The 72,089-nt window shown below is 39.3% G+C and overlaps 2 protein-coding genes and 1 long non-coding RNA gene across 5 annotated transcripts in view; 2 read left to right on the top strand and 1 right to left on the bottom strand.

Annotated features, from left to right (window-relative positions):
• The window catches only part of LOC131362711 (uncharacterized), a 15,350-nt gene extending 13,766 nt beyond the window's left edge, over positions 1 to 1,584 (bottom strand). Inside the window, exon 1 of the long non-coding RNA XR_009206231.1 lies at positions 1,052 to 1,584. This is a non-coding gene — a long non-coding RNA (uncharacterized LOC131362711). The remainder of the gene's footprint in view (positions 1 to 1,051) is intronic.
• Positions 1,585 to 4,221: 2,637 nt separating this feature from the next.
• On the top strand, positions 4,222 to 17,859 carry serinc2 (serine incorporator 2). The gene is made up of 10 exons (XM_058404916.1): positions 4,222 to 4,380; positions 4,980 to 5,141; positions 7,013 to 7,200; positions 7,466 to 7,545; positions 7,664 to 7,801; positions 11,671 to 11,840; positions 12,180 to 12,270; positions 13,572 to 13,728; positions 14,879 to 15,094; positions 16,606 to 17,859. Exons 1-10 carry the CDS (start codon positions 4,342 to 4,344, stop codon positions 16,742 to 16,744), a joined length of 1,380 nt encoding a protein of 459 aa, XP_058260899.1. The 5' UTR covers positions 4,222 to 4,341; the 3' UTR covers positions 16,745 to 17,859.
• Positions 17,860 to 26,499: 8,640 nt separating this feature from the next.
• hivep3a (HIVEP zinc finger 3a) lies at positions 26,500 to 61,415 on the top strand. 3 transcript variants are annotated; one of them, XM_058404907.1, is made up of 8 exons: positions 26,500 to 26,686; positions 46,035 to 46,118; positions 48,682 to 52,705; positions 53,586 to 53,734; positions 56,698 to 56,873; positions 57,342 to 57,443; positions 57,544 to 58,163; positions 59,555 to 61,415. In XM_058404907.1, exons 3-8 carry the CDS (start codon positions 49,064 to 49,066, stop codon positions 60,116 to 60,118), a joined length of 5,253 nt encoding a protein of 1,750 aa, XP_058260890.1. In that variant the 5' UTR covers positions 26,500 to 26,686; positions 46,035 to 46,118; positions 48,682 to 49,063; the 3' UTR covers positions 60,119 to 61,415. The 3 variants fall into 3 exon arrangements, with proteins under 3 accessions (XP_058260890.1, XP_058260891.1, XP_058260892.1); XM_058404908.1 differs by lacking the exon at positions 26,500 to 26,686 and adding an exon at positions 42,153 to 42,275; XM_058404909.1 differs by lacking the exon at positions 26,500 to 26,686 and adding an exon at positions 42,463 to 42,646.
• Positions 61,416 to 72,089: the final 10,674 nt, after the last annotated feature.

Below are 72,089 nucleotides of genomic sequence, written 5' to 3'. Positions count from 1 at the left end.
AAATAAATATAATAAAGTCTGTACTTGTCTAATCTTGATAAAAAATTAAAAAAGAAAAGAAAAGAGAGAGATAGAGAAAAGAAACCAAATCAGTTAGAAGAGCAAAATCCTGAAGGCTAATTAATGGGCTTGTTATAATGTAAGCTACAAGTATAAAGTTAATTTCTATTCACATAAGATGATGCTATCATCATGCAACGTTTTGTTTTCTAGAAATAAATGAATAAACAGATATACAACTCAGAGGAAAAATTGGAAATTGAACTATATTCATAAAAATAATTTTAAAATAATAATAATAATAATAATAATAATAATAATAATAATAATAATAATAATAATAATAGGAATTTGAACAAACATTATATTCCAGGTCCCTATTTAAATGTAATAGTCCGTACTTCAATGCTTTGTTCGGAAGGTCACATTTTCCTCATGTCTAATCGTTTCTATTAAAGTGTGTGTTCAGATGAAACTCTAAGAATTTGGATCCTAAGAATTTAAGCAAAGAAAGGGGATGTAGCAAATACTAAGAAACGTTGACATTCTTGTAAATATTCATTCAAGTTACTATCAATAATATCATTGAGAATTGTTCACTAGTGCTCTCAGATTTTTAGACCCCTGCACCTATACCTGTATATATTCTGTGTAAAATTCTATATTGATACAGTATGTACTTATGTGAGGAGGGTCTATGAGGATCACTCAGAATAGTCCAGGGGTCCAAGGCTGAAAAAACTACTGAAAACCCCTGAATCAGGCAATAACTCCTAGACTATACTCCACATCAAGCAAACAGAGTTAATTATTGTTAAAGCTATGACACTGCATTTTATTCAGTAGGTAGATTAAAACTCAGTTATTATGATCAAGACTGCACGTGAAGTAAGTGTGTAACATTACATGTTGTAAGATTTATGCACATACAAAGGCTAATTGAACTACACACTATGCAAGCCCTGTGCGCGTGACAGTGCGCGTGACAGTAAAGCATTACAGGTGATAATACAGTATAACAGGGTGTGTGCCGTGTAAGGTTTGCACTTACCGAGCAATGAGCAATCTACTACAGTCCTCGTGCGAAGGAAAACGTCTCTGTTTTTGTCTTTTAATCAGTTCTCATGTTCACTGAGAGACGCGCGCGCACAGTTTGGTGTGAAATGTCTGACTCGTGCACAAGTGAGCGTTCAAAATCCAGTCCGCTCGATATTCTAGTGTAGACCGCATCACGCATATCCACGCAGTCTCACGCACAATCCGTAGGGATTCTCACTCATCCCAGCTTGCCATTTCTTCACAAAAGAATAAATCCGAATCAAGATACAGACTAAAGTGAGCGCGTGTGTCTCATACTCAGTGTCTCAGGGTTCTGTGGCGGAATCATGACGCGCGAGCCCCAAAAAAAAAAAATTGCACATAGTTCCGTAATATTTCTATAATCTTACCAAACTGTGTGAGCTCGCCATTCATATCTGGCACTCCATATTGTGCGTCTGTGCTTAAATTTGTTTTCAAATACTCACATGCCCTTATTTAACATGTTTTATTGTTTGATATCAAAGCAAGTTCGTGGAAAAGAAAATTAGTACTCACTTACGAATGCTCACAGTCCCAGGGGAAAATGGTTCATGTTCAGAAAGTGTCCAGGTGACGTCATACGTCATGGTCTAATTTACATATTTATTGCATTGTCATAATCGGAAAGGCATTTAATCAGAGGAAATAAATTATATATATATATATATATATATATATATATATATATATATGTATAGCTCTGGAAAAAAACACTGCCCAATCTCCAGATTTGAACCCTATTGAAAACCTCTGGAACGTCATCAAGAGGAAGATGGATGGTCAGAAACCATCAAGCAAAGCTGAACTGTTTGCTTTTTTTCAAAAAGAGTGGTACAAATTATTTGCATTTTGTTTTATTTGAGTTATTAAAGCTCTGCAAATACTGCATGATCTTGGGTTATTTTGATGTGTTGTCATTTCCTTTAAATATACACTCGAAATAACAATAGTTATATATTTGAATCATATACTGTTTATTTCTGTAGAAATAAAATAATAAAATACTAAAATAATAGTATTTTTTAAATGTGTAGTTTGTGGTACATTTACCAAAGAGGACCTATTTCATATATATATATATATATATATATATATATATATATATATATATATATATATATATATATATATATATATATATATATATATATATGTGTGTGTGTGTGTGTGTGTGTGTGTGAGAGAGAGAGAGAGAGAGAGAGAGAGAGAAATAAGTCCTCTTTGGTAAATGTACCACAAACTACACATTTACAAAATACTATTATTTTAGTATTTTATTATTTTATTTCTACAGACAGGAACTAGACATGAAGGAAATGGTTATAGATGAAATAACTCCAAGAAAATAGTTTATTATGAACAACATGTATGTGAGTGCAAAGTTGATAACTGATCTAGTCAGGCTTCAGGATGCATTTGACTTAACTCGGCTCTGGGAACCTGGAATTACTTCATTGTTGCAACGAGGGCGTTGTCAAGCATCAGCTGAAGGACAGAAAGGAGGCACATCGAACCGGGAGGTAATGCGTGATGATTCTCACCTGTGTCGTGTTAATGCCAGTCTGCTTATTTTTGTCTCCTTGTGCTTTCAGTGACATCTGTATCAGTGTGAGATGCAGCTGGCAGAGCTTGTCACATACACAATACACACCTATACACAAACATAGCTTCAGAGTGTGAACTTGAACCTGACACAGTGAGGGCTGAGACTCTTGGATGAACTCTCTTTCTTTTGTAGTCCTGTTTTGTTGAGCTTTTGAAAGCCAGTATGAATAGACATGAGTCTGGAACTCGGCTAAAAATAAATGCCTCCTAGGTCTTTCACCACACCCTCACACACAGGGGTTCTACAGTCATTTTTGACCTCCAGTGTGTTTGAGCTACGCAGTGGGAAAAACACCATGACATTGTCTTATTTTGGCACAAGCTAGTCAGCTGCCGGAGATGAGTATATATAATACAGTATAACCCATGTAACTGTAAGAAGTGCTGCTTTGTTTACTGTTCATGCTATCTGCAGACAAGTTGAGGGGTCATTTCCTTTTTTCTTTTTTCCTAGAAGTTGAATGTAGCAATACAAAGTGGCCAAGAATCAAATGAACCTGTTGACTAAACATAACCAGCAGCTGTAAACTGTATAGCCTTAACAAATGCACAGTGGTATCTTCTATTTTCTTTAAAACTCACTAGGCTCTATTTTTTCCCTTAAATAAAGTCACAAGGGGTCTAATTTGGGAAGCTTGTCCACTAGTACAACTTGGACTTCTCCTAAATTGTTAAAAACTTATTTTTTCTGCATGTTCAACCATAATGTTGGCTGGTTCAGCTAATAAGAAGCTTTAGCACTGAGTCACTAACGAACCATGCTGGTGGGCAGCCATTGTATGAGTTAAATGTCTGGACAGTGGGCAGGGAGCATTTCAGGAAGCAATATCTGGTTTGGCCATCCCAAAGTGGCAGACCAGTTATCTGGTCAGACAAAACTTTTTTTTTCTTTTTAGTACAGGACAGTTTCTGGGCGTGTTTTGTAGTTTGAGGGATGGCAGGTCAAGTCAAGAGGAACTAGAAACTTGATTGGAATGTGACGCAAAACAAGTGAATGGAGTTATGCAATATAGTGAGGGTCACGTGATCATCACACACACACACACACACACACACACACACAGGACACTAAAATGGATTGTTTCAGATCAACACGTGACCATCGTCCTTTACTGGGAGAGCTGAAGAATCTCAGCATTGTATCTGAAACTCCTCAGGAAAAGAGTCTTGTTGTACTCACTTTCAGCTAGTGTTAGACGTAAAAAAGACATATTCAGCTGTTTATAAAACCAATGAAAAACGTTTTTAAAAACATAAGTTCCCATAATATTTTAATAAAATGAGAGTGGGCGTTTGGGGGGCGTGTCAAAGAAATGACTGACAAGAAAGCCCATCAAGATATAAAATCGAACTTTACGGACAGGAAAGCAGATTTTTCTGAACTGTTTATTTTAATACACTTCTGATACAATGGAATAAACAGTTTTTGGTAACATTTACATAATTTCCACATGATCTGTACTCGTAAGAAATAAGGAAATCTTGCACGCTATGGACCTTTCTGGTTGTGTCAGCGCTTTAAGATCTGATTGGTCCATTTTAAAGCGCTGAGTCTTCTTGACCAATCACTGCCTCCTCGTTGAGTTTTTACTACACCTCTTCTTAAAACCAGAAAACTTCCGTACTATACAGCTTTACTGTTTGACGCATTTAACAATGGGGGCTTGTTTGGCTTTGTGCTCTCTGGGAAGCTGCGTAAGTAGCTTTTAAAGCATCTGTTTAACAATTTTTTTTGCTCGATATATCTATCCAAAGTCGGGTATTGTAACATGGGGATAGTTATTGCTTTTGTTAAAGTTTTCTCTGCCTAGCTCACTGTTTTTCCGGGTTCGCTCCAAGTTACATAAACGGGTTTATAGCGACATATTTTCTTTCTTTTTTTCTTTTTCCTTCTGTCAGTATTTACTCCTAATGTATGCTTGGGTTAAGTCAGAAATGGTCAGTGTTTGAATAATACTACATTACTACACAGCTCTGTGATTTATTATAGCATGGCATATGACCGTGACGTAGTTTCCAAACAAAGTTAAATGTAAGGTATTCTTTGTTTCCTGTTCGGATCTAAACACGTCAAAATGTCGCCATTTGTGACAGCAGATGTTGGCATTTGAAGCTTTAATAGGTTCCTAGAAACTTCCTTTTTAACTTCTTCCCATGCCACATGAGCTCAACTGGTGAGAGATAGATACTGAGATTAGATACTGTCCAGATCATTTCCCATAGTGCACTTGGGCTGAATGGCTAAATAAATTAATTAAGATATTAATGATTTTAATGATCGTTATCTCCTGTAGGCATCCTGTCTGTGCGGCTCTGCTCCATGTCTGTTATCAGGATGTTGCCCCTCTGCTTTCAACTCCACGGTCACTCGCCTGGCTTTCTCCTTCTTCCTGCTGCTCGGCACGCTCGTGTCCATCATCATGATCCTGCCTGGAATGGAGGCTAACCTGGAAAAGGTACACGTACACACACACACACACACACACACACACACACACACACACACACACCTGTTTATTCCTAAATAGACAGGGAGATCGAGGTGACCGCCTGTTAAGTAAAAACTGGCTGGCATGGACTGCAGGGGTGTAGATACGACTACTACTTCTCATAATAATAATTAATAATATTAAAATTGTGAATTTTCCTTTTTGAGATGAATAAAGTATCTATCTATCTATCTATCTATCTATCTATCTATCTATCTATCTATCTAATAATAATAATAATAATAATAATAATAATAATAATAATAATAATAATTATTATTATTATTATTATTATTATGAGAAGTAGTTAATTAATAATAATAATAATAATAATAATTGTGATAGAAAAATATTAGCGAGAATCAAGGGGAAGGTGTACAGGACAGTGGTGAGACCGGCCATGCTGTATGGTTTAGAGACAGTGTCACTGAGACAGAGACAGGAGTCAGAGCTGGGGGTAGCAGAGCTGAAGATGTTGAGGTTCTCTTTGGGAGTGACACGGTTGGACAGGATTAGGAACGAGTACATCATCATGTTGGACGTTTGGGGGGACGAAGTTAGGGAGGCCAGATTAAGATGGTTTGGACATGTCCAGAGGAGGGAGAGTGAGTATATTGGTAGGAGAATGTTGGACATGGAGCTGCCAGGCAGGAGGAAAAAAGGAAGGCCAAAGAGGAGGTATATGGATGGAATAAATGAGGATATGAAGCTAGTGGGTGCAAGTGTTGAGGATGCAGAAGATAGGGATAGGTGGAGAGAGATGAAAGAGATGATGTGGAGACCCCTGAAGGGAAAAGCCAAAAGAAGAAGAAGAAGAATCTTCATAAAGAGGTCCTCTCATCAAAATCATAATAGACATGGAGTCTATTCCAGAATAGCTGGGTTTGTGGTGAGATTAAAACTAAGACTGGATGCTATCCATTACAGAGGACCATACCCACTCTTACACATTATTACACATCATTAATGTTTGAGGCAATTTAGTCTAGCCGAATCAGCTGCTGGAGTGTTTTCCTGAGAATCCTGGAGGAAACACCTCAGTAGAACATGCATAGAAACATGACAGTAACCCAAGGACCAAGCAAGAGACCATGGAACTATTTTTATTATTATTATTATATAAAATGTTCACTCTGGTGGTGTTGATTGGCAGTGATGCTTTCACCACCACCAAGTCTAATCCTTCTTGTTAATAATTTAATGTCTAAAATTCCTTAACAAAAAGCAATCTTTTGGAGAAGTTTTTAGGCATTTGCTGTAAACTTGACCCTCTTTGGATCTAATCAGTTCATCTGCCATTTATCTATTCTATTCTATTCTATTCTATTCTATTCTATTCTATTCTATTTATCTGCACAGTGCTTTTTAACAATGGACATTGTCTCAGAGTAGCTTTACAGAGGTATAGAAAAATTATAAAGTAATTACATATCATCACATACAATGATAATTTCATATAGATCCTAAAAACATTCACCCTTTAGTGTTTGAGTTGTCATGCTAACCCATGGATGTCCAGTCTTCTCCACAATGGGCCGGTGCTGGTCCAGGTTTTCATTCCAGTCAGGCAGGAGCCACACCTTATTCCACCTGTTTATTCAGCTGATCTTGGCTTTCAGTAGACTCAGATGTGGCTTCTGCTTGGTTGTAATGAAAACCTGCACCCATACCACCTTATTTTGTTTAAGATTGAACACCCCTGCACTAAATAAAAATCTCTGATGGATGGATAGAGACCCACACACACACATGTACAGCATGCAAGAAAACCTGAAAATATAAAACCATAAAAAGCTTTCTGCATGTGTTTAATCCTGATCACCGTTTATTCTCTACAGATACCTGGATTTTGTGAAAAAGGCGTGTCCATACCTGGCTTTGAAGGAAAGGTAAATTGTGAGGTTATTGTCGGCTATAAATCGGTGTACAGGATGTGTTTCGCTTTGGCTTGCTTTTTCTTCCTCTTCTCCATCATCATGATCCGAGTGCGCAGCAGCAAGGACCCACGGGCCTCCATTCAGAACGGGTATGTTGCTCAGTTTTAGTCTGGATTGTACAATCGTGTGTCAAACTAATTAATCATTGTTCATTCTGAGAATCCAAATATCTGCCACAGGCCAGAATATTACAATATTCCAGTATATTAGAGGATTATATTATATTACAATTCAAATAATGCTGCTGCAGTCTAATCGTAGTCGACTTTGCTTTTGGGAAAAATCTGTGTTTATCTAATGTACTTGCATGCATTATTCCATTCAGTTCGTGTGTGTGTGTTGCGTATCCTTCAGATTCTGGTTCTTTAAGTTTCTGATACTGGTTGGAATAACTGTAGGAGCGTTCTTCATCCCAGATGGTACTTTTAACACAGGTGAGACTCTTTCAGTTTAAGAAGATTTTGACCATTTACCCAATTTATTTATCCGGTGAATCAAAATGGATTCACACTCAGTCAACAGAGTTTAATAAATTGCAGTGTGTTCTTGCAGTGTGGTACTATTTCGGTATGGTTGGCTCCTTTATCTTCATCCTGATGCAGCTGATTTTGCTGGTGGACTTTGCTCACACATGGAACCAGAGCTGGGTGGAAAATGCTGAGAATGGCAACAGCAAGTGCTGGTATGCAGGTAAGATCAGCCAGAAAGTACTGACACTTCAGTCTGAGGTTGCTCTCTAGTCCTACTGACAAACAATAGGCTGTTGTTGACATTGTGCAAATCCTTGTTTTCTCCATCACTTGCATTTGGCAGATGCCCTTACCCAGAGCGACTTGCATTTATCTCATTTTTATTTTATAGAACTGAGCAATTGAGGGTTCAGGGCCTTGCTTAGGAGCCCAGCAGTGGCAGCTTGGTGGTCCTGGGATTCAAACTCAGAACGAAAATCCCAAATCCCAGAATGAAAGCTTTTACTTTGTGCCAGGTCAGGGATCTCGTTACAGCTCTGAGATATCTGCATGTGCCACCGCTAGCTGTTACCACAGATAATTGTCGTCTGAGGCCAGAATATTGTGCATGAGCTCTAAATTTGGCAGAACATCACAGCAGTTGTTGTCAGGAAATCTTTTGTGTTTAAATCCTGACCACAGCCACAGTCATCCATGGCTAAGTCTCCAGAGAGCAAAAGTTGCTCTCTGATTGACGAGGTTGAGGCTGTAGTGCCAACCCTCAAGTGACGTAAGGCTGTCACGGGCATCTGCCATCACATGTTTGCAGAATTCAACATTTTAACAATGGACATTTTCTCAAAGCAGCTTTATGAAATTATAAAAAAAAAAATTTTGAATAGAAATTGCAAAGTTTATGTTTAATTTTATATACAGTAATCCCCCACTATATCGCGGTTCATTTATCACGGTCCTGGTATGATTTTTATTTGGAACATAATTTTTTTTTCGGTATATCGCGGTATCCGCAAACCTTATAGTGAATTGTTTTTATGTTGAAATAAGGTAATTTTTTAATAAAAATATAATAATTAATTACAAAATATAAACATTAATTGAAAATGAAGTAAAATGTTAATAAGGTCACATTGCGTTGTTCAGGAAAGCGTGGTGCTGAAAATCAAAATACAGTAAGCTGGAGGAACGAGTCTGGCCAATCGGAATGCCCCATTCATTTAATCACAGTTAGTGATTGGCTACTGGCTATGCGTGCAGTTGGGGAAAGGGAAGCAGAATTCTCCGGCATCCCAATTCTTCGCGTCACTTTCGTTTTGTTCTGTGTACGCTGTATTTTTACGGTTTTTCTGCAAGCCCTGTTATGTCCCCCAAACGCTCTGCACCTTCTAAGGCTCCTGGCAAGAAACACACATACATACAGTACTCACTATCAATGTGATATTTCTACGAATTTACTCAAAATCCATCTCGATATATGCTTGCAAATGTTTCGTGTGTGTTTAAAGAGTATGGTAGGGTCATTTACGGCTTAAAGAATAAAAAAAAATGGGGTGGCGTTCGGTTATCGTGGATTTTCATTTATCACAGGCGGTTTTGGAACGTAACCCCGGGGGATTACTGTATATTGCTGTTGAGCAAATACTCTAAGTGCCTCCCTGTGGCATGGGATGAACAGCAGTTCAGAAAGTTGTGTTCAATTCACGTGTCTAAGAGGAGGCTATCACATGATGGTGGAGCTAATGAGTGGGTGGGAATTGGCTAATCAAATACAAGCCGGAACAGGGGGTTGGGTGGGATGGGGGTTTTGTGGATTGATTGGAACAGGCCATTTTTGTTGAATGCTGGAGACAAAAGTGAACTTGGTCAAGTCTCATATCAAATAAAATGAGCCCTATCCACTCAATAGAGCAGCACATCATGTTAGGCTTTGGATATTTATTGTGTTTAGACACTGTGTGGACTTTTCCAGTCAGACAGAACTGGACCAGCTCCTCCATCTTGGGATCTGCTCCAGTTACTGTGAGACTTTCCTCTGGGACTTTCCTGTGGGATTTCTTGATTACCCCAATGTCTAGCATAGCTGCGAGGTCTTCTTAAGTGTGTGTGTGTGTGTGTGCGCAAACCCTTACCAAAGAGCCTAATGCAGTGTACTGTGACCAAATCCTCAGCTGTCTGAGATGACAAGATTCAAACATGTAAATGTGCGTGAACACTGGGATTAAACATTATAACAGGAGTTTCCATTTAACATAATACCTAAATATATTTTATAATTATATCTGGGTTTAATGCCAGATTGTCTTAAATTTGATAAGTTAACCAACTAATAAATGAATTAATTAAATAATAAATAAATATGACCAATGACATGATTATTATTATATGGTTATACATGAACATGTAATGTTAACCTAGAAATATCAAAAATAAATTAATAAAACTTTAACTAATTCATAAACTTTATCAAGTACATGATTTCTGTAAAAAAAAAAAAAAGTTTAATTTACTAGATAAGTAAAAAATGTATTTCCTTCTCAAAATTACAGAATTAAAAACTTTATATTAATTTAATTTATTTAAATTTATATTAATTGAATTTAAAATCCTTTAATTGTAGAATATTTGCAGGACATTTTCTGCTTATAATCTTCTCAGAAATACAATAATTCCCTGCCTAAAGAAACATCACTGTCCAGTTAGAATTTCCTGGAAGTGCAGTTTAGTTGAAATCGGTCAGCTGAGCATGCTACATAGTTCATCATCCTCAGAACTGATCTTATACATTCAGCTAATGACCAGATAACAGATTCTCCACTTCAAAAAAACTGCTGAATTTGTCGTGAGCAATGTACACTAATTATTGTCTGAAATATAAAAGTTGTGTGCTGTGTGTCTGCGCTGGATTCTCACTAGTAGAACGCATTAGAAGTCCTTTTTATGAGCATTTCAGAAGTAAAGTAATGCCAGCAAGCTGTTTAAATATTAAGCATATAATTAATAGGCATGAGATATTTTTAAACATGGATGTATTAAAATTAATGGCCAATTAATATTAAATATGTTTAAGTAATTTTAAACCATCTTGTTCATGGTGGATAGATTTTTTTTTAAGTGATACAACTAAGACTGGTTCCTGAGAAATTGTCCTCCTGATGCATTGAAAAGTGTATTCTGGCGCCCCCTTGCGTGCAGAGGTATATAGCCACCAGATTAACACGGTGACTGCGTCCTTGTTGTGCATTTAAAAGGACATTTTCAGGAAGCAGAGTAAGTTGCGTTATCGTATTAGACTCACCTCCAGCCCCAGCTCCTTTCTCCTTCTTCATCCAAAACAAGGTCCACCTCTCTCCAACGTTTGAAGAGATTGAGGTGGTATATATGAAGTGCACTGTTTGTTATACCTCATAAGCAACCTTATAGGGCCCTTGCCACTTGAAAGAGAATGTAGTGCTTGATATGGGGCTTTAATAACTGCATTATATGAGCTGATTTGTGGAGTTTCACTTTCAGGTTCAGAGCATAGTAAAAAATTTGTGAAGGTCCCTCCTGACAGAAGACATTCTAGATGCCCCAGGGCTTCCTCCCATACAGTAACTGGGAAAACAGGGAAAACCCTATGGAGACTCTATACAACAATGGTTGTAGACTAAATTTCCTGTGTGTTATAAATAAGCTTCTGGATAATTTTTGAGGGTTTGATTAATCTGCCTTTTTACACTTTACAACTTTAAGCTCTTTAATGTATCATTTCCATGTCATCCCTTTTAGGTCAGATGCTTAAGGATTCCTACAAATGCATGAGCTTTTCAAATTGTCCTATAAAAGTCCTTCAAAAGAAACAGTTATTATGGGATGTGATGCCTTTAGTTCATTAGTCGGACCATTAGTTATTTCATTGGCTCGTCCTACTCTAAACGTCCAGCCGTGGGATTATGATGAGTCCCATAGTATTCAAAGTATTTCCCAGTGGGAACCTGCAGTTGATTGATTTACTTTATTTAGTCATCACACTGAGTAATGTATTATTCTATAGCTGTCAGGTCTTATTGTTGTGCTGCAAACTATGAAGGTGTTTTTGTGTTTTCTTCGCAGCTCTGTTATCCTTCACATGTTTTCTCTACGTATGCGCTTTTGCTGCGATGGTGCTGTGCTTCGTGTACTACACCCAGCCAGATGACTGCACCGAACACAAAGTTTTCATCAGCCTGAACTTGATCTTCTGCATCATAGTGTCTGTGGTTTCGATTCTACCAAAAGTGCAGGTAGTTCTCTCTCTCTCTCTCTCTCTCTTTCCCTTCTCTGTCTCATGAAAAGGTTAACATTAGCATTAACATACTATATAAATAAGCAACTTGGGAAACGCAATGGATCATGCTGTTGTAGGAAAATAAACAATGCTATGGTGGGGTGATGTGAAGCAGAAGAGTTTCTCCAGCCACCTCAGAGAGGATATTTTCCAAAAACACAGCTTTCCCAGAAACAGCTTGTCTGTAGAAAAGCTTTTGGGATAGCAGTACTTTAGCGTATTCTCTCTGCTGTTGTGTACGGTTTGATATAATAGCCATGTATTTTTGATAGTGTTTTTCTGCATGTGTAAACAGGACGCTCAGCCTGGCTCAGGTCTGCTGCAGTCCTCTCTCATCTCTCTGTATACCATGTATCTCACCTGGTCTGCTATGAGCAACAACCCCAGTAAGTCCCATTTATACATTTGTTCCATTTTATTATGTGGTGTATATCTGAAATACAAACACTTTGACTATAACTTCACTTTAATTGATCACTTTAATTGTAAAAGAAAAATGGAATCATGTAAAGGGTTAGAGGAATGTGGTGGCTTAGTGGCTAAAGTGCTGGACTACTTATTGGAAGGTTGTGAGTTCGAATCCCAGCTCCACCAAGCTGCTATTGCTGGACTCCTGAGCAAGACCTTTAACGCAAAATGAGATAAATATGTAAGTTGCTCTGGATAAGGGCATCGGCCCCATTGCCAGAAACATAAATGTAAATGGATAGCCTTGAGGTAGGGGAACAGGGATTAGTGAAGAAGCAGGTATGGAGAGTGTAGTTGTTTTGCAGTGTGAGTGTTGGCTTCTGTGATGGGGCAAGATGAATTTTAGGCATCTTTAATGAGTGTGAACTTCACTAATTTGGTGAACTAGTGAAACACTAATGTGATTATATATAATTAATAAGTGTGCAGGCATTCAGGAGTGCCTAAAAGTCATGAAGATCCTTAGATGCTATGTATTTGTTGTTTTGGGGAATAGATCTAGAATATGTAGATGCTGCTTTAAGCTCTGCTCCAGACTGCTTGCATACACAATAGCAGCGAGAATGCAAGGCTATTCAGGTCTACATGATAAAACTGGCTGAAACTCAGTTTTCTGATGCTTTTGTGTTGCTGGCCGTGGTGCTGAACCCCACAGTCTCATGTGGTGGTACCCTTGCTAAAACCTACTGCAGATTCTTCAAAGTTGTAGGTCAAACTGATTTGTTTCTATTATTATTAATTTTTTTTGTATTATCTTTAAGAACAAATCGAAATAGCTTGAACTGACATCAACAGAGGCATCTGTATAAGATTTGTCTAAGGACAATCTTAATCAACTGGATATATAGACTTGTTTTGTGTTGAATACTTATTACATAATACCTTTATTACAAACAAAGAAAGAAGTAAAAAAAAGTGAAATAAATAAAGATTATTGCCCCACAAATACAAGCAGGAATTCTCTCGGTACACATGCTAATATCCGTTACTAAGCAGACAGTAATGGTTGCTGGGTTTAGAGCTATTTTGGATGTGCTGTAACTGGGCAGAGTAAATAAGAAGCTTCTTATTTGGGAATAGTTTAAACTTGGAGGCAGGTGCTGATATACAGGCATGTAGTTATTCCAAGAAAAAACGGACAAGAATGAAGAGACAAGAATTGTTTTACGGATTTCATTTTGGATGATTTCTTACAAAGCAATACCTCTTCTTGCCTTAGACCGGAAATGTAACCCCAGCCTGCTAAACCTGGTTACCAACAACCACACCACCACTGTTGCCCCATCCCCCACCATCCCCCCTGGGCAAGTCCAGTGGTGGGATGCACAAGGAATTGTGGGATTGGTCCTCTTCCTCTTTTGCACTCTGTATGCCAGGTGAGCATGTTTAAGCACTAAAGCATGTGTAGTTAATGTAAGTGAGTTATTGAGCATAATTTCTGGCCAAAAAAAGAAATAATCATCCTCTACCGCGAGCACGAAATGGTCGTCATGGAAGCATGAAGATTTCAATGACTATTTAATAAAATACAGAGCAACATCATAAATAGTGGTTTTTAAAACCTGGTGTATATTTTGTGTGCAAAAATTTCGTTTCAGCAAAAAAGGTTGGGGGGGGATGGTAGAGGTTAGCTAGGTTAGCTATGCAAAAATTCACTTATTCTGTGAAAATGGTTAACGTATGGAAGTAACTGACCCTTTGTTTTAACCTTTACAACCAGTTAACTCTGGACCTCATAGATTTAAAGAAATAAGCTCATTTAAAGAAAACGACTCCTAAACCCGAAATACACATCCCAGTGGTGTCGTACATGAAAAGCTGATGGTTTTAACTCTATTGTAATTAGATCCTACTTGCATTGCTGCGTATATCCTCAGCTGGCTCTTTGATAGAAACGGGTGTCAACTTTATACAGACTACAAAAAAAAATCATTATTAGACCACCGTCATGGTCCGCATGCTTGTGTTTGTTTTACTTTTTGCTCTAGTCCTGCCTCAGCCCCTGTCCTATAAATGGTTTATTTTCATTCTGTGGCCACCTGTTTTTTTTTTTGTTAGTTCTAGATTAAATTATCCTGCTCTTTTTCTGTTGGATAGACTTCTGTTATTTGTTATTTGACTTCTGTTATATGTAGCACACAAGTTTCAATGCTCTTGTGTGCAACCCAGGAATCTGCAAAAGTTTCCATAACAGGGTTTAAAACGCTCGTTAGACAGAATTAAACAGAGCCATCTTTAATCAATATATGAGGTAAACAGTCAAAGGTCACTAGGCTTGGACTTAAAGACACACATATGTTTGTTAAACATTTGATGAAAGCCATGAGAACAGTAGGGTATACACAGACAAACAGAGATCTAACACAAAACAGGTGTACACCATCAGGTAACAAACTAGCGATGGAGCAGGGACAGGACTTAAATCTGTGACAACCACAAAAACAAATACCTTCTATTTGTTTTATATTGTAATTTAAAATGAAATTCACACATTCATTATTTTAACCTTCAACACGTTTCTTGCAGTATCCGATCATCCAATAACTCTCAGGTGAATAAGTTGATGCAGACCGAGGAGAGGCAGGAGTTGGCGGTGGACAAGGACACAGAAGTGGGGGAGGATGGAGTGAGACGTGCTGTGGATAATGAAGAGGAAGCAGTGAGCTACAGTTACTCTTTCTTCCACTTCTGCCTCATTCTGGCTTCTCTTTACATCATGATGACTCTCACCAACTGGTATCAGTGAGTATCAAATTACTCGAGATGTTTAGCTGAGCATAAAAGAAACAAAAAATACCCAGTAGTATTTTATAGTAGTTTATAAGCCTTTTTGCCTTCAAGTTATTATATTCTTATATTCAGTAAAGCACATACCATATTGTAAAAACAGAGAAACCCCTTCTCTAAGCAGATGTAAACACTACAGCATGCATTAGCTTGATCAGAGCCATAACTGGGACAGCTGGAAACCTGTCCAGAAACTGGGCCCATAAACATATCGTCACTCTGCACAGTAACAGTGAGGGAGGTAAAGAAAACCCCAGAGATGTAGTTAATTCTGTTTCTCAGAGCATGTCACACCATGCTGCTTGTAGTCTAGTTCCAGTTATTGAAATTAAAACCCACAATCTTTTATTACCATCAACAAGTTTAGATTAGACTCCATATGTAATGTAGGTTCCATTGGAGATTTGTTGGGTGAAAATAATGGCATTTTGCATTCCACTGATAATTTTTACACTCGTTAAGACTCGGGCATAAATAGAGCTTTCAGCAAGGCATTGATCCCATAATACTAACTGTATATGTTAGAATCTTAGACATGTAATGATTTTCAACTAGTGTTTCTCATGACTGGGCACTTTATTAAGAACACTACACTCTTACTGGGTAGAGCCTTCCTTTGCTTTCAAAACTTTCTTTGTGATATGGGTTCCACAAGATGATGGAAACATTCTTCTGAGATTCTGGTTGTGAATCGTGTGTTCTATCAAATCTCAGAGATGTTCTATTGGATTCAAATCTGGTAACTGGGAAGGTCGCTGAAGATCAGTGAACTCGATGAAGGTCACTAAAGTGAAGATCAATAAACTGGTTTCGAAACCAGTTTAAGACAATTTTGCTTTTTGGGTTGGTGCAATATCATGCTGGATGTTGCCATTAGAAGATGGTAAATTGTTCATATGAAGGGATGCACGTGTTCACTAACAATACGCAAATAATTGGTGACATTCAAGCGATGATTGATTAGTCCAGGGTGTGCCATTAGAAAAGTTCAGGGTGTGCCACGAAAACAGTTCATGAAATTTCTGACCCCTTACCTTGGAATTTCTACTCTGAAAGTTGGGAAGGTGTCTTCAATCTTGAGTTCTGACATCATATCAACATGGCATGGGAAAAATTGACTTGTACAATGAGGTTATGGCATGCAAGCATAGTAATAAGAAGAAAAAATATTGAAAATTGATGCTTAAAAATAGATTGAAAATATATAATAATATAATAATAATATTTATATATATATATATATATATATATATATATATATATATATATATATATATATATATATATATATATATATATAATATAATTATTTTTATTTATTTATTTTTGTAATTTATTTATTACCCATGTTTGTGGATACTTCTATCTATCTATCTATCTATCTATTGTAATTTTAGCCGTCTTTTACATTTTCCTCTTTTTTAATCTGTCTTACATTTCTCTTTCATTTTTTTCCCATCTGAAAGGCCTGACACAGACTACAAGGCCATGCAGAGCACGATGCCTGCAGTGTGGGTGAAGATCAGCTCGAGCTGGCTGGCCTTGCTGCTGTACCTCTGGACACTTGTGGCTCCACTGATCCTCACCAACCGAGACTTCAGTTAGGCAGCAAATAAAAAACCTGTTCCACCGTAAGTCCATTTGACCTCAGCCACGTGGTTAAACTCATACTCGCACCCTAGCATCTTTACTACTGTTTACTACTGAAAAAATTCTAGGAAGGAATTTCATATAACTATATTCTACATGATAATGATCCAAACATATGATCTGATCCTAAATGACTGTACACTACAGACTTGCTGTCTGATGACAGACTAATTTGGCTCAACAAATATGCTGTTTTGTGTGAGGTTTTGTTCAGGACGGTGAGAAAACGCATCCAAAGGATAATCCATGGCAGGCAAAATCAATAAACTGATTTTCTTTCTTGCCTCAAATGTGCTGTCTAATCTTAACTTAACTCTAAGACACTTTTATTATTAAAAAATCTATGAAGCTCTAAGAAAGACATTTTGCTTGTTAATGTACCAAACATCCTGCGATTCTAGCATGTATCAGCTCAACCGTTCTGCTGTACACAGTTTTCTATGTTTTCACTCTCTTCAGTAATGTCAGATCAGACCTGCTGTACTGTCAGATCAGACCTGCTGTACTGTCAGATCAGACCTGCGGTACTGTCAGATCAGACCTGCTGTACTGTCAGATCAGACCTGCGGTACTGTCAGATCAGACCTGCTGTACTGTCAGATCAGACCTGCGGTACTGTCAGATCAGACCTGCGGTACTGTCAGATCAGACCTGCGGTACTGTCAGATCAGACCTGCTGTACTGTCAGATCAGACCTGCGGTACTGTCAGATCAGACCTGCGGTACTGTCAGATCAGACCTGCGGTACTGTCAGATCAGACCTGCTGTATTGTCAGATCAGACCTGCGGTACTGTCAGATCAGACCTGCGGTACTGTCAGATCAGACCTGCGGTACTGTCAGATCAGACCTGCGGTACTGTCAGATCAGACCTGCGGTACTGTGATCTTTCCATGTTCCTATGTTGATTTTTTTTTAAGAAATGTCTTTCTAATTTCTTTTGACCAAAGAGAAAGCTTTTATACTGAATGTTGATCTTTGAAGGAACAAATATGTGGGTTTATACTGATTTTTTCTTGTATTTTGCACAATGTTATCCTGCAGAAAATATTATTAAAGCTTTTCACTGTACATCTTTCGAGAGTTTTCTTTATAAGTGAAACGCACTGGGTTTCCTATAGGTGGAGCTTTCTGTAGGCTACATTCTATATATATGGTGACTTGAGCTGTGTGTGTGTGTGTGTGTGTGAGAGAGAGACAGAGAGAGTGTGTGTGTGAGAGAGAGTAAGAGTGTGAGTGTTTTTGAGAGAGAGAGAGAGAGAGAGAGAGTGTGAGCGAAAGCATGAGTGTGTGTGAGAGAGAGTAAGAGTGTGTGTGAGAGAGAGAGAGAGAGAGAGAGAAAGAGCATGCGTGAGTGTGTGTAAGAGAGAGCGTGAGTGTGTGTGTGAGAGAAAGAGCGTGACTGTGTGTGAGAGAAAGAGCATGCGTGAGTGTGTGTGTGTGAGAGAGCATGCGTGAGTGTGTGAGAGAAAGAGCGTGACTGTGTGAGTGAGAAAGAGCATGCGTGTGTGTGTGAGAGCATGCGTGTGTGTGTGAGAGCATGCGTGAGTGTGTGTAAGAGAAAGAGCGTGAGTGTGTGTGTGTGTGAGAGCATGCGTGAGTGTGTGTGTAAGAGAAAGAGCGTGAGTGTGTGTGTGAGAGAGAAAGAGCGTGACTTTGTGTGTGTGAGAGAGCATGCGTGAGTGTGTGTGAGAGAGCATGCGTGAGTGTGTGTGTAAGAGAAAGAGTGTGAGTGTGTGTGTGAGAGAGAAAGAGCGTGAGTGTGTGTGAGTGAGAGAAAGAGCATGCGTGAGTGTGTGTGTAAGAGAAAGAGCGTGAGTGTGTGTGTGAGTGAGAGAGCGTGAGTGTGTGTGTGAGTGAGAGAAACAGCATGCGTGAGTGTGTGTGTGAGAGAGCATGCGTGAGTGTGTGTGTAAGAGAGAGCGTGTGTGTGTGTGACAGAGCGTGAGCGTGAGTGTGTGTGAGAGAGAAAGAGCGTGAGTGTGTGTGAGTGAGAGAAAGAGCATGCGTGAGTGTGTGTGTGAGAGAGCGAAAGAGCATGCGTGAGTGTGTGTGTAAGAGAAAGAGCATGTGTGTGTGTGACAGAGCGTGAGTGTGTGTGAGTGAGAGAAAGAGCATGTGTGAGTGTGTGTGTGTGAGAGAGCATGCGTGAGTGTGTGTAAGAGAAAGAGCGTGAGTGTGTGTGTGTGTGTGTGTGTGTGTGTGTTAGAGAGAAAGAGCGTGACTTTGTGTGTGAATGAGAGAAAGAGCATGCGTGAGTGTGTGTGTGTGTGAGAGAGAAAGAGCATGACTGTGTGTGAATGAGAGAAAGAGCATGCGTGAGTGTGTGTGTCAGAGACAGAGCGTGAGAGAGAAAGAGCATGACTGTGTGAGTGAGTGAGAGAGAGAGCATGCGTGAGTGTGTGTGTAAGAGAAAGAGCGTGAGTGTGTGTGTAAGAGAAAGAGCGTGAGTGTGTGTGTGTGTGTGTGTAAGAGTAAGAGCGTGAGTGTGTGTGTGTGTGAGAGAAAGAGCATGACTGTGTGAATGAGAGAAAGAGCATGCGTGAGTGTGTGTGTCAGAGACAGAGCGTGAGTGTGAGAGAGAAAGAGCGTGACTTTGTGTGCGAGTGAGAGAAAGAGCGTGTGTGTGTGTGTGTGAAAGAGCATGAGTGTGGGTGAGTGAGAGCGAGAGAGTGTGTGTGTGTGTGTGTGTGTGTGTGTGTGTGTGTGAATGAAACAGTATATAGGCCAGGATCCTCATGAAGTCATTGCTGTGTGTGATTACAGTAAGCTACACTCCAGCAGCAGGGTGTTTCCTTTCATCATCTGTTCTTTGTCACATGACCATCACAACCCAGTTCAGAATCAGAGAAAATCCCTCCTTTACTCATTCTCAATTACACGAAAACATGAACACCTCCTTGGCAGGAGCTGCTTTGGGGAATGTAATTTTCTCCCTCATAAGATTGGCATGAGGTGAACACAAGACCTACATTCATACACTGTACTGAGGAGGGAGATTAAGAGAGAGCAGGAAGGCTGCTGATCCGGAATCAGCTCGACTCGTACCTTTGTTTAAGTTCTGATTGTAGTACAGACTTTTTCACGGCTGCTATTTATGCAGTACCATATTTTTTTCTTAGAACGAAGCGTATGATTAAATTCAAACTGATGGAATATTTGCAGCTCTGCGTGTCTGATTGTATGACAGAGTGACCGGTCAGTATGCAGCTCAAATTGCATTTAATGAAATTCATTTAATCATTTAATAATTAATTAAAACATAATTGTGGATTTTTATAATTGACTCATTATTTACTCAAGCAGTAAGAGAAATAATAAATCCAGCAGTCAATCAATATTATGATTAATTGTATAATTGCTGTGTGACAGGATCCCAATAAAATCAGTCCCTCCAGGATTTTGTGGAGTTTTTTGTGACTGTTACCAAAAATTCTTGATTTTGCTTTTTTTTATTAATTAATTTTAATTAATTAATCAATTAATTACTCAATTAATTAATTAATTAATTAATTGATTGATTAATAAATTAAAAAATAAATTTGTTTATTTATTTATTTTAGTGGAAAACTAAATCTAATTAATTAATTAATTAGCTTAATTATTTATTAATTACTTCATTATTTAATGCTTATTTTAGTGGAAAACTACTCAAATTGGCAAAACTGCAAATGCAGGATTTTTCTTTTAAACTCCTACTAGTAGTAGGCTTGCAGTTTTGCCAATTCAAGTAGTTTTCCACTAAGATAAGCAATAAAAAAAAAAGTACTTTCTTTCAGAGCTGTACTGTTTGATGCACATGAATAGAAGAGCATCTGTGTTATGATGTTACATGACATGTTTTAGCCCAAATACACTATACTGCCAAAGGTTTTGGGCTCAGAGTCTCCGCTCTAATTCATCCCAAAGGTGTTCTATGAGGTTGAGGTCAGGACTCTGTGCAGGCCAGTCGAGTTCCTCCACACCAAACTCGCTCATCCATGTCTTTATGGACCTTGCTTTGGCCACTGGTATACAGTCATGTTGGAACAGGAAGGGGTCATCCCCAAACTGTTCCCACAAAGAGCATGAAATTGTCCAAAATGTCTTTCGCTGTCCGCTAAGGAGTCAAGCCCAACTCCAACACCTGAATTCATGGTGTCCCAAAGCTTTCTGCAATATAGTATATGTGAAAAATCTGCAGGAAATTTTAAAAAAACCTACAAACTCCACCAAACATTGTGGAGAAGAGCTTGATGTCAGATTCTACAATGAAGTTCCTAAAGAAAATGACTACCATACCGGGTCCACATCGATGCAGCGCAGGTTTGTATCTCATCGATTGGAAAGCATGAAAGAGTTTGTCCTAATATTAATAGAGCATTTGTGTCCTAATTAGCTACATACCAGTAATTGAGCCTCTGATTCTTAGCAGGATGTGTCTCTTTTTGTCATAATGTATTCCCAGGAGATTTTCTAAAGAAAAATACTCAAACCACCAACAGCATTACCTCTGTTAGTCACAGAGATTAAACCTTCTTTTTTTTTACCATTCTGATGGTTGATCTGTGGGATTATTTGATTTAGGCTGCTGCCATACGATTTAGATAAAGCAGGTCTTCCTATTAAAGTGGACAGTGAGTGACTTCGCAGTATCTGTAAATGCCGTGTGAGTTTTGTGCGTAATCATTTTCCATCCTCCTCTTGGTGGTTTTTACATAAGTGCCCTAGGAACGCTCACACTCTGATTTTAATTGATTTTCGAACTCTTCAGCTATCCGGTGAACACGTCACATTTACTGTTCTCAGAGTTCCTGAGAACATCTGAACCATCTGATCTCACTCACATTTCAGTTTAAATCCACAAATTACTTATACCAATCAGCCATAACATTAAAACCAGCTACATAATATTGTCTTTCCTTACAGTTTCGAAAAGAAAAACAAACCTAAAGCTAAAAATTTCAAGTGATTTGTTATTTGCTCATTAATTCAGATGAATAATTGACTATACAACTATTAGCTTTAATGTTTTTCCTTTTTAATAACTATTTCTTCTTTATTAAAAAAAAAAAATCGTATTTCATTGCATTAGATTCACAATGCTGTAATTCTGACTGCTTCTAATCAGCACCGAGACACCAGCATGTTTATCAGTAAGCTGTGCATAAACAGGGATTGTTGTCTTTCTGTTTGCAGATTAAATATTAATATCTTCTAAGATTTCCCCATCTGTGCAATTCCCATTCCCTTAAATGTCATCTTGTATAACCCTCATCACTTCTTCTGTCACTTCATCGCCTGGTCTCTGTGGTGGTGGTGGTGGTGGTGTTCACCGCTCTTACTGAGTGTCCATGGTGGTGTCCCCCTTCACACCCAGTGGGAAACAGCAGGCAGGAGTAATTCTGTTACATAACCACTGACTTTACTACAACATAGACCACGGAAGTGGGGGGGGGAGGTGTTTGCCACTTGCGTAAGGGATCCTGCCTGTGTGTGTGTGGGGACAGAGGACACTGCAGGGGATTGTGGAACAGGTTGTACTAAGTCTATTTGTGGGTTTTCTGAAATCATCTCCGCCGGGAAAAAGGCTCAAAAAAGGAAAACCCAAGCAGGACGAAGGGAAGGATTAACTGCCTCCACATGCAGCATAAAAGACCTTCATGGCGCTTAACTCCCCAGTTCCTATGACACTGAGGAATGGAATCATGGGGACTCAGATGGAAAAACAGCACCCGTGCACCACGGTGGTGACAGAAATAATGCGTCTCGGTGGTGTTCATTACGCGTTTTCGTGCTAGCTTTTAATCACTCGATCAACAAAACGGCTGACACGCGAGGGAGATGTTCTAAAGGGATCTTGCCATAGATGTAGAGAGCACAAGTGCATAAAAATAGTCGACAATTTTTAGTTCGCGTGTCGCTAAATATGGCCTGACTGCAACATTGACGTTAATTGCGTCAGTAAAAAGTTCGAAATTTGGCAGATGCAATCCAAGCGTGCGTCAAGGATAAAGCCAACTTTAATATAAAGTGCTTTAAGAAAGTTTTTCCATTTAAGGAGCGTTATAAATTCTACTTAAATAAAACTATTTAGAATAAGGAGCAAAATATTTTGTAATGCAAAAGCAAAGAAAATTCCTTTCTTCCAAAGGTCTGGATAAACGAACAATGACTGATGAATACCAATCAATTAATCAAACAATTAATCAGGTTTCGTTTCTTAATGGTGTTCAATGCGAACCCTTCTGATAAGGTTTTTGTCTTTGTCTTTCAACACAGTGCATCATTAGTTTGCTAATCAGACCTGGAAGTGTAAATGAGAGAAAAATCTAAAAACTCACAATTTCCTGACCTAACGGCTCTAGAGCAGTAGCTAGTCTCTGGACTGATTCATTAAGTAAATAAATGCATGGGATTGGATAAGCTGTAACAGAGGATCTGCTGGAGATTATGTTTGGAAGTCTAATCACTGAGCTACGGTCAGATTCTTTTTTTTTCCCCCCACTGCAATACATTCTTGGGTCTGATCCCTCAGTCCATCTGGCATAGAAGAAACTTCAGTATTTCCCTCAGGAGCTAAAAGATACAGTGACCCTTATTCATCAAAGCTAAATATAAAAGTTGTAAGTGCACATGATAGAGAACGAGTTTGATTTAACGTTCACATGATGTCAAAAGCGAGTTTTTGGGGCTCTCTGTGTACGAGGAAACTATGAATGAAACTAGTGCTCTAATGGCTGCCTTTAGGCTTCTCTACATCCAAGGAAATGATGTGACATGCCCTCCAGGTGCTCCATAGAGGCTGCATACAGCAGGTTTTTTCTTTTTATTTATTTTTACCCCATGCCACTCAGACATCTTGCATCTGCCCCGATCCAAAAATGACGCTTTGTTTGGATGGAACTTATGACACATAGCAGAGGGACCAGATTTTAAGAGCTGACTGTACTGTGACACGATTGAGCGTGTATACATAATAGTGTGTATTGACTATTAAAGGAAAAACCTATGCTTTTACTACATGCTTATATTGAACTCTGTGTCTTTTGGTGCTGTTTTGTTGGTTCGTCCTGTATTTTTGCTATTTCTGTTTTGTTTGCTACTAAAAACGGCAGAACAATTCAATTCAGCTGTATTTCTATATTTTACAGTGGACATTGTCGCAAAGCAGCTTTACAGGAAGAAGGAACAAGAGGTTCTAAGCCATTTTTCAATGTCACTTCACTCCAAAGTGGAGACAAGTTGCAGAATGCAATGCAGCTATACAGCACAGCTACACTATAGGAATGTACAGTGTGGAACGTCAGATTATGAAGAGCCAGGATGTAATTGTTTACCCTGGGTAAATTATGAGCAGTGTGAAATAACCCAGGATTACGTATACCCGGAGTTCATAATCTCCCAGGGGAACTATTTCGAGTGCTGAAAAGCCTCTCTTGTTAAGGCAGAGACTCGGCTCAAGCTAGCTGGTAATCTACATGCTGACACGCACGGTGGTGTTGACGGTGGTATTAGCGTGAAAGATTAAGTCAGACACTGATCCGTTTGTGCAGAGTGTACAGGTGTGGAGGTGAAGGAGATGGACTGAAGCATTACATTTCTTTCCTTAATTAGAGATAAAGCAAGGACTAATCCCATTGTCACGACAGTCGGCAAGTAGTCAAATGGCATTAACCAAATAAAAGTGAAAAGAAAAAAATAGACCAGTGTTGAGGAAACACGATTGGAAGTTAATCATAAAATAAATATCACATACTATAAACCAATAAGATAAATAAATAAGTTGATTTGGGGTAGTTATTATACCTGTAGCTGTAAATTTACAAAACTAACCCAACCTATTGTGAAGGAAACTGAAGGAAGATTTCATATCATTGGTGCATTATTGGTTTTCCTGTCTAATCATTTTTCCCATATTCACTACTTACAGTATATAAGCCAAATGGATCAGATTTATAACCAGCAGGTGTTAAAGGTTTTGAAAAGCTTAAGAAAGTGTGCTGAGGGTTACAGGCTTACATCCTCTCTGTGGTTTGGTTTTGGCTGTCATGTAATGAATGCTCCAATCACAGGCCTTGTCACGTAACATGTCTGTCCACAGAGTTTGCCCAGCTGTACAATATATACAAAAAAATGTCAAAAGCAAATTCACTTTTTTTTAAAATCTGAAGGGTTTTTTGGGTGGATTCTGACCTTGAAATTTCATTTCATTGTGAAAAATGAATTTAGACATGTACTGTACCTGTTTTGGACACTTACTTTTTAACTACATTCATGGTTCATATACTGAACCATGGGTTCAGTTGACCTGGGTTGTTGACCAGAAGATCGGGGGTTTGAGCCCCAGCACTGCCAAGTTGCCACTGTTGGGCCCTTGAGCAAGGCCCTTAACCCTCTCTGCTCCAGGTGCTTTATCATGGCTTACCCTGTGCTCTGACCCCAATCTCCAAGGATGGTATATGTGAAGAAAGAATTTCACTGTGCTGTAATATATATGTGACAAATAAAGGCTATATATATATATATATATATATACTGTATATATATATATATATATATATATATATATATATATATATAGGCTGCTATCAGTGAGACCTCAGTACTTAGTTTCGGTCCCTTTAATATACCACGTTATGGAATGACAACAAACCTTCCTTGATCCTTTATTTTTGATTGGTCAAGGGCATCTGTTCATCCAATCTTCATCCTGAGTGACAACTGGATGGCAGATTGAATCATATACACACTTTTTCAACTAAAATGGCAGATAGAACCTCGTAATACTGATATACTGAAGACTTCATATATCTATTAACAGCCAGATTCAGTACAGGGGCACCCGTGGTGGCCAACCAAATTACAGTCAGGGTTGGTGCTAAATCACTCGCACACCCAACCCCTTGCCTAGACATGCCCTTCTACACACATCTCACCTCACACTGAGATCTCATACATAGTGTTACCAACTATCTTAACAGACCCTTGTGGTCATTAAAAAAAGGCTAGCACAAACTGTAGAGTTTTTTCTTCTTCTAGCAGACGTTAGTGCTGCATTTGATAAGCTTCCCAGCTCACATTACAGCTGCTGTTGATACAGTATGAGAAAGCAGGTTTTATTCCACCTACCACCAGTTTTACACTTTAATGAGCTCTGCTGGTTAGTGCTGATGTTCCCAATGACAAATCACTAATCACTGTTGTTCCCACAAGTTTTCTCAACAACCAGTCACTATTCACCATTCTTCCTACCAACTAACCATCAATCGCCATTGTTCCCAAATACATTCACTCACATTTACATACTGTATGTAAATTATTTGTTTGTGATGCCATGACCAAAGACTTCTTTCCATAAGAATTGTTTATATATATTTATTTTCATTTCTGATCAAATAACTCTATTCTGTTCTGTCATGTTGCTCATGTTTTGGTATGCAAACGGTCAATAAACATGCCCATGTCATCTATGACCTCATCCGGTGACTTCTGCATGCAAGCATTACATATTTTCTCCAGAAAATGCTTCAGATAAGACAGACAGATAGTAAAACACTAACATTAACAGCACTGCATACAGCAAAGCAGTACACACAATGAGAACTGAATTGACCTTACAGTCAAGCGCGCGCGCGCGCACACACACACACACACACGAGTGCGCGCGCAGGCACCACATTGCCCTGACAGCCAGTGCACAGAGGGGGCGTGGTTTCCCCAAGCTCGAGCAGGCCAGCAGAGCTGAGTGAGATTGCAGCTCTGCTTACTGTGCCAATAAAGAAGACCGGAGGTGGGAGGCATGGCCGACCATCCGCTACAACTGCTTCTCCGGACTCTGACTTTGACCTAAATGCAATAATGCACAGGCATTGCGAGGCAGACTGGACATCTCCAGGGAGCACAGTTGCGTTTTCAGGTACTGCCTTTAAATGATTACTCTTAGTGTAAGGTGGCTCACACAATGTACTGCGGATAGTTCAGATCGGACAGTCCCGCATAGGAGATATCGAAGGGACACATTTTCTTTGCCCTGAATGCATTGCTGCTTTATTCACAACTCTTAGATTGCGCTCAGGCGACTATTAAAGCACAACACCAGCACGAGCGGTTTTGGAGTAAAGGAGGAGGGGAAAAAAAAGAAAGAAGGATGATTGGGTTCATTGTGCAGTCCAGAACTTCCTGAATGAAGCTGACAGCGATCCTTAATCAGTCTGGTTATTTCTGACCCATCAGCATTTGTGATATCGTAACGGTTAGGAGCGCGCGAGCTCTTTGCTTGGACACAAAGGACATTATTGCGATCACGAAACGAGCTAAAGAGTGCATCATCGTGCGCGTGGAATGAGGAGAGAAATGAGATGTGAAAGATGATGCTGATGATGATGATGGGGTGGGTAGTGGTGGTGGTGGTGGTGGGGGGGGTGCTTTTCTTTTTTTTTTTTTCCAGGTAGGTGTTGCGGGATCCAGCCGCGGGGCACCATGGGGCTCCTCTCTGCATTGTTCGCGCGAGCCGAAAATGATCAATAGCGTTACATAAGCGCGAGCGCTTAAAAAGCAGGGATTGATCCATCGATACGGGAATATGGTTATGTCACTGTGTGCGTTCCGTCTGCCACATGCGCGTGCATCACTGTTTATTTTCCAGCGTCTTTGTTACACTAGACACACTTCACGTTGGCCAGATATAGAAGAGAATCGAAATGAGAGCTGCTTTCTGCCCTCGTGCACTCAGTACTTTGGGTTTCTAAGTGCTGTGGATGCTTCAGTTGTTCTAATACCCATCGGTCCTTATAAGAAAAAAAGCACACAGCCTGTAGTGATCCCTTGTAAAGGTACACACTAAAAAATTCCAGCTTGGTCTGACCAGCCAGCAGCTGCCAAACACAACGTTGCCAGCTGGTTAAGTGATTTTCCAGGTTTCCTGACTGCACTAAATTGATCAATAAATGTTTGAGATTTTCTAAATGACCTCAGTGCATTAGTAGCAGTTATCCAGAAACTGTTTCCATCTACCAGCACTCAAAGATGGCTACCAGTTTGACCAGGTTTGGCAACTGGCAGCTGAACAGAATAAACTGGGAGGATGTTTGCGAAGTTTGATATTAACGTCTCAGTCACTTTCTGAAGTCCTTGTCACTGTGGATGACTCTTCTGTACCTTTAATAACGTAACATTCACCTGGAAGCACGGCCATAGTGTACCTTCATCTGATTTTACTTTTAATCTGACCGTAATGAAGCTTGTTTTTTTTAGAATAAAGGTGTAAACATACACCATGTGCGCCTTTCTAAGTAAAAGACAAAACACTAAATGTACAAAAGGTGCATCTGAGGAATCGATCTCAATGCCATGGAAAGGTAAATTTAGTACCTGTTTTTCTGAGTGTGTGAAAAAGACACAAGTACACAGACAGGTCCAAGAGTTTTTCAGGATGAGTGTTCAGTAAGCTGTCATCTAGAAGGAAAGCTAGACGGAGGGCAAGTCAGGACAAATAATGGCACTAGTTCCGAAATTTTAGCAGAGGCTAACAGCAATTTGGGTGAGGTTGACATTTCTCGTTTCCAGACAGGGATTATTAGGTGTCAGATAAAGATGCATGATTTTCCATTCTGCAATATGGTGCTTTTGTAAAATGACACACTGATGATGAGTATCACTGGATTACAAGAAATCAGTTTTAAGTCATTAATAAAGATTAGGTACAATACCTGGTAATAAATTACTATAAAAATCAAATCTGATATATTTCTTTTGCTGTTTTTATTTTAAAGCTGACACTTTCATCCAATTTGGCTTACCACTGTGCAGATGAGGAGTCTTGGTCAAAGACCCAGCAGCTGCAGCTTGGTGATGCTGGGATTTGAGCTCATGACCTTCTGATCAGTAGCCCAACTGAACCACTACTGCCATTTTGTAGGAAAAGTCATTTAGGCTCTTAATACTTTGCGACCCCCTGCATTTAACATTGATACTGTAGTCACTTTGGTTGGTTAAAAAATACCCGAACTGCTAAATATTCAGTAGTGAGCACACCAAATGTTTGCTATTTTCTTACTGATGTAAATAAATCACTCATTAATGTTATCTTTACATCCACCGCCAAAATCATAGGCACATGCTACTGAAAAAGTAAACGTCTGGATAATATATGGCTTTCATATCAATAATAAATGTGTAAAGCTGATATTGTACTGTACTGATGCTCAGATAAATCAGTGTCTACAAATAAGTCAGCTGGTTAGCACATTTGCCTCAGAGTTAAGGGTTCGATTCCAACCTCTACCCCATGTATGTGTGGACTGTTCTTTGTGGGTTTCCTCTGGTTTCTTCCCCCAGTCCGAAGACATGCGTTGTAGGCTGACTGGCATCTCTAAAATTGTCTCGAGTGTGTGTGAGATTGTGCTCTGTGATCACTTGGCACCCTGTACAGTGTGTCTCCCGCCTTGTGCCCCGAGGCACCCGGTATAGGCTCCAGGTTCCCCTGTGTAGGATAAGTGTAGAAAATGGATGGTTAGATATATAGAGTATATTATTATTATGTGGACATGTACCAGACTGCAGACTGAACATAGATTTATATTCATTTGTATTAAATAAGCATATATAACTGTATTTAAATATCAGTCTGTTTCACCATTTACTCTGCTATCATGTAGTCTTTCCATTCACCAAGGTTTTTGTGGTGAGATTCGATTTAGCTTTAATTATAAATCTTTTAGTAAAGTTGTGCTGCACAAGCCAAACCAAAGTAAAAGATTCTCCCCAAATGTTTCATAAACGCTTTGTACTCATGTGAGCATGTTGATGAATATCAATATTACGCATGAATAAGCAGCTGATTTGCATTTGGTGACGCCCACAAAGGCAAAAGTACTGAAATAATGTGTAATCAGCAAAAAAGTTTTCCTCAGAAGTCATTTTGTGATGAAAATATATATTATTTAACACTGGAACAGTGAAAAAGTCAGAGTCTAGAAAGGGTTAATTAGATATAACTAAAACATAATGAAATCTTGCTAATTATCTGCACACTAGTGCGTCTCTCCCCAGTGGCGTATTGGAAATGGAGCATAGCAAGTCATGCAACCTGTGTGTATCATATGTGCCATATGAAGTCAAGAAGCACACTAGGGAGAATATGGCACAATGCAACTTGAGACATCAGTTCGGTCACTCATCGGTCACTTAGTGCCGGCTGTAATACAGTGTTGCACAGCATCAAAAGATGATGATGATGATGATGATGCTGAGGTGACAAACAGAATCAATTATGAATCACGGATTCGTTTGCTCTGTTTTCGTTATGCTTAATATTTGTTTAGTTAACGCCATTATAATGAAATGACTGTGTATCAGAGTGCGACGTGGAAGATCTCCAGCCGATAAATTGAGGTTTATATAAGTTCGTTAGTCTTCTGATGCGTAACTTCACACACACTCAGGAACATGAGTAGGATTTGTTTTGTCCTGAAATGCCAAATTTCTTGTGTAAATATTTCGCATGAATAAACCTGTTCATATCCAGCTTGATATATGACACCCGATGTTACACATCTGATAAGAATTTTACCCTGTAATATCGAGCTGCTCTCCAATTTGTATTAGAAGGCTGCAGCTCCTTGTGCCACTCACATGGGAGATTACTGTTTCAGATGTTCTCAGACCCACCCATTTAATAGCATTATCTAATGCACATGCTGTCTCATAACACATGCTATACGTCCACACTAGAAGCCTCTTTTTTTTTTTTTGCAAGTCACTACAACATATTACGGCTTAGCTTAACATCTAACATGGCAGGAAAAACACGGCTATGAATTTGTTTTTCGGCGAGTTGGCTCACACCCTAAACCCCTTTCAATGTAGAGGTTGTAGTTAAAAAGTGAGTGTGTGTGTGTAATTGGGAATTGCCCAGTGGTTTCCACAAAAGCCAATGGCCATATTTGTCTCATGTTGTTTCGTCAGAGACCTCCCCATTGCATTCAGCTTCGTAAACACGGCTCCGTTTTCCGTGCCAGTTCTCAAATACACGACTTGTTATTGCATCCATCAAGCAAGAAAATGTGGCATGTCAAGTTGGCCTGGTGCACTTTCCGTTTACAGGAACCGTGTGATTCCTCATGCTAGCTGAACATTCGGTCTCGATGAGAAAAAAAAAAAAAAAGCCATAGCAAATGCCACACCTCACCTGAATAAACACTTCCACTCCCTGACTTAAGCTTCTTTCAGGTATTTCCCTGAAATCAATTCCTCTTTACTCACACTGACTCCTTTAATGATGATTTCTACACAACTCTTCAGTGTACGGCGGCCGGTAAACGCTAAACACATTAACGAACCAAAAGGCACAATGGCATGAAGCAGAAACGGTAGACCCTTATTAAATGTCATGCTCGTTGCTGATTGGCTGCAGCGTACAACATTATAGAGGTCGCAATAAACCTACTGATTCTTTAAACCGTGCTTATTTTTTTTTTAGATATGCTGCCAATCTTACAATACATTCATATGAGGATGTGAACAATTAATTTTGAAAAGAAAGCTGGATTATTCAGAAAAAAAGAAAAGAATAAATAATAATAGAATAACAGAACAATTATGGCATGTTCTTCAAGGACCGACCCTTTCTTTCTGTTTATGTGTTTTGTGGTTATTTCTTATTTTTGCTGCTGTGTTTTTGGTTCTAAATTTACTGATGTATTTTTGGTTGTATCGCTGCGTTTTCTGATTTGCTGTTGTGTTTTGAACTTTGCTGTCAAGCTTCCAAACATGCTGTTGTGTTTTCTGATTTGTTATTGCCTTTTTATTGTTTGAATTTTTTGTTTTGCGACAAGTTTGCGAGGTAAATTGCTGGCTAGTGTCGTGAAGATCAGTAAAAGTGGGTGTAGGATGTACGGATTTGTCCATATAAGAGATGTAATGAGAGCATAGATATGTTAAGGGCTCAAAGATGATGCATTGAATTGAGATGCAGCTCAGTTTTAATACTTGTTTGCTGATTTGGGTTTGGATTAAAGGTGTGAATAATTACTGAATGCATGATTCTATAGTTATGTTTTTAGAAACTAATACAGCAAGATTGCATTGCTGCTTCACCCACCCACATCCACCTACACACACATACATATACACACACACACACTCACTAGGTGAATATTTAGGGCTGCAAGCCTAACTTAAAAATTAAATGCTTATTATTTTGAGACATTCTGCTGCACGCTGGACTTTTAGACCCCTTCCTTTCACGTATGTCATCATATACAGCCTCACTGTATTATCTAATGTTGTGGCAGATTGCTTTTTCAAATGTAAAAGCTCTTATTGACTGTTCATTGCCTGTTGAAGCACATGAAGTGGCTATTAGCAAGCAAAATCACCCCTCAAAAATGACCCATATTTCACAGTGAAGAAAATGATATGGTTGAGTGTAATAACAAAATGAATTAAGGTATATTTTTCTCCAAAGTGGTCCCCGGAGAGCACAGGGATATTTTTCCTTTCAAAACAGTCTTTGGTTTTTTACTGACGTTGGCTTTTGGCCAGCACTGAAAGTGTAAGATTGATGGACATGAATTTTAAAATGTCCAATGACTGAAGCGTGTGCTTGTAGAACTAGTAATAGAGCTATTTTTAGTCATGTAACCTACAATTACCACTCCGTAACATTATTAGAAACACAGCCTAATAATCCTAAATATCTCAAACCCGACACTGATCCTCAGCCATCATTCCCGTAACTCCGTGAAACCCAACACCCCTCTTTGTTAGGAGTGTTCTGCCAGGATACGATTTAACTTACAGTGCCTTTTTGCTCTGAGGTACTTAAGACAATCCTTCTGTAATCACCCTTAAAGTCTTTGCCGTTAGCCCAGGGGAATAAAGCCTTGATTGTAAAACTGATAGGCCCCGAGCCCAAACGGCACTCTGATTGAGTGTCATCAGAGCCAGAATGGAGTTTGATTTCTGCACACTTAATATGAGTAATACGAGCACAACTCTGTGGGAATTAAATCCGTTCCATGCCAATAAATAAGAGTGTTCTAACTTTCAGGTCCAAATTTGCTGGTTTCTTTGGCACATTTTAGAATGGTACTGGAGCTCTGAGATCATGACGCATCATGAAAACTCCACGATGAATTACAGACTGTGACTTTGCACAAGCTTAGAACTCTTTCCAGATTTTACAGCTGGTCCGTTTCAGGTTTCCAGTCCAGGTAGAATGCAGCTGAGTAAGCTGACTGATCTCTCAGTTGATGGCTATAATCAAGAAGTAGTAATAAAAACACAATACATTCATTCAGCAACAACAACAACAACACTGCATTTACCAGCACCAACAACAACACTTCATATCTCTGCTCTCATCCTCCTTTGCTTACCAATGTTTATGAAGCAGACAACAGAAACGATAGATTTGTTCATTTCATCTGTTCCAGGAACACAGGATATGACGTAGAAATCCACTTTACATTCTTATACACTTTTCATCTTTTTCATTGCCTTATCGAACGTTTTGTTATGTATTTATGAGGTAATAACCTTGCATGTTAATGAAAGTTTTGTGGTATGATAAATAATAAATGACAAAACATGGAGAGAATGATAAATATGATAAATAAAATATATGCTAAACTCTAGGATCCTGGTAAACAACACTGATTTCTTCTGATCCACAGAGTGGGCTAGCATGATTGGACTTACTTGCATTTAACTTAAACCTAGGTTTCCAGGTGGACCAGGGCAGTATTAGGAAACGTATTTAGATTGTACCTGGTGCCAAAACTCTAACGTACTCTAACACCTCGTTCATTTGGGACTTCTGAAGTCATATCAGCAGATTGCCTGATAAACGTTAGTGGGGTTACCATCAATAACAGCCAGGGGTAGTGAGAATCACTTGGATACATTTTTCTTTGCATGCAGTTTATTTGCAATAAATGCCACTATCATGAAGCTGTTTTTCCTTGAACCTTCTCAGGTTAGCTCTGGGACTGAAGGCTTTCACAGAACCACATATATAATTAGCATACTTTACCTTTTCTTACCCCTAAGAGTGGTTCATATTGGCTGGATAATGTATGCCAACAAGGTCATGAGGAGTAAGACTTACCTTAGGATTTATCAGAATGGAGATGGCCACTGCACTCAGCCCTGGAATGGGGTGGGCCAGCGCCTAGTTGGACAAGCGACATCCCTTTTGTCTTTCCACCATGACAGAACAAGAGTTGGTCAGAGGATTAAATGTCCACTGTCCAATGTCAATATCACAACCTGGTGCAACAAGGAATGAAGGTTCACTTTCATGGAATCCTTCCATTGACTGATACCCAGTTTGCTGTAGAGGACAACCACAAGGTTTTCTCAGAAGCCACAATGCAAGGGGATTATGACCATTATTTGAAATGGAGAAACCTTGAAGGACTTCAGAACAGAAGATACCACACCAGGCTGTTAGGGAAACGTGGCAGACTGTCTAGTATCATTGAATAAAAGTATTTTGGCAATGCACTGGATCCACCCTGTGGGTGCACACCCTTCCGGGAACAGTTTCCACCAGCTTCCATTGGCATTCAATACCTGTGTACTAGGGGCTGTTGCATTCCAGAGTGTTTCGCAGACTACTAAGTCACAGTCCACAGTTGTTCATGATTCATGCTGTGGCATGGATGACTTGGCTAAGGGTGCCAGATCTCCCTGTCTATTAGAGACAACAGAGCTGTTTAATGTGAATGCAATAGTGGGAACATGCCAAATAGCCATCCCAAAGCCACTAAGACTTTGTGGCCTTGTGAACTTTCACAATGTGGGAAGGATCATTGCTAAAGTAGGAACAGTGTACAGTAGATGGTAAGGGCATTCATGGGCCAGTGCTCGCTCTCTCAATAGGCTTTTTCATCGCAAAATGTGTTGACATCCCAGCACCAGTAAAAAGACGGTCCATATGGACTTCCCTTGTTTTAGCTGGTTGATATCTTCTGATCTTACACCAGCTTTTAAGAACTATTTCACTGCAAAATTTCATTGTTCCCAAAATAACAATTCTAAAGTTTAAAATTTAAATTGACTTTCATCTTTAATGAGCAAACCAGAGGCGATGGAGGTGAGGAAAATCTCCCTGAGATGACATTAGGAAGAGGAACTAGACTCACATAGTGAGTTCCCTTATATAAATGCACGCTATATAGTCAGGTGCAATTGTGTAACCTTTAGATGCCTTTAGCTCTGAACTTATTTCCTTTGCTCTCATGCAGAAATGTGCCTACTCGAAATGGTCTCACTCACACATGAGTTCACTGTTCTCATGTTTGTAGAATGTGCATTGCAAATTTAAATGTATCCCACGTCCTTGCAAATCAAGCTCTCAGGTTTACAGTTTAATAGCCCTGATAAAAAATTGTCAATCAAGGTTATAAGTTTAATGTGCTAATTAAAAAAAGAAGAAGAAGAAAAAAAAAGTCTGGTTTTGACAGACGCTTGAAGCAGCCTGTCGGTATTATTGTTTTTCTGCTTTAAATGCTCATTAATTTCTATCAAAAACATAAGCCGCTGGAAACTAGCCATGACACACAAACACACTTTATATGAGTTGTGAGTGCTATTGATTGCAGGCAAGAGGTTTTTGGTAGAGTTTCTCATCATCTCTGTTCATGAAATTAGAGAACATATGTCCGGTGCCCCTCTGCATTACATCACCTTGCTATCAAGCCGCATGATCTGCTGTTACAGTTGTACTACTAGAAAAACAGAAAATGGTGTGATTTATGAAGGTCAACAGTCTTTTATTTTTCCAAATGTTTTCCTTTTAGGTATATACAGTAGAGTGAACATTTCTCTGAACCGGTTGGTTGTAGAATTATATATTGGATGTCGAGTTAAACCTGGATGCTGGGTACTGTATACCTGTTTTACAGCCAGCAGTCCTTACTGTGGTTGGAAACGATGACTTAAGTCCTGTTACTGGATGAATTGCACTGAACAATAGGTCAGTGTTTCTTAACCCAGGCACTACACTGTTTGACTCTGATTCAGTCCTTAACACACCTTAAACAAATATTTCGTTTATTTGCTTGATTTAGGTATTTTTAAAAAAGCGTCATCTATAGCATTAGCCTAGATTCTAATGTTTAATGTAGTGAGCATTATTCCATTTAAAAACGTCAGTTTACTCAAGGCCTTTCATACATTATAGCTTCTAATGTACTGTTACATGCTTTTCTACTTAGAGTGTAAGGTTTCTTTTAAAATACAACTTCATGCTGGGCCTCATCATACCACTCGGGCATTGATTATATTCCTCTAACAGCATGTTCTACTTTACAAAGAGTACATATATGTAATAATATAGAAAAATTTTTTAATTGTATTTAATAGTCAGATTTATGTTAATATTCACAGGTTTGGGGATCCCAGGTCACAGCTATGCGTGTGCATGTGTTTAATTGTAGTTAAAAACTCATTTTAAAATGATACATTTTCTTCTTCTTCTTCTTCTTCTTCTTCTTCCTGGGCCAAGTATTAAAACTGCAAACCTCATAATTATTCTACCTTCCCTTCTTCTTGTTCTTCTGGCTAGGTTGGCTATGGTAGCCCATAGAAATGTCCAGTAAAAACTTGTGAAATTTGCCAGAATTTTGAGGGTCTAAGGAACATTCTGACCCAATTTTGGTCGAGTGCTGCCAACACTCGTGTCACCATTGGGTCAAATTTGAGCCTTATTTGGATTTCTCCAAATGGCTTGCCCAATAGTGGACCAACAAATCTGACACAGAAGCCACCAAACAGGAAGTGAGACTGTATCTCAGCCCTGACACATACACTATATTGCCAAAAGTATTCGCTCACCTGCCTTGACTCGCATATGAACTTAAGTGACATCCCATTCCTAATCCATAGGGTTCAATATGACGTCGGTCCACCCTTTGCAGCTATAACAGCTTCAACTCTTCTGGGAAGACTGTCCACAAGGTTTAGGAGTGTGTTTATGGGAATTTTTGACCATTCTTCCAGAAGCGCATTTGTGAGGTCACACACTGATGTTGGACGAGAAGGCCTGGCTCTCAGTCTCCGCTCTAATTCATCCCAAAGGTGTTCTATCGGGTTGAGGTCAGGACTCTGTGCAGGCCAGTCAAGTTCATCCACACCAGACTCTGTCATCCATGTCTTTATGGACCTTGCTTTGTGCACTGGTGCACAGTCATGTTGGAAGAGGAAGGGGCCAGCTCCAAACTGTTCCCACAAAGTTGGGAGCATGGAATTGTCCAAAATGTCTTGGTATGCTGAAGCATTCAGAGTTCCTTTCACTGGAACTAAGGGGCCAAGCCCAGCTCCTGAAAACCCCACACCATAATCCCCCCTCCACCAAACTTTACACTTGGCACAATGCAGTCAGACAAGTACCGTTCTCCTGGCAACCGCCAAACCCAGACTCGTCCATCAGATTGCCAGATGGAGAAGCGCGATTCGTCACTCCAGAGAACGCGTCTCCACTGCTCTAGAGTCCAGTGGCGGCGTGCTTTACACCACTGCATCCGACGCTTTGCATTGCACTTGGTGATGTATGGCTTGGATGCAGCTGCTCGGCCATGGAAACCCATTCCATGAAGCTCTCTGCGCACTGTTCTTGAGCTAATCTGAAGGCCACATGAAGTTTGGAGGTCTGTAGCGATTGACTCTGCAGAAAGTTGGTGACCTCTTCGCACTATGCACCTCAGCATCCGCTGACCCCGCTCCGTCAGTTTACGTGGCCTACCACTCCGTGGCTGAGTTGCTGTCGTTCCCAAACACTTCCACGTTCTTATAATACAGCTGACAGTTGACTGTGGAATATTTAGGAGCGAGGAAATTTCACGACTGGATTTGTTGCACAGGTGGCATCCTATCACAGTTCCACGCTGGAATTCACTGAGCTCCTGAGAGCGACCCATTCTTTCACAAATGTTTGTAAAAACAGTCTGCATGCCTAGGTGCTTGATTTTATACACCTGTGGCCATGGAAGTGATTGGAACACCTGATTCTGATTATTTGGATGGGTGAGCGAATACTTTTGGCAATATAGTGTATATCACACTGAGACATACCACTACAGAGCACAGAATGAAATGTTCTTCCAAAGAAAATGCAAACAATTTATGCATCAATGAAGATCAATGATCCTAGCATCCATTTCTCCCCTGTATTCCCATCACATTCCCACATCATTTGTTCAAACCCTGGGTTCAAATAATTACTTATTAGGAACACCTACTCATTCATGCAGTTATCTTGTGGCAGGCAGCAGGGTAATTCATAAAATCACGCATACTGTATATGGACCAGTAGCTTCAGTTAATGTTCACATGTACCATCAGAATGTGGGAAAATGTGATCTCAGGGATTTTGACCATTGCATGAATGTTAGTTCCATACAGATGGGATGGTTTGACTATTTCTCTATTTGACAACAGTCTGTAGAGTTGCAAAAAGAAAAAACATTCAGTCATTTGTAGTTCTGCAGACATAAATTGCCTTGTTGATGAGAGAGAGACTGGCCAGACAGTTTACAGTAACCCAGAAAACAACTTTGTGCAACTGTGGCAAAAAGAAAAGCAGCTCAAAATGCAGAACACATTAACCTTAAGAAGGATGGGCCATGTCAGGTTCTACTTCTGTCAGTCAAGAACCAAAAGCTCAGGCAGCAGTTGGCACAGGCTTACCAAACCTGGACACTGGAAGGCTGTTCTGATGTAGCCTGGTCTGATGAATCTGGATTTCTGCTAAGACACACAGAATGTAGTTTCACAATTTAGTGCCAACATCATGAGTCCATGGCCTTGTGTCAACAGTCCAAGTTGGTGGAGATGGGGTTATGGTGTAGTGAATGTTTTATTGGAACACTTAAGATCTGTTAATACAAATCAATCATGGCTTGAATGCTGCAGCCTATCTGAGTATTGTTGCTATTCATGTGCATCCCTTCATGGCCACAGTTTCCCCATATTCTAATGGCTACTTCTAGAATGATAATGCATCATGTCACAAAGAAACTGGTTTCATGAACATGACATGAGTTCAGTGTACTTCAGTCTTCTTTCCAGTCACCAGATCTGAATCCAGGAGAATAACTTTTGGGATGTGATTGAATGAGAGATTCACAGCATGAAAGTAATCCATGTGTACTCATGTCAACATGGATCTCAAAGGAAAGTTTCCAATATCTTGTGCAATCCATACCAGGAAGAACTGTAGCTGTTTTGGAAGCAAAGAGAAGCCCTACCCTTTATTAATAAAGGGTTTGGTTAATGTTTCAAAATTAGATTTGGTCCAAAGAGATTCTCCCACATGAGACTAAAGAATCTGGTTCTCTTTTTTTAAAACATACAACAATAGCTAATCGTCAGTATTTCCTCAAACTCTTCTACAGAACTCCTCCTTTTCCCAGTTTCACTGTTTTCAGCACCAACAACCTTCTGGTAAGAAGATCAGATGTTTTCCCCGAAGCTCACTGAGTGACAGTAAGGCTGTGTTTGGTCATTAAAAAGAGGAACGAGATGGTCAGCCTTCTGTATACGAGTTTACTGGCAGTAAAATGACTCATGCGTTATGAAAGTTTGTTAAGGGGTAGCTTTGAGTTTTCTTTAACTACAGCTTCCATGTGCCGTTTTGTTAGTGATGGAATTTTGATTTGAGCCAGACATGTGGTCTTTCTGTGGTTACCCCCTACAAAAACTGTCACAATAACACCCTAGACCTTAGGATAGAAACAAACATAATGTTCAGTGATGACTCAATAAATGCTGGCTGTGTTGTTTACTATCTTAAGACAATGTTGGTTGAGCAGTTAATAACAGGTTTACCAGAAAACCCTCGCCACAGGGGGCAACATGCCAGCACGTGTGTGTAATTCAACTTCTATATCTGTACTCTGTGTGTTTTAATATCTTTGTGGGAACCGAGGGCCAAAGCAAGGATAGGAATGACAATTAGGACCTTGTGGGGACATTTGGTCGGCCACCACGAGGTTAAAAAAATGCTGCTTTATTTCAAAACCTAAAAGGGTAAAAAAAAATATTTTGCTTACTAAGGATAGGGTTAGATGTTCATGTAACATAGTATTAATTAGCTGCATTAATAATTACATCAGTGGAAGGTCCTCATGAGGATAGTAAGAGAAACGTGTGTGTGTGTTTGAATTGTCAGGGTCCCTTCAGTCATGGGTGTTTCTCGGAATGCAGTTTTATTTTTGAGGCATAGCCAAGCCCCTGTTGTTGCAGTAGTTAGTTGTCTCGACAGTTTTGTATGTGTGTGTGTGTGTGTGTGTGTCTGTGAGCTAATGTTTTTTGAGGTCATGTATACAGTATGTGCAATTTTGATAGATTTAGGTGTAGAGTAGCTCCCCACTAGACAGCAGGTGGTTATTTTTACCCACTTCACTGGCCTGTCTGGGTGCACACAGCAAAATGAAAGACTCTTTGACTAAACATGTGCAGCATGTACACACACTCTCTCTCTCTCTCTCTCTTTCTCTCTCTCTCTCTCTCTCTCTGTCTCTCTCTCTCACTCACTGTCTCTCACAGACCTACATCGACTGTCATGCAATCACACACTCAGGCTCCAGCATCATCATGCTTGATACATGTAGATATGGATTCGTACAAATTCGTCCCCTTCGTTCCTCAAACCAGCAGGGCATCCAGAACAACCTAGACAACATGGCAGCTTGGAAACTTGCAACTAATTGTCTGAGATTGTCTCGGTTGTCTGACAATTTGGATGGCTGATTTTTTTTTTTTTTTCAGGCAATGACCCACTTGAATTTCTTTCTTTCTTTCTTTCTTTCTTTCTTTCTTTCTTTCTTTCTTTCTTTCTTTCTTTCTTTCTTTCTTTCTTTCTTTCTTTCTTTCTTTCTTTCTTTCTTTATTTATTTGTGGAACTGTGATTTTTTTTGTGTGCAGTAAAACTGTGTTACATATTTTTTTGTTTGCAAATATCAGCCAAAAATGGCTAAGCTCTGTGAATGGGAGGGATGGGACACTCTGCGACACTAGCAAACTGTAAGAGTCTGTGAGAGTATGTATGCGGAATAGAGCATTCCTGCTTGTGTGTTACACTGTTATGTGTGTGTAAGTAGTCTTTAGTCACTGTTATATACATAGTTACCCGTGCATTCACACCTGCTCAAGACTTATCTGTCTTCCTCTGGTTACATGAGCTTACAGACACCCATGATCCACCAGAGTCACTGTGATTGACAGGGTGGGACTCAGAAATCAGCATGGTCAGATTTGCTCTCTTGACTTCCAGTAATGGATGGCCTAATGCTTACTGCTTAATGTAACCTCCATCTAACCTGATGTGGGGTTATAAATGTGCGTCAAATTTTAATCAATGTTTTTTATTCATACTATTGAAATACATCTGCAATAAAGAGAAAGGTAGTATGTTTGTCACTTAGTTCCATACTCTAGGCACTGGGGTCAGATGCATATTCATTGCATCAGTCTACAGGAAATAGTGAAGAAATGTGTGTATCATCTGAATGGTGTGAAGGATACTGACTGATGTTTGTATGTTTACTCCACACTCTAAACCAAATGATAAATCATTTTCCAGCCACAGTCTCCATAAATCTGCACTCCTTAGTTTGGATGAATCGATATCAGATCAATACTTGTTCATCATAAAACTCACCAGACCACTGAGTTGACACTACTTCGTTTTTGTGAATCAGATTTTCCCCCCACCTGCAGGAAGGGAATGTGTGGCGGTCCGCACTACACTGCTAGTTTACCTCACCCTCATTACACACACACTGCACAGCACATCCTCTTCAAAAAGTTGCAGATGGAAAAAAAACATGCTGAGTGATGTCAGAGTGTTTGGGCTTCTTGCAGCTGGAGCATGGCACGTCTGGGAAGCCGGGCAGTGAAATGTGGACGTTCTCCAGAGCCACTCTAACCAGAGCTAACCCTCCCTTTTTTTTTCCACCTGCGACCTGATTCTTTCCATCCAGCCTCTAACTCGAGCTCTGATGAAAGCGAGAACTGCGTAGAGAAACGGCATTCAGAATATGTCATCGCTATGGAAAAACCATGCTGCAGCTCACCTTTTATTTATTTATTTATTTATTTATTTTTGTGAATGAACCGGCGGTGTAACATCGTGCACACTAATGAGTCATGAAATATTACATCTAAAGCAACACTGTAGGGAATTTGATATCATTACTGTAACATCATCGAGAACTAGCAATGAACCTCCTCGTGAACAGCAGGATTTCATGTCACCTGTGAGCTCGGTGTACGCAGACTGAAATCTCACCTTCTTTCCGCCTCGTAGCCGCACTGGCTCATTCATACATTTTCTCTCGATTTCATTCTGGCCCCCTCTTTCTCCCTCTCCCTCTCTCTCTCCCTCTCTCTCTCTCTCTCTATCTCTCTCTCTTACTCCTGTTCTCTATCCTGCTCATTCAAAGCCTCACCGATCTGAGACTTTAACCAGGCTGGAAAGAAGACCTGCTGTTTTCCTGGTAATAATGCTGATAAATATTAATAATATTAGAGCAACGCTTGCTGTCTGCAGCTCACCTTCCTCGGTGGCTAAATCTCATTGAGGCTGGTGCTGCATCATTCTTTGTTATACGGCTAGCACTTGAAGGATATTATGTTGATCTGTGGAGCGCGTGATTGTCCGTTCTACTGAGTCACGGTACATTTTGTGCTTGTGGCGTTACGGTGTGCATCTGAAGTCTGCGATGTTGTTGCGTGTGGCGCGAGCGGAGAGAGACGGAACAGGCTGCGAAAAAGATGAATGGACTGACTGTCTGGTTCACTCAGTCTCTCCCTCTTTCTTGCTTTCCTCACACTCCTGTTTGCTGAATGAGTCCTGGGGCGACTTGAGGTTTGTCCGCTGCGCATGTGTGCGTATGTGTGTGTGCGTATGTGTGTGTGCGTGTGTGTATTCAGATACTGTTTAATGTCAGCACAAGGGTTTTGTCTCCAGAGGAATTGACACTGGCATGCTGCTGATGAAGCTCTTACTGTCAAGTCAGTGCCTTGTTAATGTTGCATCTGTGATAAGCTACCAGAACAGCAGAGAGAGAGAGAGAGAGAGAGAGAGAGAGGATGGCAGTCTGCAATGCAGGAGGCTGAATTTGTTCTGTTTCTTTGGGAATGACATCAGTAAAAGCAACGCAGCCTCAGAGCTGCACTGTTTGTTAATAGCGAGGCGTTTTCACATTGTGTAACTCACTTTTGTTTGGTCCTCATTTGCATTGCTAGAGGTTGAGAAGACAGTACAATGCCACAACGAAAAAAAACATCATGTCATTACGTATTATGCGTTATGAAATCACTGTTATACCTTTATAAAGGATCAATTAACAATAGTGGGGGGGGGGGGGGGTAAATAGTTTGCCTTTTGTTTATTCACCTGAATTATTTCCTCTTAGATCGCTTACACTGCTCCAGCGTTTGGTCAGATTTGGAAAGGAACACTTGTAATGGTTGGAGTGTGTTGGTCATTTTCTGGTTGAGGAAGATGAGGGAGTGAGGGAAGTGAAAGAGGGGTGGAGGTGGTGGTGGTGGTGGTGGTGGTGGAGGGTGCTACATTCTCTCTGTGTAGTCAGCGAGGATGCTGTGAGATAAATTTAGCCCTCCAGCTCTGCTTCCATCTGCCGCCGCATGGTTTAGGGCCGTTGCCATAGGAACAACCATTGGGTGCCCATTAGTGAAAGAGAGAGGGAGAGAGATTGATGAGATTTCCAAAAAGCATTTAAGCACCATATTTGTTTTTTTTTTTTATTGATTAACCATATTGAATGACATTTGGATTTATTAAGCGCGATCATTTGGTATGTTTATTTCTGCTTTGCAAAACTCAAAAAGAAAAAAATCGCCTTGACCTTGCTAGGACATGCGCACAGGTCCTTTGCTTTGTGATGATTTAACTTCTAGTTTTGTGTTGCATTTAAACACAGAACACGTCCAAAATGATACCTTCTTTTTACTTTTATACCATAAAACCTTTCAAAAGGAATCCAGACCCTGTGATTTCTATCCGCTGCCCCTGCTATTGCATCCCATAAAAGCCCAAACCCTGGGCTGAGCTGAGTACCTATGAAGATTTTTCATCCGTTACCACTGTGAGGCTTCATAACACATTTTGAGTCAGGTGATGTTTTCTGTGTCCTAATCAAGAACATGTGTGAAGAACAGTCATGCCTTCTGTTTCGCTTCCAACTTTCCACCTGCATAAACAGACCATCTCTTAAATATCCATGCATTTCTCTTTAGCAGTGCAATTTAAATAGTCTGCAGACATTATGCAGACATGACTTTTCCCAAAACTGGTGGTGACAAACATTTGGCAGCAATTAAAAATGTATTATTTATTTATTTAATTATTTATTTATTTATTTATTTATTTTTGGACAGGGGATTTGAGTGTCACTTGAGTTTATAATGGAAATGTCTTATAAAGAGGGTTAATGTTATGAGATGTTTCATTTAAAAACCTTTATGCTGTCATCTGCCATACACAGATAATATAGAATCTCGAATTTATATTTTATTTCATGTGTATTTGTAAGGTATAAATGTAACAGATCGCTAGAATCTCTGTCGTAAACATAAACATGCTATGTGATGCTAAGGATTTGTCATTTAATGAAAATTCACTGAGCTTACAATTTACATTATACTCATAGTTAGATGCTACAGTTTCCATCTGCACAGGACTGTGTGGGCATTTCAGTTGACATAGTGATTGGGTAATGGTGTCTCGCTAACAATGTAGACAATTCAGTGACAATGGGACTTTACAGTGTGACATTTTGACTCTGGCAAGCAACACAGTGAGGGTGAGAGTGCATTTTGAGCACTAGTGAATGCTGTCAGATCTGCCTGTTGTAGAACACTATTCTGATTAGAATCTGATTGACCACATGGTGCAAAAGTGGCATAGTTTAGATTTTGGAATTCACTTCACTTTCCTCAAATGCCTAGTTTCTGAGTGAAAACATGAATGAGCAGAAAAGAAGTTTCTCTGGTTGTGGTAAATCAGGTAGCTGATGGAAGCAGATCCCTAATGCTGATTTGTATACTGAATTTCTTTTTTAATTTCACCTTACTGCAGTAGAAGTCGAACCAGGCTGGACGTAAATGACAGATTTATTTATTTATTTATTTTTATTCAGTCACTAGTGAGTTCACCGAAGAAGCCAGAGATAATAGTACTCAAGATTAATAACGAATAACACACACACACACACACACACACACAGAATATAAGAAATAAATCCACGTCACTGTGGTATAATACATCATGGTTTGCAGTGTATTATTCTGCTTCATTTGCCAGCGAGTACAATGTTTAATTTATTAATGAATGACATGTTGTACATTTTAACACTGTATACAGAGGGGCCCAAAAAAATGTATACACATTTATATATACATATATATATATATATTTATGGCAGCAATGTGTAGTATTATGTTTCCTCTAAAGATAGCAGTTGCACCATCATTGATGCTATCAATGTTAGTGTTGTGACCGTTGGAAGAGCCAAAAGATAATGGCGGTGGCAAGCTTGAACTTTCGAGCAACGCGAGATCATTTTGAAGACGTATTGAAAATCTGAAAATTTGTGTGTGAAGTTTAACGAGAATGGCGAGGTGTGTTTGGAACACAACCACCACTAACAATCACACACATTCCTGGTGCTGTCCATACAGTAGTTTGCCGAAATCGAAAGTGTCTGGACGCTAATGCTGACCACTGATGTGATTGCATAATTCAAACATGACTTACAGCTACCATTTGATGTTTATATAAATGTAGTAATAACATTTTTATGCATATATTTTTCATGTTGAAATGTGTATACATTTTTTTGGGCCCCACTTTAAATACAATTAATATTAGTCATAGATAATGTGGAAAATCCACCATATATGTCCCTCTATATGAGACTATATACGCGATAATATATAAGAACAAACAAATTATTATATTGCTATCGTTCACATTACAGCCAGAACTACGATCTGAGTCATGTGGCCTTCTGACCAATCAGATTCGAGAATTCAACTCTGCTGTGGCTTATGATAAATATAATGAATAGTCATATTTATTGAGGTATAGGATTAACTCCTGTGATTCAGCCCTTTTATTTTTTGCTAGCATTGCCAGAAATTACCATCTCCAAATTATGGTGCAAATTAAATAGCAAGCTGTTTAACATGAATTTTGAGATGAATTAATTTTTATTTTTATTAACTGCTAGGCTGGAAATGACGGACAACCTCCCCTATAAAGCTCGGCCAGACATCTCTTGTCATGTGGTTTGTGGCCAAGACAGCCTACTCTGGTAAGTCTACGGTGATGTATATTTAGTTTAATTGTTTGCTTTCAAAACATCATCAGGCAGACATGTAGATGCTTCAGATAATTCTCATTTCATTAAGAATCCTCTGAAACAGTATATATATATATGTCAATATTATTGATGTTATTAGTTATTATTACTGTTACTTAAACAGCTTAGAGTTCTGTATTATTAAGGGGTTTCTTAATATGTTTGCTTAATATGTCTGAATATATAAATATGTTTAATCTCTATATGGTGTTGCTGTTATTCTGTACAGATTAACTGACTGTACTAAAATAATTAATAACAAATACAGACTATAACTGGTCCTTGGTACAATTTGAAGTAGACAGATACATCTGTTTCAGTAGGTTTCGCTGAGGCCCAGATAATTGCCAGCATTGGTAAAAATCACTGGGATGCCTTAACATGTGCAGGACTATGTATACAAAGTAGTAACAAGGTAGTAACCAACAAAGATTTATTTACACTACATATTGATTACATATAAGCCTTCCTTCTCTTCTGCCTTCTGGCAGAGAATGACAAGGATGTAATCTAGTACAGTGGAACCTCGACATACGAATGCCCTCCCTTACAAATTTTTGCCTTAAGAATTTAAATTTTGCAAGAAATTTGCATCGCCATTCGAAGCATTTCTGGTATCCGAACTAACCGAACCAAACCGAACTCTGGCTAAGTCGCACGTACGTCCGAGAGCCGTTCAAAACTTGTTTCCACTTCAGTGGAACACCAAGCGAAGCTAAACGAAGCAAGGTAACCTATCTGCTCTGTTCCATTTTTAGCCCACGTTTGATGGCACGACTTCCTGTGAGGACATTGACATGGAATGCTAGGCTTGGGTCAGTTCTTTGTAAGCAGCCATACGGTTTCCATACGCTTTGTATTGGTAATATTGGTCATATTTTTGAGTGGCTGGAACGGATTATCTGCATTTTCATTATATCATATGGAGAAATTTGTTTCGCAGTACAAATGTCCACCTTAAGATCTCACCTCTAGAACTAATTAAATTCATATGCCAAGCTTCCACTGTACTACAGTTCCGTGTGAAAACAGCATTATATTTTACACATGAATCATCTCGATAACATATACCAACAATGTCATGAGGAACAGGATTCACCTTAGGACTAAGCAGGTACTGCCCTTTCAGCCACAAGGTTGTTAGTGAGGTTGGGGACTGATGTAGGGTGAGGAGGCCTGGTGCGAGTTGGCATTCCAATTCATTCAGTGGGGTGTAGTTGACGTGGGCTTACAAACCAACCTTGCCAATCCATGTGTTCATGGACCTCACTTTGTGCTGAGGGGCACTTTCTTGCTGAAAAAGTTGAGGACTGAAGAAAGTTTGGTGAAGGCCCACAATATGGAGGTCATGGTCAAGCATCCACATATATTTGGCCATACAATGTATTTACATGATCTAATTTTAGTACTCACTGTCTTTCTTTAATAACAATAATGAAAAATTACAGCAAATGAAAAGAGACTGCTAGCAGACAAAAGTTGTGAACACCGAGAATAATTTTCTCAGATACACTCCACAGCATAACAAGTCTGGAATGCACTACTGGCAATGATTTGCATTACCAGCAGGATCCCATATGGTTCCACACCTTTCCACCCCTGCAGCAAAGCGTGGGCACAGGTGCCAGCTGGTTAGTGAGGGAAGATGCTTGGATCCTGTATTTATTCGAATGAAAATAGTGAGAAAACATTTATTTCTCTCACACTTCTTCTCTACTAGGTAGGAACGCTTGTAAAATACTTTTGGTAATGTAGCTCTTAAAGGGATAAGTGGTTTACTAAATAAACCTTTTGCAACAGTTGGTAGTGGAGTGTTGGGGAAAATTCAACATTAAAAACAGGAGTAAATAAACAGTATTTGGGAGATTGAATATGTATATAGTATTCTTGTTCATATGAGTATTCATATTTTAGTTTCATAAACACAAATTAAAAATAAAACTTTTTTCTCAAACACTGAATGAAAGGAATACTGGCATTTTCATTAAGAAGGTTTTGTTAGAAAAATGAATGGGTACACATTTACTCAATGTAGGCCTACTGTCCAGTTATTATAGGGTGTTGGCTGCTTTTAGCATAGCGGTGTCACTGATATAGTGGTGTGGATGGTGTGAGTGCATCAGATGCAATAGCACTGCATGAATTTTAAAGCACTTTAAAATCACTGCAGGGTTTACAGTAGTCTAAAGCTATGAGGATGAACGAGGAATGGTGTATGGAAAAAATAGCACTAGTCCTCACTAATGGACAGTGTAGAGGGTGGTTCACATATTGTACTTGTACATATTGTACTTGTGACAGATGGGTATGAATCATTAAATGTTTGGCCTTCAAAATGTCCCTGTAGAGGTATACCTGACATTTACACTGTAACTACTAGGCTAGAGAGTGTGTATGCATTTGAGTAGCATGTGTATGCATTTGGAGTTTTGTTTCTTTCTTCTTAATTTATTTCTTAGCATACTTTATGTCCATAGATGATCTCATTTATTTCTTTATTTGTGGTGTATTTCAGAACTTCGAAGGCGACGCCATTTTGACGAAGAAGAGCTTTTGATGTTTATTCAATCCAAGGACACCAGTACCAGGAAAAACATCTATGAATGAGCTATACTAATGTTCAATATTCCATGCAAGTTACAAAACACAAAATATGACCAGCTTTGACAAGCAATGAGGATTGAAATGCTCATGTAGTTTATCACTGCATCACTTTCATCATGAATTAAATTTCATCAGTTATTCTAGGATCACTTCATTTCTTTTGCTAGTATATAGAGGTCCCAAAAACTATGTTCTTCTTTGGTCACATCGTGTCCATAATGACTCTACATTATCTAAGGTTTGTGAGGTAGTCTTCAGGTGTGGCATTCTACCAGAGGCCCTTTCCACATTTTATGGAGGTCTCACATAGACAGCTGAGCACTGGGGAGCAGTCAGGAGGTCAAGAACACCTTCATGAACCTCAATATGAATCTTGTCTCAACAACCCAAAACCAACCACAGCTCACTCCCAGCAGCAGCATGGACCATCTCATTCCAGACAGACAAAAAGACTTCGTCATGAGAGAAAGCGTCTCCGGCTTCAGAAAAGAAATGTCCAGGAAGCCGATACTTTTGAGGGAGGGAAGTCAGAATGGGCTTCTAGAGGATCTGAAGATATGGATGTTTCTGACAAATGCCCTGAGACTTCAACTTCATCAGTGTCAGTGCAACCTTCTGTGGAGACCCAAGAAAGCACACCGAAACAAAAACGTGAGCGTAAACCTCAGAAGCCAGGAAAGTATGTTTGCACCTATTGTGGCCGTGCATGTGCCAAGCCCAGTGTACTACAGAAACACATACGTTCCCACACTGGAGAAAGGCCTTACCCTTGTGCACCATGTGGTTTTTCCTTTAAGACTAAGAGTAACCTTTATAAGCACCGTAAGTCACACACACATAAGGTAAAAGCTGGCATGGCTTCAGGTAGACAGGGGCCTGACATCAGTTGTCATGATGAGCCAGTTACAGAGTCAGATGAAGACACTGGTCAGCTATCTTCATCTCTTAAAAATCGAGAGATGATATCCTCTCAAAGAAATTCTTGCACAGAAATATCCCCTGAAGGACAGTCACAGGGATTAGAATACTCTCATGCTGTCAAAAAGAGACTAGCTATGAGGCTTAGCAAAGGAAGACGAGCTCCTGTGGGCTCATCTGATGAGACCTCCTCATCATTTGGCCTAGGCAGCAAAGGCAGCACAGAATCAGGCTATTTCTCCCGTTCTGAGAGCACTGAAGTCTCTCAAGACAGTCTGCCAAACACAAGTGCCAAAAGTTATGCAGAGGTTATTCTTGGAAAATTTGGCCGTCTTGGTCATTTACATAGAACAGTTCGTCAACAGGATGAACACTCTGCAGAACAAGAGGGGAGGAGCATCCCTTTCTCAGTGCCTAAAAAGCAAGTAATTGATCACATTACCAAACTCATCACCATCAATGAAGCAGTTGTAGACACAAGCAAGATTGATAGTGTTAAACCCAGAAGGTTTTCTATTTCTAGGAGGAGCAGTGTTGAGTCCTCTCTTTCTAAAGATACAATTCTTCGCAGAGCAAAAGAGATAGACATTAGTTCAAAAAGCAGTGGGTCCATCACTCTTGGTGTCCCTTGTGAGAAATTTCAACAGCACTCCATTAATGTCAGTCAACCAGCTAATTCTTTGTCAGCTGGTCCTCTTTTAAGAAGTCACTCATTACCATCAGATGCAAGCATTGAAACCACTGCTGCCTCACAAAACTTTCGTCACAGCCAATCATTTGATGAACAGCCAGCTCAGAACAGACGGCATGGTATGCTAAGGCGCCAGCCTGCAATTGAATTACCCATTGGTGCTGAAATTACTACTGAGGAACAGCCTAGTTCCAGCTCACCATTTCATTCCTCAGTTTCCATGGTCTCTGATTGCAAGCAAAAACAGCTAGAACCTTTTGAATGTGAAGCATGTGGACTTGCTTGCAACAACTGGGAAAAATATAAAACACATAAGAACCACCACTGCCCTGCCCTGCCATCTCACCAACTTGAAATTCCTGCATGTCAAGCTGAAGAGCATGGGGCAATTCTTAAAGCTCGAGTTGGTGGCTTAGCAGTGCGGAAAAGGAGAAAGGAAGAGAGTCTAGAACTTGATGATCCTGCCTTACCATCAGCTGCCTTGGCATCTACCTTTACATCACAAGGATATATTGCAACATGTGTGAAGCCCACCGTAGAATCTGTTGCGTCAATTCAGGCACACGAGAAGGAGAACACATTAAAAGGAGTATCTGTGATACAACATACTAGTTTATTTAACAAACAAGAACCTTCGACTCACATTTACTTAAAGGAACAGACCACAAAGCCAAACTTCCGTAAGCTTGTTCGTCAGCACAATGTTCAAATACCAGAAATTCGAGTGACAGAGGAAACAAATATCAGCACAACAGTGGCACTCCATCCAGATCTGCCTGAAACTAAAGAAACAAAAAAAGTTGAAGACTTCCAGTGGCCCCAGAGAAGTGCATCACTGGCCCAGCTTCCCATTGAGAAGTTGCCACCAAAAAAGAAAAGACTTCGTCTTGCAGAAGCAACCCAGTCCTCTGGAGACTCCAGTTTTGAATCACTCTCTGTACCTCATAGTCCAAGTCAGGATACTCACCGATATAGTCATTCCACATCTGTTGAGGAATCTGGCCAAAGTGATGTTGACACAGTGTCTAGAAGGTCAAGAGCTACTCATACATTAACAATCTCAAGTACTCACAACCCTCACAGAGAAATGCAACGGTCAGCATCTGAGCAAGCACCACATATACCTCAGCAGACAAACCCCATTGTTGAGACTAGAAGTAAGTCCTTTGATTACAGCTGTTTATCCCCTGATCGAACACCTGCAGGTTGGAGGGAAAGGCGCAAATGCCTCTTGATTAAACATTCTGCTGTAAGAGAGCCAGAGGAAGAGGATCCCCCACCAAAGCCAAGTGTTAGTGTTAATCCCCCATCTCCAAATGCAAGCATTTCCCCTAGGCATAGCCCTGACACATCTCATTCCTCTGTGCCTTCTTCATTCCGTAATGTGTCTTTAAGCAATACAGTGTGCCCCACATTGTCTCATAAACCTGTTACTCCTTTAACTCCAGTGATTCAAACTGATGATCATACAGTCATGGAAAATCTGCACTGCCTGTCAGGTGCCGCAAGAGCTCATTACCACTCAGTGTCCTCAGGTCTTAAGCTTGAGATCCCCATAGAGGATGATGTTGGGCAGTCAACTGCCAGTTATCATCATTACCATCCCCATCTTGATATTACTCCAAGCCAAGAGCTTTTAAGGCCTCCTGGGATGCAGAGAGTGCCTGTTCGCCTGTATTCAGACTTACCTTACCATGCCAATTCAGTTTACACTACCATGTCACAGACAATTATTGCAGCATCTCAGGATCCTAGCTGCTCTGGTTTAAGGTTAGAATCTATAGGATCTAGGTTTGATTTTAAAGATCAACCACCAGTAGCTGAGGGTTCCAAATCCTCTAGTGCAGGGGGAAATAAACGGGTATTGTCCCCAACAAGCAGTGTGGAACTCACCCCTGATAGTCAGCAACAGAAACGAGTGAAAGAAGAGGAAGAGGACACAGACAATGCACAGAGCAATACGAGTAGTTTAATTTCTTGCAGAAAAGAAGACTCTCAGTTATGTACTACAAGTATTGTAGTCCCCATAAAGAAAGAAGAGACTTCATACACTTCTCTTGATACAAATCTTGCAATTAGCTGGTGCTATCTAAACTATGTCAAACCCAATCCGTCTGCCCAAGATGACAACCAGAACTCTGTCTATTCTACTTGGTGCATAAGTACTCGGAATCCAAACCCTCCTGGGCTAACAAGCAAAGATGTACTCTCCCTAGTGTACTGCAAGCAAAGACATACTTCTTTCACGTACACTACAGCTGCAATGCCTCCCTCCACAGTGGGAAAACCTGCAGCACCTGACACAAGGGATCACAAGGAGGCTGAGGTAAATGTAGAAACTTCAGGATTAGTACAATGTATGAGACATATGAGAAAATATTCAAAGTATTTATATATGGCCAAATGATTGTGGACACATGGCATTGTGCTTGTCTTAGTTAGTTCCCCCTACTCTGTTATAATAATCTCCATTGTTCTGGAAGGCTTTCCACTAGATTTTGGACCATGGCTGTGGTGATTTGCCTATTCAGCCACAAGAGCCAGGTCAGGTAGTGAAGAGTGATGAGTTTAAAGAAGAGGCCTCGGGCACACCCGGCATTCCATTTCTTTCCAAAGGTGTACAATGGGTTTGAGGTTAGAGCCTGTGCAGGCAAATTCAGTGGCTACAGTTTGATGAAGGCCCATTGACTGGTGTGATGGTTGGGTGTCCACAAACGTTTGGCCATATATTGTATTGTATAAGCTTGATGGCTTGTTAAAAAAATATATGAAATGTTGTGCAGGAATATAGATCCAACAAACATTCCGTGTTGATAAATTGGTACTATCGATGGTACATTTTTTGTACCTTTAGTATGTATCTTTGACCTGGAAACATGAATATAGTGTACATTTAAAATGATTTAAGGTACATAAATTGACCCCAAGGGCCACTTTTGTACCTGTATTTATTGTTTAGTGTAAAACTTTAAAATTTCAAGGTAAACTATACTGTATTTACTAAAGGTACAAAAGATATACCTTTATCAATGTCTTTCTCAGTGACAAGGAAAGGTAGAGTTTAGTATGTTTTAGGAGTGACTCTTTAGAGTCAAAATCGCTTATAATACGTTCTGCAAAATGTTGAAAGTCAATTCCCTCATCTCTGTCTCCCTGGGCACCCGGAGCAGGGTTGGTGAACTTGCCCGTGTCTCTCTCGAGTATAGGTACATGCCATACAGCCCATAGACCCAACAGAGATCCAGAAAGCTGAGCAGAGAAAGACAGAAAAGACACCAAAGGAAGAGGGAGAAGAGGAAGCACAGTCTACCTCCAAATACAATGAGATCCTCCGGGTACAAATCTGTGAAGGAGGGTAAGACACACTTCCATTATTAGGTAGTTCAACTATTATAATATATGTAGATCACTATTATGCCTTATGGTTTCTAGGTCAGTCAGACAAACAGACATACAACCCATAATTTAAACTAATATTAAGAACCTGTAAACTGATAAAGAACCTGCAACACACTTGTTTTTATGCTATCCACTGGGTGGATTCTCATAAGTGCAAAACCTCAAGATAGACTGTTTGACTAGGGTTTATATGGACTGTTCCCTTTAACCAGCAGATAAACTGATTAGTTTTTGGAATTGATCCAGATAAGATCAAGGCCACATTAAGGACTAATGTATAAATAGACTATACATCTTGGTGGTGGATGTCCCGTAAGGTCTTCTAGAGTTTTGTCATTTACAGAAATGCCGGCTGCAATGGTTTACAGGGTGATTCCGATTTTGATATGTTTTGTATAGCTAAAATCAGTTGTTTTGGCATAGCATTGCCTGAGTAGTATGGCATGAATTCATAGTACAGTAATTTTCACAAGCCTTGTACCTTTTGTTGGAGTGTTTTTCCATATTTTATAGTGCCTGCACTGTGTACCTTGGTCATGTTTGTACTTTTGTCACCAGTATTTCAGTATGCTGTGCTTGGTTGTTCATGCCCCCTCTGCTGCAGGAGATTGCTTTGCTGTCAGAGCCAACACAGACCTTCTGTTACGTGGCTTGAGCCAGGAAACTACCTAGCCTGGCGTTTACTTCCTCTCTCCTGCAAAACCCCGCAGAGCCCTGCTGATGCCAAACTGCATAAATGATTTTGGTCATTCAGCTCCAGTTGAGGACAGAGAGGCAGACGGGCACAGCTGTATTTTTAGCTAACGTTTTGGATCATTTTAGTTTTCAGTTTTTAAAGAACTGATAGAGTATTATGTAAAAATAACAGCACTGATGGGAGAAGTATCAAAGTAGATGATGAATAGCGGCGAATCTGTTGACCACTCCTGCTATTTCCTTTGTTTTAAATAATGTGCAAACATGGTCATTCTATGCTGCTCCCTATTTTGTTGCTGAAAGCTGTTCCATGATGTAGGTGTTTCTGACTGCGCCCTTGAGGTTTATGAGTTTCGCAGACAAATTGTCATGTCTGTGTATGAAAGCAGCCATCTGTGTCTTTCCCTCACAGTGAGTGCTTGCACAAAATATTCTCCACAGTGCCTTGATCTCACAATTAATGCAGACGCTGTGAGGTTGACTCATCAATCAGCCAAGCAGCAGTCTGCTCATTGTTTTCTTGAGGTCCTAAGAGCTGATAAGATGCTCAGACATTTTAATGCTCCATTTTTTCTTTTCCCAGTGTGATGTGAAAATGTTAGGGCATGTTTGTTGTGCACATAATAGTTGATGCACAGAATTAAGATAATGAAGATACTTGTTTTACATGGGATGCATGAAACTCTGCCTTGTAGGAATGTTACGAGTTCATTATTCAGAATGAACAGATAATGGGTTTTAAGCAGATATGTGTGGGAGGTGGACTATTTTGGTCTATTGTCAGTGCTTTTTTTTTTTTTTTTACCAGTAGTCTGACCTGAACACTCACTTTATTTAGCTCACTTATTTATAAAACCATGTTTCTACCATAGAGCTGCCACAGGACAGATATACTATGAGTGCTATTTGTCATCTTCACTTAATGATAATATTCTTGGAAAATCATAGAGGCGTTATACTGGGTGCTGCTTATAGGACCTCATTTAGACTAAAAGTATTATGTCCCGACTCTGTAGTAAATCTGATCAAATGTTATTAGGTGGATATTGTTGTGAGCTGTACATAACACTTTCCTGATTTTGGAAACATTTTGTTCTTTTTAAAGACAAATGAATCTAGTTAGTTAGTTAGTGTTAATGAAAAATGACTAGCTTTGCCTTTTTTATTCTTAGTGTTTCTGATTCAAATCTGTTCAGATTTGAGTACAGACACAGATCCAGGACTAAACAGATATAGATTGCATTACCATCTAATTACTACTAATTTCTTAGTTTCAGTACAGAATTACATTAAGCCTTAATTTTCTTTCCAGGAGTTTTTTTCCCCCCTCACATAAATGTTTTAGCTCCTTGGAATATTACAAGTGTAACTGTAGCTCATTTGTATACCAATGACTTTGCGTAGTCTTTTCAGGCTTTACTACATGGTAAACATTGACGTGTTTTTCAGGGCTTAAACCACTAAGTAAATAGCAGAATGACATAAAGCTAAAAGGTTTTTTAGTTCGCACACTGTTATCATTGTTATTAATAAGAAAGGTGGTGTAGTGGTCTTGTCCAGCAATTGGTAATATTTTCAGAGCAGCTGGTTTGAGGCAGGGTTTCCCTCCCTCTTTGTTGTTTGTGTTGGCATGCATACACTATGTAGACTCTGGGCGACAGTCCTGGCACCCCATGTTTAAGCTGGGAGGTGTGGGTGGCGATGGGTTTGGAATGAGGGGGGCTAATTCTTGACATTATAAATGGTTCTCTGTTTGAGGTAAAGTGGAGGCCCCATTTTGGGACTCTCTGAACACACCCACGGGTGGACACCCAGTCGGAGTTTGTGTCCGTGTGTCTACATGTCTGTGTGTAAAACGTCTTGCCCAAATATACTGGTTTCCTTTTTTAAAACAGCAGATTGTAAAAGCGGTCTGTGCAGGTGCTATAGATCTGGAGTCAAATCTACCTTAAAAAAAGTACAAGACAGTTTACACAGTATGTCTTGCGCAGTCCATAATCCCGTACTTTCAGTATGTCTACACTTCTAGTGTTTTTCACAATATAAATTGCATTTTGTGAGAACTTACTCACTAAAATGTCATATTTTAAAAGTTTACCATTGAGAAATGCCATTACGAGTATGTGTTTTAGTTTTATATGTCAGGTGATTTAATTGTTTCTATTCTACTGCGAGACCTTATTTCTTGTCCAGTGTTTTAAATGGAAAAAATTGTCATTTCAGCTACAGGTCGAGTGAGGAGTATGTGTACGTGCGGGGACGTGGGAGAGGCCGTTACGTGTGTGAGGAGTGTGGGATCCGCTGTAAAAAGCCCAGCATGCTGCGGAAACACATCAGACTACACACTGATGCTCGGCCCTACATCTGCCAACACTGCAACTTCGCTTTCAAAACCAAAGGCAATCTCTTGATTAGATTATAGCAGAAAATATCTTCTGACACCCTGCACTGCATGTATTAGTAGATGTATTAGTTGTGCCTGGGGCAGTAATTTTGGCGCTAATGCTTTCTGTACAGTACATCTCCTCGTATGCATTGTAGCCAAGCACCTGGAGGGTGAGATAATTGCACAAAATTTATTGAATAAACCTTTGCATGTGTATATATAGTATTTAATCATGATTCAAAGCGTGTTTGTGAACATTGAATGATTGTGATATTGTTAAGCATTTTACTTACAGTTTAGAAACATAAACACAAATGCAAAAATACATTCATTTACCCAACATATTTATATAATTGTTTGTTATAACTGTGTCTTATAAATATTAAATATAATGCAAATCACTGCATCACGGTAGACACTAGCTCTCTGTGTTCTTTATCGGCAACACTAATCCTGTGTATTTTTGCTGTCTACTCCACAGGGAATCTAACCAAACATATGAAGTCAAAGGCTCATGGGAAGCGTTGTCCTGAGGGGACCACTCCTGGACCTGTGCTGAGTGAGCCTGACACAGAAGAAGGAGGTGCTTATGAAACCTTTTATCTTTCACAATATCATAGCAACATCTACAAAAACAAGAAAGAACGAAAAGAAAGGAAATTCTGCTGTGCTTTTTCCTGTAGGTGGTGCTGAGGAGAGTTGTGTTGCACCAGAGGTCGCTGAGGAGCACCAGTTCTCAGATGCTGAGGACACGGATGAGGAAGAGGATGACAATGACGAAGCTGACGAGGAGACATCGCAGTCCTCTGCCTCATCTGTAAAGATATCTGTCTGCAGTAAAGGTCCAGGATGTCAGTCAGCATCAAATCCTGAAACCTCAGGGAAGACAAATCAGACACCTGAGTCCAGACAGCTGAGTCCAAACACATCTTCATATGTAGAGACCACTACTGCAGCGATGTCCTCTTCCCCAGTATGCAGTCTTTCTCCTAGCCTTTATTCATCCTCTGCTTGTCCATGTTCCCCACAGAGGGACGTGTCCCCGTTACGCTGTCTCTCTCCCCGGCTTAGCCTCTCTCCATCTCCCTGCCAGTCCTCTCTTTCCCCATCTACCCGATCTGTCTCACCTTTTTCACTAAGACACCTGTCCCCAGTTCGAGCCATTTCTCCCATATGTCCCAAGTCTCCAAGCAGTCCACAAAGCTCCAGTTTCGGAGCTAGTGTGACCGTTCAACAGAGGGCCTGCAGACACCAAGATTTAATAAAGTCTTCAACTAATACAGTCAATTCCAAGGGCAAGCTGGTGAGTTTTATTAGTGCATGTGTATTTTGGCTTCTTGTCTTTCCTACTGTTTAACCAGGACAGCATGTGGTATTTATCCAGGGAGCAAAGTTGAACTTTAACAGTCATGTGATGTACTGTAATACTAAGATCACCATATCCTTATCCACCAAATCCACCATACCCACCATAACCATATAACGCTTACAGCATGCTGCTCTCAGGTATAAATGACCAAATCCTGCAGACGGGTGACAAATTAAAGGAAAAGTAGTGACAGTATAAGGCATTTTGCTATCATGGTTTGGGTGTTTGGTGCCTTTAAAGGGAAATGCTCTGAGTGATCACCTTTATCCTATACCGATGACAGCCTCTTCAAGGATGATTCGTGCCCAACCTCTGGGAATTGACTGATGAGTGATGTAAACGAAAATGTCTAGTATTTCATGTGAAATGGCCTTCACAGTCATCCATTCCATGCTTAATTGAACAATAAGTGATTTGGGACTGATTTGTAAGATTGCAGCACCAACTGAGGACATTTCTTGGTATTAAATCTATGCCAAGGTTCACTGAAACTGTTCTAGTGGCTTGTCATTGCTGAACACCTTAGTAAGATAAATTATGTTGGATTTTTTCCTTTAATTTGTCATTTACCGTGAATGCCATTTATGTAACATGCACCTTAGGTTAAAAGGAAACTTGATTTCATCTCACTGGAATTCTGAACAGTATACTGTATATATAGAGCTGTGATCTACTTGACTTGATCTGTCAGTTATACCTATACTAGACGTTTTGCTTTCAGTATACATTTAGGCATACCTAGTTTTGCTCAACTCATTAAAATTGATCTCAACCATACATTGTTTATATTTTATTCTGTATAAGTTATATTACTTTGCTCAGTATTGGCTTTAACCAGCAAGGGTACATGGATAAAGAGATGTCCATGTTTCCATCTTTGGCCAAGTTTATTTTATCCCCATATAGTTTGGCAATTTTTATTTGTGCACACAGCAAATTCTGGGCTACGTAGCCAAATCTATCCAAGCCAGACATTCCAAAACAAATACCCTGATACCAAAAGTACACAAACTGTTATTTTGGACTCATGCCTTTATTAAGAAAGCAGGTTATTGCTCTTTACATAAAATTAATGCCAAACCCAAACACCTGTGTGTTTAGCTTCTGTTAGTATGACAAAGTGGGTTTGGACTTAAGCTGTACTTGCGTTTCTAAGATTAAATCCTTGGTATTTACTTAATGTATCTTTGCAGATATAAATAACGTTTCCTTTACCTGAAATAAAGACGACAGCTGTTTTCGGTTCTATCAAAATAGCAGTGGTGAAGCAAAACCAGCCTGATATAGCTTTTTGACTCACAAATGCCCTTCTGTATGCCTTCCAGGAGAAGACGAGTAGAGCTCAGATGAGAGAGCATCAGGCTGAGCTGCTCTTCTTCAGGCATGGGCAGGCCAGGGAAGGCCAAAGAGTGCTCAGCCACCTGCCTCTGCATTCTCAGCCTCAGACTCCAAGCTCCAGTCTCAGCCTCATGATCCCCATAGGTGGGATCCAGATGGTTCAGATTCCTACAATCAGCTCTGGTCTGCACGTGAACCGGTCAAAACTGACCCCCAGCGTGACCCATGCAGACTTAGCTGAGATTGGCAAGGAGGAAAAAACAAGTTCCTCAGACGACTTAATACAATACGGGTCTGCCCCTGGAGGACAAAACCAGGAAACCGAAGAACCGGGTGATAAAAAAAGTGATGCTCCGAGTGCACCCTTGACGACCTGGAAGTGTATATCTCAAAGAAAAGAGAGAAAGCGCTTGGAAAGAAAGCCCACACACGTCCACAAAAGTGCTACAATCAAGCAGCCGTCTACAGATAACGACGCGACACCCAAGAGCACTTGGAAGGAAAAGGCTTCTAGAGCATCAGAGAGAACTCTATCAGAGAGAAGACTCTAGTTCCAGTGGCTAAGCCGGACCAAACACAACCAAGATGGGCAGAATCGTTGAACATCTCCGGATATAGGAAATCTGAGCATTTAGAAATGGAGATTCAGTGTACAGTTATTGTGTAGATATGTAGATGCAACACATATATCTGTATGTATATTGTTCTCTATCTGTATTCTAGACTCATTTCTATCTATAATTTATATACACTGTAAAAAAACAAAACAATGTATGGTTTATATTGATTTATATATATGACCTTATATGGCTTTGGAATTTGTATTTTATGTGTTTGTATCATTTCTAAACGCGATTTCTCACTAGAATATGAAACTCAGCTAAATGGTTGTGTCCATCAAACTTTTTTGATATCCATTGTGAACACGGTAGACTCCATACACACAATTAACCAAAACCACTCAACTTTTCAGTATCCTTTTTTTTTTTTTCTTTCTTACATTGATGTAATAAGTAGTGTTGCTGGGTTCCATATGAGAAGAGTCTGTATAGTATTTTCTTAATCGTGCTGTATTTGGATATGGAAAGTACTTTCCCATGTATTCTGTTAATCAATCAATGGCAGAAAAGCTTTTAGTAACATGAAATGAGGTAATAAGAATTATATGCATATACGATAAATATTTAAAGCTTATAGCATGGATTTATTGTCCGCTGTGTTTTCTTTCTATCATTTCCTATTCGATTAGAGAAAAATATGCAGATAATGTATCCTCTTACATGTTTACCTGGTACTCATTGTCAGAAGAGCTATGATTGTATTTAAGCAAAGATTACTTTAACTGGGCTACTCCTTTTCTTTTCTTTTCTTTTTTGGCTGACGGTGTTGTTTGGACTTTATCGCACCACTGAGTGCCTCTATGAAGAACTGTACAAAATACCTGCAGTTTAAAGTAGCTTGTGTTACATATACACACACTGGCACCAGACTGACAGCTAGCTAGCTATGTTTTTTTGTTTTTGTTTTTGTTTTTTTTTATAATCTATAGCCTCTTTGAGAATTGTTTCTAGTACACACGTTTTTTTCGGGGGGGGAAAAATTCACATGTTTAAATCAGAAACTGTCTGACTTCTAACTTCTTTTCAATTGAACATCTCATCATGTAGCTAGCCTTGATGAAATATTGGGTGCCTATAAGCAGCTGCATTACTGTTACTGGCGAAATTGGTAAGCAATAAAACAATTTTGAAAAATATGTATTAAATTGGGTACTGTCTGAAATGTTCGATATTCCATTATTACTCAAAATGAAATGATAATAATAAAAAAAAGATATATATATAAGAATGGAAAGTTTTGGGGTGTTTTTCCTTCTTCATGCGCCAGGTGTCAGCATTGAGTCATGTATCTTATTGGGAAAGATTGTCAAAAACTATATAGTATAGTATAGGATAGTATAGTATAGTATTTTTTTAATATATTTCCTTTATATCATCTTCATTATTGTTGTTATTTATAACCATGAAAGAAACGGAAGCTTCAATCGTCCAGTTGACAATCTGGAAACAAATATCCTGAGAAGAACAGAGGGAAGACATTTGGAAATGGAAGTCCACTGAACTTGATATCATGTTTGTGGAACCAGTTTCCCCACACTGAACATTATCATCCTAGACGTAGTCATAATAACTTGGGTAAATCAAATCAATAGCCATTATATTAGGAATACTCATGGTCAGCAATAATGCTTTATTCCTTGTTTGTGCAAACTGTGATGATTCACTTCGGTTCAAATCCTCCAGCGTGTCATTGGATCACAGGCTTTTGTAGAAGACGTAAAGAAAATCTGACCTTTTGTTCAAAGCCGTTAACAATGCTAAATATCATACCCAAGAGGAATCTCTAGGAAAGTGGAAAAAAAGTGCAGAATCTTTAAGATTCTTTTTTAGTTTGAAAAAAATCCCTGATTTTCAGATAATTGAGATGAGATAAGATAAGATAAGACACGACAAGAAAAGGCGAGATAAGATAAGATAGGATAGGATAGGATAGGATAAGATGGGATAGGATAGGATAGGATAGGATAGGATAGGATAGGATAGGATAAGACAAGATAAGATAAGATAAGACAAGATAAGATAAGATAGGATCGGATAGGATAAGACAAGATAAGACAAGACAAGACAAGATAAGACATGACAAGAAAAGGCGAGATAAGATAAGATAGGATAGGATAGGATAAGATGGGATAGGATAAGACAAGATAGGATAGGATAAGACAAGATAGGATAGGATAGGATAAGATAAGATAAGATAAGATAAGATAAGATAAGATAAGATAAGATAAGATAAGATAAGATAAGGTCAACCTTTATTCGTCCCACAGTGGGAAATTTCCATGTTACGGCAGCAAGAAAAAAAAAAGAAAAAATGTGCAAATATGAAGCAGAGATTAAAAATAAAATCTATATAAATATAGAAGAAAATAAAATAACAATAATAATTATTTCACAAACAAACAATTGCACTAGGTTATTGCACATCTTATAATGTTGTTATTGGACAAAATTAAAATGATTGTAATTGTACAGTTTTAAAAAAAAATATATCACGCACAGCAATGTGCGTTATGATGACAGGTTATTTCACAGTTATAACACAGTATTAAAAAAAAATCAGCATCAACAATTCAGTGTGATCTCAGACTTTTGGACCCCGCTGTATGTGGTAACTGCATGGTAGACTCAGTATAGATAATAATTCTGAAATAACCATAACTTGTCAGTATACCTTTATATTTTCACCTGAAATTTAAAAACTTTAAGAAGGAGCATATTCCTTTTTTTGTGCTCTAGATGTCAGTATTGAGCCGTGTATATACATAAAAAAAAGATTTCTCACGATGTTAGAGGCAGAATGTCAAAGCAGATCACATATTTTCTTCTAAATTTAATGCAATTAAAAGAGTTTTTTAGTTTTAGCATACACCCTTATCCAGAGCATCTTACATTCATCTCTTTTCTTAATAGACAAGAGAGCATTAAGGGCGTGGCAGCATGGTGGTCCTGGGCTTCGAACCCACAACCTTCCAATCAGTAGTCCAACAATGTAGCCACTGAGCTAGCACTTCCCTTTATTATTATTATTACTATTATTATTAGTAGTAGTACTAGTAATAATAATAATAATAATAATAATAATAATAATAATAATAATAATAATAATAATAATATAATGTCGGTGTTACATCAGTTTAAATCAGCACTTTAAGAGATCCTTGGATGATTTATTTAACAGTAAAGGTCATGTTATTTTATTCATAAGCCTAGTTTACCATTGTTACCCTGCCTATTAGAACCTCCTTTAGAAAATCAAATCTGTCCTGCGAATCATTCCATCAAGCTGTACAATAGATAGAGTTCCCGAGTGATAACGCATCATCAGGCTCCATAAAGATCATGACTAATAATATTTTAAGTCTAACTTTCACGAACTAGAAATAAACATCACTATGGCATTTCTGTGGCTCGTCTAATTGGGAGTGACACTTTCTAAGCGTCTCTTCATGCATGACCGGTTTGTGTTCAGCTGACCGCAGAGAACTGAGCTTACACATCTGCACTTACCTTCCAGACTCCTTTCTGTAAATCAACACCCTTCTCGGCAATGCTTTCTTAGTAGGTAAAACAAATACCATAAATAATATATTTTAAAAATCTTATTTATATGTATATGTATTTTTTTTTTTAAAAAATTGAAATAATTTTATTAGGGTAGAAAGTATATATGTAGAATTTTCAGGCATTTCTGTTCACCTTTAACATACACCTACATACATCATTCTTTAAGTTTATTGTATATTTCAACAGCATACTGCATTACATGCCATTTCCATATAAGAGGACAGTTTAAAAGCCTAAGCTTCTCTCTCTCTCTCTCTCTCTCTCTCACCCTTACAAAGTGCACACAATGAATACATGCAAACTCCTATTAGGCACCGATGATGGCTTTTTCTTCATCATATATGGCTTCATATAAATGTAAATGTAATGTTGATATTGTACAGTGTTTGTGTATGTAGTGTGAGGAGGAATTCAAGGTGAGGCATGGGAGTGTGTGTCTGTTAATTCTCACTGCTCTGAGGTCAAAAAAACACTATCAGGTGTTTTTTTGTTGTTGTTTTTTAAAGAAACTAGTAAATTGCTAGTTACATGTTAAAAGCCTAGTTAAAAGCAATACAAGAATTAAGTGAATGAATACAAACATGCCTCAAATATACCAGAACAGCTATTATGGAGATCATTCTTGTTTTTCTTATCGACAGCTAATCCTCAACAATGAATAACACAACAATTCTTCGTACATGTTCTGACAGAAATGTCATGTTTTTGTTGCTGGCGACAAAAAAATATTTCCCCCTTCAATTAAGATATGCATGCCTCTCTTGCCAGTCATCATAGCCTCTCCCAAACCGATGGAAAAAGGAGTGCACTCATTGTTGTCTTATTTGTCACAGAGCAAAGTGCTTTTTGAGCAACACAATCTCCATTTCACACACAATCTCCATCTCCTATTGTACCCACCCGGCCACACCTCCTGCCCCTCTGCAATGACGCTCTTTTCGCCCACCACATGCGACGGCCCTGTTGTTCAACACTGCTTCAGGGAGTTTCAGCATTACAGTGAATGCATTAATAGAGAGAAAAATCTGTAACAGTGACATACCTATGCCATCCCAATCTTGTGCAAATTGTGTGTGAAAGGTATGAGGTTCACTCAGTCATCACAAGTGCACTAGATACAACAAACATCCAAACAACAGGTAGAGAAGAAGCCCTGCAGGAAAGATTCTGAAAAGAGGTATTAAAAACCCACACCAACCCATGCACGCAAGGACGAACTGGGCTAATTTTCACCGTTGTACAGGAAACAAAACACAATTTCTGCACTAAAAGATTATTATTTTATACTACTGCAGACCCAAGAGCAGAACCCTGAAAGAATTCCCTACTAACACAGATCGCAGAGCCAAGATCTGAACTACTTTACACCCCAATATACATAGCAACCCGGATCATTAAACAAAGCCAAGCCAAATATCTGACAGGCAACGTGAAACCTCAGGTCTCTATTTATAGTCTGTAAATAGAGTATACGAACTGGCTGAAATATCACCTTATTGTCAGAGATAGAAAGAAGAGACAGATCCAGAGTGATCCATAGGCTCAGTGCCCACAGTCTATTCATCCAAAAGTGCAAGCAGACAGACGGGAGACTGTCTATGAATGTTTACACATTGTTCAAAATGGAAATTTGAGAAAACAAATGCACTTCCTGCTCTACTATTAATAAGAAAAAAAACACATCCAGGCATATAGAAAAACCAAACAAACAAAAGTCTTTCATTACCCCTTATATTTGAATGAATAATCTTGACCTTTACTGGAAACAAGTTCTGCAAATATTACAACAAATGTCCTTTTAGGACGACGCAAAATGTAATAAACTTCATATATTAATATACAATAAAAAACATCTCACCGCTTCAGAGACACCGCTTCCTCTCCTATCAAACACACTGTACCATCCTGTCCCCAGTCCTTTTAGTTATTTTTGTTGTCTTTTATTATTAGTATTGCTACTGCTGATATTTTCTGTTGTCAATATTCGTGTTTATTGTCTTTGGAAAAATAAATTCATTTTTCAGCCCAGACATTTCCCCTCCTGATGGCCAGAGGGCACCCATCATGACGAACCCCTTCAGTCAGCTCACCCATTTCCTGTTTATTCCCCTTTAAAGCTATTTTACCCTTAGCAAGCTATTTTGTGTATGACCCTTTGGCATGATTGTGTTTCTTGCCTTTTGCCTAGTCCTTGTTATTGTGCTGCTACTTTTGAATATTTTTTTCTATCGTACCCTTTATGACTACTGGTAGGACTGTCTATTTTTGCATTTATTTGCCCTCATCTTTTTGTTTATGACCTTGTACTCTTCTGACTTTTATTCTGGCTCTACCTGTGCCTGAGACCAGTGTGTTACAATTAAATTAAAGACAATAAAGCTTGTCTTTTTTGTCCTCAAAGAACATCCTCCAGTTACATGGTTTTGACATTCAGTGACTCCAAAAAATGCAGGTTTTGTTATGTAAAGAATCAACTATGATAAATCATGTAAGATCTTTTTTTTTACCTTAGCAAACAAATCATTTAAGCAAAAACTTTACAATTACCCCTGTCAACTCTGCTAAAATACCTTTGGATTTGTAATACAGCACACACACACACACACACACACCTGGCCAAATCAACTATTTGGTAAATTCCTAAAAAGAAAGGAATGCACTGGTGAGCTCAGGAACACTGAAAGTCCTGGAAACCCATGAAGAACAACAAGGGTGGATATCAAGAGAATTCTTTACCTGGTAAAGAAAGTCCTCTTTTCAACCATTAACCAGATCAGAGAGACCTTCCAACAGGTAGCCTTATCAACAATAACTCAACAAACAAGAGAAGACTTTACTGGAGTAAATAAAGTGAGTTCACCACAAGATCTAAACCATTGGTAAATCTCAAATGCAGGAAAACTAGCTTGTCAAAATGGCAAAAACATTAAATAAATCCTGTCCTGGGACAACGACCAATGGGAAAAAAACCACTTGCATCAGAATGATGTGAAGAGAGGTGTATGGAGAAGAGAAGGAACTGCTCAGGAACTGAAGCTTACAACCTAATCCTATGATTTGGACATGTATGGCTGTATTATCTGCTCAGATTCAGCCAAACTCATTGGACAGTGCTTCAAAGCGCAGATAGATGATAACCTGAAGTATACTTTGTAAGCAATCCAAGATTTTTTAAGGCAAAGACATGGAATATTTTGTAATGGCCAAGTCAGTCATGTGACCTGAATCCAATTGAGCCCGCACTTTGCTGATGGTCACCTGGCAGATCACTACTGAGGAAGAAACCAGGCATATATTAATGTCTATGGGTTCCATACTTCAGACAGTCATTGATGCAATGGATTTGAAACCAAATATAATAGATGAGATTATTTAATTAAGGAATGTAAGTTTGTCCAATTACTTATAGTCCTTTAAAAAGTGAGGATGTGGGGGATAACGTACTGTAAATGATTTTGTCTTGCTCTGTCTTGGGCACTTGCTTCTATTGTCTTCAAAACTTGCCAATACTGGTTCTTCATCATCATCGTAATCAACATAAGCAAAGCACCTTAGGGTATTTCCAGATGATCCACACACTACACCTACTATCATTTACTCTTGGTCTGCTAAAACCATCCTTGGAAACTGTGGAAACAATTCTTGCTCTAGCTCCACCCTGGCCCACTCTCCTGATCATCAGTTTCACCTTGTAATGGAAGTTTCCTGTTTGGATTATCCAGTTCCAGCCCTGCCTTCGCATCTATTCCCTCCCCACAGTCGTTGTTGTCACTCTCTATTTAAACAGCTTCAATTTTATTTCTTCTGCTTTTAGATTAACCTCTGAGTTGTTGAATTTTACACATATGTGTATATATATAGCACCTTTGAGTCATGATTCACTGTATTATCTATCCAGTATTGATTTTTCCAATGAAGAGAGCTGCAAGTTTGTAGGTCATGCTGTATGGTGCTCAACAAAACCAATACCTCTTTACTGTCTTGGAAATGGCTTCATTCAAGGAAAGGTGAATGTGGGAAAGCACCAAAAAGCTTCCTGCAGTTTGCGAATAATCGGATGGTGTAAAGTCTGGAAGACTCTCAGTCATCCAGGTGTGTTCGGAAAGCTGAGTCATGTCCACTTGACTTCTTTCTAGTTAGATTGAAACTTGGATGAGTAGTGAAAAGTTTCAGTTTAACTATAAAGAGGCCCAGTTGACTTTGGAGAGAGCTTTCTATGACCTAATTCCAAAAAAAACCCCCAACTGCATCCGTTATGATAAAATGATGGCAGTAGTATATACTAGAAGTATAATGACTCTACCATGAAGAGAATGTTCTGATTTATTATTTCAGCACCTTCACTGGTTTGTTTTTCTTCAGCTGCCATATCTGCAGTGTTCCCAGTTCTGGGCTATGCTGTCCCTGTTTTGCCAGTCCCATTAGCTTCCATAATCATGCAAATTAGTACATGATCCTGTCTAGACTGTGTTGTCCTTAGAACCCTGTTCCTTATGCTATTTTTAAATGCTCATTATATTCCATATATGGCTCTTTATAGAGTAAGCCATACCACCCAACTCTACATACCACAAAGCCCATAGATCCAGCATATGTAGCAATCTATTATCTGCTCCTGCCTGTCGCTACCCCAACGTCTCCTAAATCTAATTAAAGACAAGATCTCTGTCCTTATAGCCCTTGACATTAGAGCCCCACCTGTTATTCCTGATAGTACAACACAGTTCAGCGAATCTCTTGTTTCCTGTTAGTTTTCATTTCACCCCTGTATTTAATTTATTATGTCTTTCTGATTTTGGTTATGTAGTTCATGTTTAGCATGCTAAGCCATGTTTGCTAGTTGACTGAATATGCTATATTCCATGCATTTGCCCTATTGTCAAGGTTTCTGTTTTAATACGTGGATACACCACTGATATGTTTCTTTTGTTCTTTGTTTTGCACGACCTTTTGACTTCTTGCAGACGTTATGTACACATAGCTCAGACATCTTAAGTCTTTTTACAACATTTTTGATTTCTTGTGGTAAAACACTGTCTTCACTGTCTCTGTTTCAATGTTTTATTTCTTTCTTCATAGCTAATTCATTGGCTTTGTTGATATGTCACCTTTTAACTTATTTAAGTAATAGTCTTTCAATGATTGTTAGGTTATTGGTTTGCCATGCACATATTATGTCTGGAACACTACCAAATTTATTCAAATTCAGCGGTAATTCTGGCAAAACCAATTTTGCTTTTGCTACTAAATGTAAATTCACAGCAAGTTTATTAAATTTGTACGAATTTTTACCATTCAACTACTCAAAAATGTTCATCTATGCAGAATAAACCAGCAAAGCGATGCTGAAGCATGTGATGACATGCAGATGAGTGTAGGTGCTGCCGTTCATCAGGCGTGGAAGGTGTGGAAAAACAATGCTATGTAGGTGTTTCCTGTAGCCAGTGGCCACAGGCCAAGGAGGTGATCAGAGACTTGGCCACAGATTACAGCTCTTCTTAGGGGATCCCCAGCAATACCAATCCTTGTAAGATGCCAGAACCACATCATTTGTTCTTGTCAAATCAGAGCAGCATCCCTTTCTTTTCTACAAATGGTACCAAATGAATACAACCTCCAAACTACAGGGATGTTACTTCTAGCACCCCATATAATACAACTTTCCAATCTTGAAATTATGTAAAAAAACACACAAGAGTGAAAATAACATACACCCTGCCATGGTTTCATCTTATGACCAAGAATGCGGCCACAACACTCTCTATACTCATGCAGATACAGGACTACACATAATCTTCCGAATTGCTAAGGTACACCATCATAGACTGAATCCCCTTAACACATGTAGTCTGAAAGGTCCAATTTCCACTCATGACCTGACCATAATTTTGCCAATCCATAAGTCTATAAGCCATATACTATGGCTTCTCCAAACTCCATACCTTTCATGAGCTTTTTATTTTCATCTCTGGAATTGCTTTTGCTGGGGTTACTCCCTTATGAAGCACTGATAACCTTTCAATTTCTTGCAGTCCGTTGAAAGGTGGGAGATAAATTTATCTATCACTGAAGATTCCTAATAGATGCTCCAAAGCAACCTGGAAGACAGTCCTGGGTTTAAGTGGTGAACAGTTGACGGATCTGCCTTTTGTCTTACCCGAGTGTTGAAAACATACAGCTTCATATCTGATGCAACAGCAATCACTGACTTTTGCCCAAGGTGCTCTAGTACCACATGCATGTTTAAGAAAACATGTAGTGACATTCCACGGCTTGCACAGGAGTCTAATTACATGTCATTACTCAGGTTCATACATGGAAAGGCCCTTCTTCAAACTCACACTCATTTCAAGTGTCTTCATACTTATCTCAAAGAAGCAACCCTCAAGTCCTCTTGGAAATACTCCAACTTTGGAACTACTTTGTATCTCTACACCTGCCTATAACCTATAAGTAATCCAGAGTACGAAGGGTACCACCCCCAAATAAGAAGTTTGGTACTGTTGCCCATACTCTGTGTGCATGTAAGGCCAAGAATATCTATTCCATACCTTTCCACCTCACACACTAACTCAGTCTCTTTCCCCACCAGCAAAGTCCACATGCCCATAGCCAGCCATGATAAACTGTGCCCTGTGGTCTTGATCCAGAAAAATAAATAATAATGAATTTTACATACAGGATGAACATGGAAGGATGATAAAATCATTATGGTTCAGTATATCAGAAAAAAAAATATAATATTGATTAATGGATATATTAGGAGTGATCTGAAATGGAAGTTATTATTATGATATACTTGTGTCAGCTTTTTGTAATGAAAAAATATCTAATTTCTGTGTGTTAATAGGTCATCCTTGAACTGTTCCAGAATATGGCATAAATAAAAATAAATAAATGCAGTTTCCTGTAAAAAGCATATTCGAAAACAAATAAATAATTAAAAAGATATTAATTTGCCAGTTGGTTTCTTGCTTAATAGTTAATTTTAATGAATTAAATGGTTAACATAATGGACTATTTACAGTGCTCTTTTTTATTCCCTTTATTAGTGATATCAGTATTTAGGAGCTTCACACACCTCAGAACTGAGTACAAACGGTAAAAGATCTGTTCATGCTAGGTGTTTTAAGAAAAGCAAAGAAATAAGTACACACCTGGAGAAAGTAATCTCAGTCAACTGACACTTGGAAAAAAATAATAAAAAAATGCAAAAAGACAAACGTTAGAGCTTACCTATGGGGTAAGTGACTCAAGATTCCTGTTGTTGAAGTGGGAATTACCTTGAAACTCCCAGTGAGTCAGAATACCCACTATAGTTTCTTTTCAGATCGAAAACCGTTGGGTCCACCTGTTTATGCTGGAAATGAATGGTTGGCATGAAAAGAAAGAAGATACATCAAATACTGTCAAAAGAACAGTGAAAATGCCTCAGTGTCACCGCAGGTGTAGCTCATTGTTTTTTACATAAATCACATGCAGCTGATTTTTCGGAGACAAAAGAAAAGAATTTCCGCTTGTACAGGGTGCCTAAAAAGTCAGGTGTAACGCTACATACACTTCATTTTGTGATTATTTACAGCATATGCTCTATGTTTTAACCCTAACACTCTATATTTTTTTAACCACTGTATTATGATTTCCCACATCGACATACACTATATTGCCAAAAGTATTCGCTCACCTGCCTTGACTCGCATATGAACTTAAGTGACATCCCATTCCTAATCCATAGGGTTCAATATGACGTCAGTCCACCCTTTGCAGCTATAACAGCTTCAACTCTTCTGGGAAGACTGTCCACAAGGTTTAGGAGTGTGTTTATGGGAATTTTTGACCATTCTTCCAGAAGCGCATTTGTGAGGTCACACACTGATGTTGGACGAGAAGGCCTGGCTCACAGTCTCCGCTCTAATTCATCCCAAAGGTGTTCTATCGGGTTGAGGTCAGGACTCTGTGCAGGCCAGTCAAGTTCCTCCACACCAGACTCTGTCATCCATGTCTTTATGGACCTTGCTTTGTGCACTGGTGCACAGTCATGTTGGAAGAGGAAGGGGCCAGCTCCAAACTGTTCCCACAAAGTTGGGAGCATGGAATTGTCCAAAATGTCTTGGTATGCTGAAGCATTCAGAGTTCCTTTCACTGGAACTAAGGGGCCAAGCCTAGCTCCTGAAAAACAACCCCACACCATAATCCCCCCTCCACCAAACTTTACACTTGGCACAATGCAGTCAGACAAGTACCGTTCTCCTGGCAACCGCCAAACCCAGAGTCGTCCATCAGATTGCCAGATGGAGAAGCGTGATTCGTCACTCCAGAGAACGCGTCTCCACTGCTC

The sequence above is a fragment of the Hemibagrus wyckioides genome, linkage group LG12 (assembly GCF_019097595.1).
Source record: "Hemibagrus wyckioides isolate EC202008001 linkage group LG12, SWU_Hwy_1.0, whole genome shotgun sequence".
NCBI classification, from domain to species: Eukaryota; Metazoa; Chordata; class Actinopteri; order Siluriformes; family Bagridae; genus Hemibagrus; species Hemibagrus wyckioides.
The sequence above is the reverse complement of the archived record's forward strand: the minus strand, read 5'-3'. Positions and strand labels throughout refer to the sequence as shown.

Coding starts and splice junctions, on each gene's coding strand:
- serinc2 (XM_058404916.1), top strand. CDS start 4,342: ATGGGGGCTTGTTTGGCTTTGTGCTCTCTGGGAAGCTGC. Junction 4,381..4,979: donor TGTGCTCTCTGGGAAGCTGC/GTAAGTAGCTTT, acceptor TATCTCCTGTAG/GCATCCTGTCTGTGCGGCTC. Junction 7,802..11,670: donor CAGCAAGTGCTGGTATGCAG/GTAAGATCAGCC, acceptor TTTTCTTCGCAG/CTCTGTTATCCTTCACATGT.
- hivep3a (XM_058404907.1), top strand. CDS start 49,064: ATGGAGGTCTCACATAGACAGCTGAGCACTGGGGAGCAGTCAGGAGGT. Junction 56,874..57,341: donor CTTCGCTTTCAAAACCAAAG/GCAATCTCTTGA, acceptor TCTACTCCACAG/GGAATCTAACCAAACATATG. Junction 57,444..57,543: donor GCCTGACACAGAAGAAGGAG/GTGCTTATGAAA, acceptor TTTTTCCTGTAG/GTGGTGCTGAGGAGAGTTGT.